The sequence below is a fragment of the Myripristis murdjan genome, chromosome 18 (assembly GCF_902150065.1).
Source record: "Myripristis murdjan chromosome 18, fMyrMur1.1, whole genome shotgun sequence".
Classification (NCBI taxonomy): Eukaryota; Metazoa; Chordata; class Actinopteri; order Holocentriformes; family Holocentridae; genus Myripristis; species Myripristis murdjan.
Genome location: NC_043997.1, coordinates 25,843,537 through 25,914,487, shown reverse-complemented (window position 1 = coordinate 25,914,487; position 70,951 = coordinate 25,843,537). Strand labels below are relative to the sequence as shown.

General features: G+C 42.0%; 6 protein-coding genes and 1 pseudogene across 6 annotated transcripts; all 7 read left to right on the top strand.

Moving 5' to 3' along the window:
• The first annotated feature begins 8,317 nt into the window (after window positions 1–8,317).
• Window positions 8,318–9,753, top strand: LOC115376194 (uncharacterized). Its single transcript, XM_030075687.1, has 4 exons — window positions 8,318–9,044; window positions 9,172–9,300; window positions 9,402–9,445; window positions 9,593–9,753. Exons 1-4 carry the CDS (start codon window positions 8,318–8,320, stop codon window positions 9,707–9,709), a joined length of 1,017 nt encoding a protein of 338 aa, XP_029931547.1. The 3' UTR covers window positions 9,710–9,753.
• Window positions 9,754–16,066: 6,313 nt separating this feature from the next.
• On the top strand, window positions 16,067–17,632 carry LOC115376192 (uncharacterized). The gene is made up of 5 exons (XM_030075686.1): window positions 16,067–16,105; window positions 16,285–16,980; window positions 17,107–17,235; window positions 17,327–17,370; window positions 17,516–17,632. The coding sequence occupies exons 1-5, from the start codon at window positions 16,081–16,083 to the stop codon at window positions 17,630–17,632; spliced, it is 1,011 nt and encodes a 336-aa protein (XP_029931546.1). The 5' UTR covers window positions 16,067–16,080.
• Window positions 17,633–24,310: 6,678 nt separating this feature from the next.
• Window positions 24,311–35,240, top strand: LOC115376174 (immunoglobulin kappa light chain-like). The gene is made up of 5 exons (XM_030075666.1): window positions 24,311–24,368; window positions 33,874–34,563; window positions 34,693–34,821; window positions 34,914–34,957; window positions 35,124–35,240. Exons 1-5 carry the CDS (start codon window positions 24,314–24,316, stop codon window positions 35,238–35,240), a joined length of 1,035 nt encoding a protein of 344 aa, XP_029931526.1. The 5' UTR covers window positions 24,311–24,313.
• Window positions 35,241–41,820: 6,580 nt separating this feature from the next.
• LOC115376294 (signal-regulatory protein beta-2-like) lies at window positions 41,821–44,275 on the top strand. The gene is made up of 6 exons (XM_030075783.1): window positions 41,821–41,882; window positions 41,979–42,296; window positions 42,406–42,753; window positions 42,971–43,099; window positions 43,213–43,244; window positions 44,147–44,275. The coding sequence occupies exons 1-6, from the start codon at window positions 41,840–41,842 to the stop codon at window positions 44,273–44,275; spliced, it is 999 nt and encodes a 332-aa protein (XP_029931643.1). The 5' UTR covers window positions 41,821–41,839.
• A 5,886-nt stretch (window positions 44,276–50,161) lies between these two features.
• LOC115376293 (immunoglobulin kappa light chain-like) lies at window positions 50,162–52,815 on the top strand (annotated as a pseudogene).
• Window positions 52,816–56,009: 3,194 nt separating this feature from the next.
• LOC115376292 (immunoglobulin kappa light chain-like) lies at window positions 56,010–58,682 on the top strand. The gene is made up of 6 exons (XM_030075782.1): window positions 56,010–56,071; window positions 56,169–56,500; window positions 56,635–56,941; window positions 57,290–57,418; window positions 57,529–57,560; window positions 58,434–58,682. The coding sequence occupies exons 1-6, from the start codon at window positions 56,029–56,031 to the stop codon at window positions 58,560–58,562; spliced, it is 972 nt and encodes a 323-aa protein (XP_029931642.1). The 5' UTR covers window positions 56,010–56,028; the 3' UTR covers window positions 58,563–58,682.
• A 1,334-nt stretch (window positions 58,683–60,016) lies between these two features.
• LOC115376290 (uncharacterized) lies at window positions 60,017–65,549 on the top strand. Its single transcript, XM_030075781.1, has 6 exons — window positions 60,017–60,020; window positions 60,528–60,578; window positions 63,663–64,310; window positions 64,415–64,543; window positions 64,666–64,703; window positions 65,433–65,549. The coding sequence occupies exons 1-6, from the start codon at window positions 60,017–60,019 to the stop codon at window positions 65,547–65,549; spliced, it is 987 nt and encodes a 328-aa protein (XP_029931641.1).
• Window positions 65,550–70,951: the final 5,402 nt, after the last annotated feature.

Sequence of the window (70,951 nt, the reverse complement as noted above, 5' to 3'; positions counted from 1 at the left end):
CAAGTCAAGTGAAACACTGCAGCCCTTGTCATGCTCTGCACCACCAGTGCCTTCTCCTTACTGATCATCGCTTCATGTGTCATCACTATCACCTCTACCACCACCACTTGTGTCATCTCCTCACAGGTCATCATCACTTACTGAGTTATTACCATCACTACCGCCACCAGTGTCATCTCCTCAGACATCATCACAAAGGTAAATGAAAGATGACAGTATTGTTTGTGTATTAATATATTGTTACAAAAACATAGATTTGTAAGTTTGGGACAAATATTCTTTTAACCTACCCATTTTTCATCTCTCCTTTTCTTTAAACCCCATATCAAGATGTCCAATTCCACCTCATCATTGGTCATCGTTGAGCCCCATTCCATCTCATCGATTATCATCGCGCCCAGTGCCACCACCTCATCGGTCATCCTCACGCCCAGGGTCACCACCTCCTCGGTCATCCTCACACCCAGGGTCACCACCTCATCGGTCGTCGTGCCCAGTGTCACCACCTCATCGGTCATCCTCATGCCCAGGGTCATCACCTCATCAGTCATCGCACCCAAGGTCATCAACTCATTGGTCATCTCGCCCAAGGTCACCACTTCATTGGTCATCACGCCCAGGGTCACCACCTCATCGGTCATCCTCACGCCCAGGGTCACCACCTCATCAGTCATCGCGCCCAGTGTCACCACCTCATCGGTCATCCTCACGCCCAGGGTCACCACCTCATCGGTCATCGCGCCCAAGGTCACCCCCTCATCGGTCATCACGCCCAAGGTCACCACCTCATCGGTCATCACGCCCAGGGTCACCACCTCATCGGTCATCCTCACGCCCAGGGTCACCACCTCATCGGTCATCGCGCCCAAGGTCACCCCCTCATCGGTCATCACGCCCAAGGTCACCACCTCATCGGTCATCACGCCCAGGGTCACCACCTCATCGGTCATTGCGCCCAGGGTCACCACTTCATCGGTTATCCTCACACCCACAGTCATCTTATTGGTCATCCTCACACCCAGTGTCACCTCATCAGTCATCATCACAACCACAGTCATCTCCTTATTGGTCATCATCTCGCCCAGTGTCATCTTCTCAGCACTTCTCATTCTCTGCACCCAACTCACAGTCATCCTCATGCTCTCAAGACACTCCTGAACTCTTCAGGCCATCTGTCAGAGTGGGATGATCAGGGATAGAGCAAATACTTGCTCTGGTAAGTTCCCATGACTAATTATACCCTTAACATAGTATAAGTGTGGGAACTGTCAACAGTGTGTGTACACGCAGAAATCACACACCTTTAAACATCCTCAGTCTGGTAAGATTTTTGATAAGGGTATAATAATAATACAGGTAGTGTGATGGTCAGGTGACCACCTCCCTGTTCACTTGAACACAGCTGATCTTAATGTGTCTAATTGTCATGTGACTAGGAAGAGCTTATATATGTCTGTTGGTTTTGTGTATCATTAGAGTCTGAGGAAGAGCATTTTGACTTGAAACGTCACTTTTTGCACTTGTCTTAATAAATTTTTCTGAATGGGAGCTACAGTGTGCAGGATCTCTATCTTCTATGGACTATTATGTTGATTCCAGCACCTGGCCAAAGTGGCTTTTGGATGTGCGCACCTTATCTTTTCTCTGACATCCCAGATAGCAAAATGTAACTGGACCGGACATGGGCCAGATGTACTCAAATATTCGGTCCAAATTGGTATAACAGATCTGCTCAAGTGTCTTTTTGCACAATGGGCCTGATCCGGTATGGACTCACTTGCCAGATCTGTAACAGTTTTGGGCCAGAACTGATCCAGAGTAGCAAAAACCAAGTTAATATATGGCCCAAATCTGGCACAGATATGATCAGCACTTGGGCCAGATGTGGTCCAGATTTGTACCAAAGCCATTTTCCATATCAAAAACAAATGGTCCATTTTATTAATATTAATAAATGCCCGTGGCACGTCCAAATAGTTCCGATCTCATGGTAAATTCCAACATTTTGTTGGTAACATTGTGAGCATGCTCATGTGTCATTTGCTTGACTCTGTAAGTAATAGCCTACGTCTCCCTGCTGCCTCCTGATCCACCTGCCTTTTATCTCCACCCAAAGTGGACACAGTGTGACAGCGCCGATGTATGGTAAATTAACAGTATACTTTTATTATTATTGTTATTGTTACAGCCGATGTTAGGCATAGGCCTACGTCTGCGCAAAAACGCACCTGTCGTGAAACGCAGACCACCGTCCCTGCAAAGAGGAGTCCAAACATAATTGAACACTATTTTAACAATTGCACTATTAATGGAAATATCCAATTCAACATTAACGAGTCCCAAATAGCCTGGTGTGACACGATGATGGCGCTAGATGAAAAAGCAATCTTAGCGTCTGTGTTGGTTGGCAACCATTCTGCCCACTCTATCTTGCTTGGTGGAAGAATGAATAGTTCTCAATTTTTCTTGTGTGTTTATTTTACGGGCTATATGTATGGTAACCGTTTTATAAAAGCAATAAGCCCCTTGAAGCCGTGACAGTGATTTTACAACTCCGCTGCGCGTCGTGCCTTAGATAAGAACGCCCCTCAGCCGTTGTAAAATCACTGTAACCCACAGCTTCTCGGGGCTTATTGCTTAAATAATGTTGCACTTTCTGTTCGATCTGAGTATGTTGTAACAGTGTAACTTGCTTGATTAAATAAATGGAGAGAGAGACAAAACCTCCAAAGATATATTTCCATTTACAGTTTTGTGCAGTCAATAAGAGAGAGAAATGAAGTCTGCTGAGTTAAACGTCTTTGTCCAGTTCAGCACTGAGGTGAGGACAGCGACACAGTAGCCAGTCAGGCACTGTAATGCAGGTGGCGGTGCGGTGCTGTGTTTTTCCTCTTTTTTTTTCTTAATTGGCCGACCCGCTAGTGTTCTACCGGCAGGTTTTTGTTGGCGTTTGGGTGTGGGTGGGGGGGTTGGGTGTTGTGCATGGTGGAGGGGCGCAAGGGAGTAATTTCGCCTAGGGCGCCAACATAGCCAGGGCCGGCACTGGTTTCTTTTATCCCTGTGGGATCAAGGGATATCAAGGAGCCAAAAGACAACAACCACAATACCTAATGGACTTTGAGGATTCAGTAAATGTATGATATACCCATACTATTTCTTTGTGAGAGGTTATTGTGAGCCTTAAAATAGCAGTAACCGGCTCAGGCCCATTCATTCTTTGGACCAGCATGACGTAAAAACGACCTCACCAATTGTTTACTGTAGATATAATGATATTATTACTAATACAAATGTATCAAAGGCCAGGTAGACTACCTATCATCAATTTAATTAATTAGTAAAATTAACTGAACGTGGCCACTAATTATTACAAATATGGATGATAATGATTGGATCAAAACAGCAATGCATTACAATTTTTTGTGATCACATTTTTTCTTCTTCAGTGCATTACATATTCATGCAAAGGTCACTTGACTGGAGGAAAAGCATGGAGATTAAGGTAGGCCTAAACATTTTATTTCAACTGTAATAATTATGAATAAAATATGTTAGTTTTCAGATGTATACATTTTGAACATCATAGATAAAGGCTAAAGAGAAAAAGAATTATTGTGGGGAAAAGTGGAGAGGTAAATTTTCAAGCTAGCAAAACTAGGTAGTTAAGCTAGGTAGTTAGCTTGGAACATGTAGCTAGCTTGGAATGTAGCAAGTACACTATATTACCAAAAGTATTCGCTCACCCATTCAAATGATCAGAATCAGGTGTCCTAATCACTTGGCCTGGCCACAGGTATATAAAATCAAGCACTCAGGCATGCAGACTGTGAAACAAGACATTTGTGAAAGAATGGGCCGCTCTCAGGAGCTCAGTGAATTCCAGCGTGGAACTGTCATAGGATGCCACCTGTGCAACAAATCCAGTCGTGAAATTTCCTCGCTCCTAAATATTCCACAGTCAACTGTCAGCTCTATTATAACAAAATGGAAGCGTTTGGGAACAACAGCAACTCAGCCACGAAGTGGTAGGCCACGTAAAGTGACGGAGAGGGGTCAGCGGATGCACGCCGCCACTGGCCTCTAGAGCAGTGGAGATGCGTTCTCTGGAGTGATGAATCACGCTTTTCCATCTGGCAATCTGATGGACGAGTCTGGGTTTGGAGGTTGCCAGGAGAACGGTACATTTCAGACTGCATTGTGCCGACTGTGAAATTTGGTGGAGGAGGAATTATGGTGTGGGGTTGTTTTTCAGGAGCTGGGCTTGGCCCCTTAGTTCCAGTGAAAGGAACTTTGAATGCTTCAGGATACCAAAACATTTTGGACAATTCCATGCTCCCAACCTTGTGGGAACAGTTTGGAGCGGGCCCCTTCCTCTTCCAACATGACTGTGCACCACTGCACAGAGCAAGGTCCATAAAGACATGGATGACAGAGTCTGGTGTGGATGAACTTGACTGGCCTGCACAGAGTCCTGACCTGAACCCGATAGAACACCTTTGGGATGAATTAGAGCGGAGACTGAGAGCCAGGCCTTCTCGACCAACATCAGTGTGTGACCTCACCAATGCGCTTTTGGAAGAATGGTCAAAAATTCCTATAAACACTCTCCTCAACCTTGTGGACAGTCTTCCCAGAAGAGTTGAAGCTGTAATAGCTGCAAAAGGTGGACCGACATCATATTGAACTCTATGGGTTAGGAATGGGATGGCACTTCAGTTCATAGTATGAGTAAAGGCAGGTGAGCGAATACTTTTGGTAATATAGTGTATGTAGCAAAACTTTAGCTATGTTGTATGTTGTATGTAGCTATGTTCTGTTCTGTTACATTGTAATAAAGCTTTTTCCCACTTTAAAATGTCTCTAAATTATATTTGTGGTGCTGAAAACATGAAACAATAGCTATATGGTAGGCAAAGCATTCCATGCCAGTAACCACTGGCAGCCAGTTTTGAAAATGGCTGCCACAGTCATCAGAATAAAAATTTGCAGTGGCCCAATATCCAGATTCATTCATCATATATTCAGCAATGAGTGTACCAAATTTGGTGCTTTTATCACAAAATAAACAATAGTTTAGCTATGCCGCCCCACTATAACAGATGCCGAAGTGAAGTCCCGCCTCTTCACCTGCACAAAACGCAACCAGGCACGAAAGATTGTGCTAGTTGCACAATCTGCACTAACACAATAATTTACCATAATGATAAAAAAAAAAAATGCTACTAAAACTACTGAAAACAGACCAACTCACTATACCACGACCACTCAGAATCACTACCACACACTACCACGACTGCGCACTAGACATTGATTAATTTAATCTGATTTTCAGTTTTTAAATATAAGTTGATCAAGTTAAAGAACTCAGGCCCTTTCTCTTATTATTTAAGGGATCAATGGGCTACAATTTGAATATGACATATCCAGTTTGTGGTGTTGTCACGCAATCCTGCAACCTTCACATTTTGTTTCCCACAGCACATAACCTGTGTTTTGGAATTTGTGGTTTATGAAATGATTGTGAGACTGGCGAGCTCATCAGCAGTTAGAGATCTGTGACATGCAACATTAGATTTTTAAGCATGATTATGTATGAAGCATTTCAATGACACTCAAGCACAGCCTCTCATGTAATAATGCGATTATACAACTATTACCAACAAAATAAAATGTATAATCAAAAATGTAGTCATACTGTGGGCATTTCGCTCTCAAAATATAAAAGTTTTTGCTAGTATTCTCTCCGTTTCAGTAGAAATACATGAGATCTGACGTTAACTAGTCCTTGTCAGCCAGCTAACTTGGGCTTATATTGTCTAGACATCGTGAGTTCCTAAGACTGAATAAATACCTCAGATAACAACACAAAACTGCTTTGCTCGCTTCTCAGTCATTTTTAATCTAACAGGTGCCGTGACAACGACTCAGCAGCACAGCTGATCTTTATCTACAACCAACTTATTATATTAACAGTTATGTTTAAATATAGGCCACTGCTTTCCAGTGTCAGCGCCAGAGCAAACATCTGTCTTTTCAGAAACTCACCGGCAGATGTTTTATTTCAGCCGGCGGTGTGTCACTCCGGTTAATGTGGCTTAATGTGGCTAAGCAGCAAAAGTAACAAAAGTAACCAGTAACATTAAGGCTGAGCAGAGTTATATGATTTCAACCCCACCTTTCGGGGGCTTTTGCCAGTCACCTTTTCAAGCTACAGATGTGTTGATTTATTAAATGTTCATTTCAATATACAGATGTAAACAAACTGACAATTAAATCAATGGCCAGGCAACTCCTAAAGAATAAACAAATGAATAACAATTAATACGCTAATCAATAACTGATAGTATTAACACATTAATAACAAGAACAAGGTTACAGCCGCACATCTCCGTGGAAAATCTTACAGGTACTGTCCGTGGTGCTGAATCTGCTGAGGCATTTCATTCTCTTTATTATAGAAATTAAAGCTCCATAAAATTCACGGAAGATCTTGTTTAGCTCTTCTTTACTTAAGTTGAGAAATCAGCTGTTTGCCCGGTGTTTTTAAGGTAATCTTGTAGTCCGTTGAAAAGTCGAAAAAAAAGGGGGTTTGTTTGTCAATACCCGCAAAGTTGGCGCTCCACTAAAGCTGGGGAATGAGCTGGAGCACAAGACAGGAGAACGCAGATGAGAGGCTGAGGGAAACACAAAGAAGAATCAAGACAAGCAGGGATAATCCCACAGACTCAGGGAAGGTGTGGAACTGGGAGGGGCAAACAAGACTGAATAGTCAGACACAGGTGAAACCACTAATGGGAGTGACACAGCAGGGCAAAGAAACTACACCCAAACACAAGGAAAACACAGACAAACAAAAGTACAGTCCAAACCAAGCTGCTGCATTTGCAGCAGGCTTGGCACATTTGCGTTTGATACAACTTGCATTTTAGACATGTCTGACATATCAACAATTGTATTTCAGGTATGTTGCCTAATTTTGGATATGTCACCTAATTAGCATATTCATGTTGGAAATGTTGCCAAATTTTGGATATGTAGCCTAATTAGAATATGCATTCTGTACATGTTGAACAAAAACAACTGTACCCCAGATACATAGCTCAAAGTACCATATTCATTATGAATATGTAGCCCAAAATTGGCATATTCATATAGATATTCATACATACAGATATCTGATTTATCGATATACCATCTCCACTAGGTAATGTTTTTTGGGTTTACTTTGAAAAGTGTGGTTTGCTAGTTTGCTAAGTAATCATAATGTAATGTGTCCTGACCATACCTCAGAAACCCCTGTCTCTTATCTGATAATTTAGCCTCTGGTGACAACAGCCAAGTTTCGGGTTTTTTCAGTGCAGCCCAAAACAAGCCAGAAGCCATTTCCGCTTCCTTTTCCATTTCTTGATTTGAACATTCCCTCACACATTACACAAACATCAGTACTTTTCGGAGATGTTTGAGGTCCAGACATTTCTGCCCATGTGCTCCGCTCGGAGAGAGCAATTGAAGTGAGTCAAGCAATTGACAGAATTCTTTCTTTCTCATTTGAATTGTGCATCGCTGACATTAAAATACTCAGGGATAACATGACTATATGAATAATGGAAGTTTAAATCTTTCTAAAATGTGAACATCATGCAAAAAGTACCAGTCACTGAGGAAGAGAGGCAGAGAGACTGAGACAGAGAGGCAGAGGCAGACAAACAGGTAGGAGCTGATATACAAAACTTCCTGGGTGAGGAGCCCCACACCTCACACTTAGTGTGTACTCCTGTTTGTGTTCTGTATACTGTTTTTACATGCTGGGATGCCTTGCTGTTGATGGCACCACCAAAACTGGACTGTATTTTATAGCAGTGTTTGCAGGTAATTTCTAGTTTACTGATTTTAAAGCTAATGTCAGGATGAGGAGTTATATTACGCTTCAGATACTGTATCTCTTTCCACGTGTATCTTAAACGATGGACCCTGTAGGGGGCTGTTACTCAGTGTTCAATATTGCCTAAATAGGGCATTCAGTGTCAGTTCTGCTGGACCAATCAAACACAGTCTTGTCTCTAAAGAGTGCAGTGTGCACAGATCCTCTTCATTCAACACAGACTCTTGAACACAATGGCACCTCCGAGCGTTTCTTTCACTCTGATGTGCATATTTCTATTGAGCATGGGTAAGTTTTGTCCTTTTAGACTGTTTTTAAGCTTGACTTTGTACGTTTAATTTTCATATGATTGCTTTAAATATTCTTGATATTTATTCTGCAAAATAGTATGTAAATAATAATATCATCACCATCATGACATACAATTAATTGTGGATGTCTTTGGTCTTTTTACTTCATCTGGCAGAGCTGAAATTGTCCTTGTCTCTTCATCAAGAAAGTGGTTTTCTATCAGCTAACGTCGGGGACAACGTGACTTTGAAATGCTTTTATGAAGGTGATGTAGCAGCTAAGTTTTTCTGGTATAAGCAAACACTGGGACAGAAACCACTGCTCATGTGTAGCTTTTATAAGTTTGATAAAAACGCCATTTTTTATGATGAATTCAAGAATGATCCACATTTCAAACTGGAAATTGAAACTAATGGGACTCGATTGAAGATCTCAGAATTGCAACATTCAGACTCCGCTACTTATTTCTGTGTATCTAGCTATTCCAATAACTTTGAATTTGCGAATGGAGTTACTCTCAGTGTAAAGGGTTCAGGTCTGAACATCCAAGCTGTCGTCCATCAGTCGGAGTCTCAGACCATCCAGCCAGGAGACTCTGTGACTCTGAACTGTACAGTGCACACTGGCACCTGTGATGGAGAACACAGTGTTTACTGGTTCAGGAGCTCAGGACACTCTCAACCAAGAGCCATTTACACACATGGAGTCACTGATGATCAGTGTGAGAGGAAACCCACGACACACACACAGACCTGTGTCTACAATCTTCCAATGAAGAGTCTGAATCTGCCCGATGCTGGGACCTACTACTGTGCTGTGCTCTCATGTGGGGAGATACTGTTTGGAAACGGGACCAAGAAAGACATTGAGAGTGAGTCATGTTTTCAGCAGAGGTTGTCTCATTTCATAAATAGTTGTTATTCCACTCTCACCAAACTTAATATGAACACAGAGAGAAAAAATCTTTGCAAGTTGTTCTAATGTGTGGATGTCTGCAGATGAGGTGGCTTCTCCTCCTGTCTTGGTGTATTTCTTGAGCGCAGCATTGGCATTCACCATCACCCTGGTTGTTATCCTGGCTTCCTCTGTGTACAAGATGCACAAGAGAAACTGTAGCCACTGCACAGGTGATTAGGATTCTTTGTATCTGATGGTGTGTTTTCAGTGTGCATGGTACTTCAGCAAGAGGACCTTCATTGTCTTTTTTTTTTTTTTCCCCCACAACCAGACTCTCAAGCAAGAAGTTCCAGTGCTTCTGTGCAACATGTAGAAGTGAGTTTTTTTTTTTCTCTCTTTTGATTAAGTGTTGTACTACTGCTCAAAGATTTCTTATAGCACAGCACTGAAGTGTTTCGGTGGGCTTCTGTTATATTTCTTTAGGTTGTAATGGTGATTTGCTGTTTAATTTCTTCTTGCCAGGGCCAGGATGCAGACAACCTCCATTATGCTGCTTTAAGTGTAAACAAGGCCCACAGACCAAGAAGACAGAGGGACAACACAGACCCTGTCTGTGTGTACTCCAGCATAAAGCAATAGAACTGCACTTTGATCAGGCTTTGCTTCTCTGTAACATGACTGATGATTTTAGCACTGCCTCTTTGTAAGCATAAAATAGATTCCCCTGAATTTTGCTGTCAAAGTTATTTCACTTGTTATAACTACAACATCTTTATTTATGATTTATTATGAATAAGTTACTTGTCATAATGCAACATAGTAGAAGTGGTCCATTATTAGACATTATAATCGACTTAAGACTCCACACCATCATATCCTACAAGTACAAGGACTTATGATGCAGAAGACATATCCACTTTGAAGTCTGTCCAAAACTTTTTTCCTCTTCTTCTTTTACTTGAGCGCATATTCATAAAATTTGACATGCAACATATCTGTGCTGCCCCTCCAAAAAGTTACTAAATGCATGTCAGATTTCATCATTTGGCCACAATTGATTCTAAAGATTTTCATGAATAATTTGCTCACAGACTTTCTCTGTGACATCAGCAAATATAACATCCACCAAGGTGCTCACTTGATTTGTTACTAGATTTGTGTGACAGCACTTCCACCAAAAAAAAAGCAACAAAAACTGTAAAGTGCATTGTTTCACCAAGACTTGCTTTTGATGAGTGAAAGCAGCGGCGATATTTAATGCCAAAACAGGAACCACAATGACACAAAAGCAATGATCTGCATGGTTGTACCACATTTGCCTAAATGAGCCTAAATACTAAGTTTGTAGCAGTGGAAACATCTCCACACCAGAATAAATTCTTCCCAAAACAACTAAATTATGCTAGTGCCACCATTACCATCGTTTACAGTGAACATATAACAAAGAGGCTTGACCAGCTTTACAGGAGTGTAACGTAACATGCAATATAACACTTCAGTAAAGTGATCTCGTGGTTAAAAGCCTCCTTTGCTTTCTCCAGTGGGGTTCTTGTACTTTGTTTTGGACATAGCTCAGAATGGCTATTACTTTACCAGCACCTTTACTCTTGTGTTTTCATTCATACAAATTACAGTTATTCAGAACATCTAAGTGATGAAGACTGACTATTTTTGTAAGTATCTCTCCACTTAAATAAGCCCCATGCTGACAAAAGCACAGTAAAAGACCAGTTCACCATGATGACAAAAATTTTAGCTGGAAATAAACAACGAAAACCGATGTCTCAGGACTTTGTTGTGGTATCTTGTGCGATATATTGCTAAAGTTGATTGACATAAACCTGGCCCTTAACTACAGTTTTCACTTAACATTTGAACATGACATATCCAGTATTGTCACGCAATCCTGCAACCTTCACATTTTTGTTCCCAAAGCACATAACCTGTTGCAGTGAACAGCACACAACATTCACCAATCAGCACAAGATAGACAAACCCAATACTTCTCATATTTTAAGTTCCTCATCTTTTTCATGACTAGTTTCTACATTGTACACAAAACCAGGCAAAGGGCTTTGTGAGTCTTGATGCTGTTTCTGGTATGATCACAGAAATTAAATGAAGGAGTCTTGCTTTGAGGCCTATTGATCTTTTCTTACATGCTCAGTGTTTTGTATCTCTTTCAGTGCAGCACTCTCCGTGGTTTGCTGCAGGATGCAGAGGTGTTTGCACTTTCACAGACATAGTCCTTGTGCTGCTGAAGTCCATTAGCATCCAAAAACCTCATTTTAGTGACACAGGATCTAGTCAACCTGTTGAACATGCAAAGAACTCCTTGTGAGGTCCGATAAAATGTGCAAGCCATCCAACAACAGCCATCATGCTCCACAACATAAATAATAAAGAATTACAAAGAAAAAACAGGTGACAAAAATAGGGTGAAAAAGTCTGAGACATAGCAGTGGTTCTGCTAACTCAACGGCCAAAGTCAAAACTTTAGAAACACACCAGAACACAAATTCTGTGGCTGTACACTGCACAGTGGTGACAAGGGTTGGTCTGTAATCAATCATGCTGCCAGTCCTAAAATTCATCACTAAAATCCTAAAATTTGCCTGCTAAAGGAGACCAAGTTGACCAGTACATATGCCAGAACTGGAAACCTGTGATGTCATCTGCTTGTACAGACCCAGAGGTTGGTAGGATACAAATGCAGGAGCAAGCGGGCAAGTAATCTCAAAAGGAAACAAAAATATTTAATAATAACAACTAGGAAGCACTGGGAAACACAGGGATCACGCAGCAAAGACAATGATCGGATCAGGAACTGAACTGAAGACAGGACTTAAATACACAAGGAACCAATCAGATAACATGACATATCTGGGGAAAGTGCTGGAACACAAGACAGGATAACTCAGAGGAGAGGCTGAGGGAAACACTACGAAGGATCAGGACAACCAGGGATAAGGCCACAGGCTCAGGGCAGGTGTGGAACTGGGAGGGGCAAACAAGACTGAGTAGTCAGACACAGTTGAGTAGTTGAAATCACTAATGGGAGTGACACAACAGGGCAAAGAAACTACACCCAAACACAAAGAAAACACAGAGAAACAAAAGTACAGTCCAAACCAAAAGTCCAAAACACTGGAAACTCAGAATGATGACAGGTCCCCACCCCACAACACCCCCACTCAAGGGATGGCCACTGATGTCCCAAACAGTCTCTTCGGCATGGGGATGGATGACTTTTGTAAGACAAGGGTAGGAGACTAAAACAGGGAGCTCAGGGTAGAGGTCTGGTGCACGGCTTAAGGGCAGATGACCAAGGACAAGGTGGCACACGGGTGGATGGTAAGAGCACTGAGAAACACGGACAGAGCGGCACTTGAGCAGACAGCCAGAGTGCTTATGACCAGCAATGGGGCCGGGATCAGGTGGATAGCCAGAGCGCGTGGAACCAAGGAGGCGATGTGAAGAATGGAGCCACCCCTGATATCGTCGGCAAAGGCAGAACCTCCCTGGATGGTGGCATTGTGGGTGGTATCACACTGCAGGCTGGCCACAAAGTCAGGCAGCGTTGACTCAGGGATGCTGGGCAGTGCTGACTGAGTGCAGTCATGACAGCTGATTAGCCGGTGGGACCAGTGATGCAGGATGCCAGGAATGCAGCAGTATGGTCTTGGGAGGTCAGGATAAGTGCTGCATGGATCCTGGGGGCTGGGACCGGGGTTGCCGCCGGGCTCGGGGGAGTGGAACCGGGGTAGTTGCTCAGGCTTGGAGGACTGGGACTTGGGTTTGGGCACTGGGAACTGCGTCTGGGGCAGCAGCACGAGCACCAGGAGCTGGGAAAGGGGTTTGTGCATTGGGAACTGGAGCTGGGACTGGGTTTTGGACATTGGAAACTGGGACCAGGGAAGCTGCTCAGAAGACTGGGACCGAGGCAGCAGCTCGGGAGACTGGGACTGGGGTTTAGGCACTGGGAACTGGGACAGGGCAGCTGATAAGGCTCAGGAGACTGGGACTGGGGTTTGGGCACTGGGAACTGGAGCTGCTGCTGTTGCTCAAGTGACTGGGGCTGCTCGGGGCTGCTGCTGTAGCTCAGGTGACTGGGGCCTACTGCTGTACCTCAGGAGTCGGGGGCTTGAAGCTATGCTACTGGCTAGCATGCTGTTGGCAAGCTGGATGGAGGCTAGCATGCTCTTGACTAGCGTGCCGACACCAGGCAAACTGGTGGCTTCGTGGACGTCCCAGGGCTGGACAGTTTCCCAGAAAAGGGTTGAGGGATGGAACCGGTTCAGAATTGGCTGGCTGAAGATGGATGAAACCCAGCCTAATAGGCTGAGTGGAAGGCTGAGTAGCAGGCTGAGTGGCATTCGACCGGGGTACAGGTTTGCAGGAAATCCAGTGAGGTGTTCTGCAGGTAACTGTTCAGTCTTTCACGGACAACATCCAAGTGGGGGACAAAATGACTCACCCACAGCCTCCCTTGAAGCACAGCTGCTGGATGAAGATCCTTTTCAGGAGCTGAGCCTCCTGATGGGATTGAGCTGCCATGAGGTTGTCCACAGTCTGATCAAACCCTTTTCTTCAAAAAGGTGTTGCTCCACTGGGTCCATGTTTGGCCCAATCATTCTGTTACATGTGAGGAGGTTGAAAGGACCAAAATGCAGGAACAAGCAGGCAAGTAAGCTCAAAAGGAAACATAAATATTTTATAATAACTAAGACAGTCTAGGAGCACAGGAAACCATAAGCATCATACGAATGAACTCACGGAAACAATCGGATAAGACACACCTGGGGAAGGGGCTGGAGCACAAGACGGGAGAACACAGAGGAGAGGCTGAGGGAAACACAAGGAAGGATCAGGACAACCAGGGATAATCCCACAGACTCAGGGCAAGTGTGGAACTGGGAAGGGCTAACAAGACTGAGGGCTCTAGTTTCACAGACCAGGCGAGACGGGGCGCAGCGCAGCTTTGCCAACTGGGTGTGGCCAGGTGGATTTTGCAAGGTTGGCACACTGTGTGCGGTGGCGCAAGTACTGCGCTGTTCCTCCTACCAGCGGAAGGGAGGAGAGAAGGCATGGAGCGGGTTTGACACAGCCGATTCACTTTAAACCAATCAAATGAGCCCCTGTCCTCGCCTTTAAAATGCGCTGCACGAAGGCATAATGAATGTTTAAACAAATGACACGGAGGTCTACTGCCACAGGTGATCAGCCGGTGTAGTGGAAGTTTGGCTGACAGACGCGCAGTGCGCACACATCACCAAAAACTCACAGGCAGGTTTCCTGAATGTCAGGCACATTAACAATGCAATAAATACCCACAAAAAACACTATTCAGTGCTACTATCTTAATCAGCACATAAATGTATCTCCATATCGACTGTCCCGTCACAACTGATGTCAGATCAAAGGAGATTGGCACTGTTTGTGCTGATTGTGAGGTTTTGGTGACGTGTGCGCACCTCCCCCTGCTGCAACGCCACTCCCATCTTAGCGCACCTCGGTCTGCCAAACTACCAAACTGTGCGACCCTCGGGTTGCACTGGTCGAAACTAGCTCTGCGCGGGGTTCGCCTCACTGCGCCACCCTGCGCTGCGCCAGGAAACTAGAGCCCTGAGTAGTCAGACACAGGTGAAACTACTAATGGGAGTGACACATCAGGGCAAAGAAACTACACCAAAACACAGGGAAAACACAGACAAACAAAAGTACAGTCCAAACCAAAAGTCCAAAACAGTGGAAACTTAGAATTATGACAGTTCAAGTCCCAGCTGCAGCATTTGGAGCAGGCTTGGCACATTTGTGTTTGTTGCATGTTACATTTCAGACATGTCTGACACATCAACAATTACATTTCAGGTATGTTGCCTAATTTTGTATATGTCATCAAAATAACATAATAGTTTTGGACATTGCCAAATTTTGGATATGTAGCCTAATTGGCATATGCATTGTAAATATGTAGACCACATTTCACATATAAATTTCAGATATCTGATATATCAACATACCATTTCCACTAGCAAATGTTTTTTGGGTTTACTTTTAAAAAAGTGTGGTTTGCTAGTTTGCTAACTAATCTTAATGTAATGTGTCCTGACCTTATCTCAGAAAGCACTGGCTGTTGTTTGACAATTTAGCCCATGGAGGAAACGGCCAAGTTTCAGGTTTTCCGTTGCAGCCTGAAACAAGCGGAAAGCCATTTCTGCTTCCCTTTCCATTTCTTTTTTTCTTTCTTTTTTTTTTTTTTTTTGCATAAGTTGAACATTCCCTCACACATTACACAAACATCAGTACTTTTTGTAGATGTTTGAGGTTCAGACATTTCTGCCAATGTGTTCCATGGGGAGAGTACAATTGAAGTAAGTCAAGCAATTAACAGAATTCTTTCTTTCTTATTTGATTTGTGTATCGGTGACATTAAAATACTCAGGGATAACATGACTGTATGAATAATGGAAGTTTAAATCTTTCTAAAATGTGAACATTATGCAACAAGTACCAGTCACTGAGGAAGAGAGGCAGAGAGACTGAGACAGAGAGGCAGAGGCAGACAAACACGTAGGAGTTGATATAAAAAACTTCCTGGGTGTGGAGCCCCACACCTCACACTTAGTGAGTACTCCTGTTTGTGTTCTTCATAATGTTTTTACATGTTGGGATGCCTTGCTGTTGATCACACCACCAAAACTGAACTGTATCTTATAGCAGTGTTTGCAGGTAATTTCTAGTTTACTGATTTTAAAGCTAATGTCAGGATGAGGAGTTATATTACGCTTCAGATACTGTATCTCTTTCCACGTGTCTCTTTTAAAGGATGGACCCTGTAGGGGGCTGTTACTCAGTGTTCAATATTGCCTAAATAGGGCATTCACTGTCAGTTGTGCTGGACCAATCAAACACAGTCTTGTCTCTAAAGAGTGCAGTGTGACCAAATCCTCTTCATTCAGCACAGACTCTTGAACACAATGGCACCTCCGAGCGTAACTTTCCATCTGATGTGCATATTTATATTGAGCATGGGTAAGTTGCGTCTTTTTAGACTGTTTTTTAAGCTTGACTTTGTACGTTTAATCTTCATATGATTGTTTTAAATATTCTTTAAATTTATTCTGCAACATAGTATGTACATCATAATATCATCCCCGTCATGACATACAATTAATTGTGGATGTCTTTGGTCTTTTTACTTCATCTGGCAGCGCTGAAATTGTCCTTGTCTCTTCACCAAGACAGTGGTTTTCTATCAGCTAACGTCGGGGACAACGTGACTTTGAAATGCTTTTTTGAAGGTGATGTTGCACCTAAGTTTTTCTGGTATAAGCAAACACTGGGACAGAAACCACTGCTCATGTGTAGCTTCTTTAAGTTTGATAAAAATGCCAATTTTTATGACGAATTCAAGAATGATACACGTTTCAAACTGGAAATTGAAACAAATGGGAATCAGTTGAAGATCTCAGAATTGCGACTTTCAGACTCCGCTACTTATTTCTGCATATCTAGCTATTCCTATAACTTTGAATTTGGGGATGGAGTTACTCTCAGTGTAAAGGGTTCAGGTCTGAACAGCCAAGCTGTCGTCCATCAGTCGGAGTCTCAGACCATCCAGCCAGGAGACTCTGTGACTCTGAACTGTACAGTGCACACTGGCACCTGTGATGGAGAACACAGTGTTTACTGGTTCAGGAGCTCAGGACTCTCTCAACCAAGAGCCATTTACATGCACATAGTCACTGATGATCAGTGTGAGAGGAAACCCACGACACACACACAGGCCTGTGTCTACAACCTATCAATGAAGAGCCTGGATCTGTCTGATGCTGGGACCTACTACTGTGCTGTGCTCTCATGTGGGGAGATACTGTTTGGAAACGGGACCAAGTTAGACATTGAGAGTGAGTCATGTTTTCAGTAGAGGTTGTCTCATTACATAAATAGTTGTTATTCCACTCTCACCAAACTTAATATGAACACAGAAAAAAAAATCATTGCAAGTTGTTCTAATGTGTGGATGTCTGCAGATGGGGTGGCTTCTCCTCCTGTCTTGGTGTATTTCTTGAGCGCAGCATTGGCATTCACCATCACCCTGGTTGTTATCCTGGCTTCCTCTGTGTACAAGATGCACAAGAGAAACTGTAGCCACTGCACAGGTGATTAGGATTCTTTGTATCTGATGGTGTGTTTTCAGTGTACATGGCACTTGAGCAAGACGACCTTCATTGTCTTTTCTTTCACAACCAGACTCTCAAGCTAGAAGGTCCACTGCATCTACTCAACATGTAGAGGTGAGTTTTTTTTCTGTTTTGATTAACTGTTGTACGACTGCACAAAGTTTTTTTTTATGGCTCAACAATCATGTTTTTCGGTGGGATATGGTTGTATTTTTTTTAGGCTGTAAGTTTGATTTGCTGTTTTATTTCTTCTTGCCAGGGCCAAGATGCAGACAACCTCCATTATGCTGCTTTAAGTGTAAACAAGGCCCACAGACCAAGAAGACAGAGGGACAACACAGACCCTGTCTGTGTGTACTCCAGCATAAAGCAGTAGAACTGCACTTCGATTAGGCTTTCCTTGTCTGCAACATGACTGGTGATTTTAGCAGTGTCTCTTTGTAAGCATAAAATGGATTTTCCTGAAGTTTCCTGTCAAACTTGTAAAAAAAAAAAAAAAAAAAAAAAACATTTTTAATTATGATTCACAATTAATAAGTTACTTGTCATGATACAAAATAGTAGCAGTGGTCCATTATTAGACATTATAAACCACTTATGACCCCACACCATTGTGTTCTACAAGTACAAGAATCTAAGATGCTAAAGACATCCACTTTGAAGTCTGTCCAAAACTCTTTTTTTCCTTCTTCTCTTACAAATTTGAGCCCATATTCATAAAATCTGGCACACAACATATCAAAATGGCGATTACTTTATCAGCACATTTAGTGTTGTGTTTGCATTCATGCAAATTAAAGTTATTCAGAATGTCTAAATGATGGAGATTGACTATTTTTGTATTTCTCCACTTATTAAGCCCCATGCTGATAAAAGCACACTAGGAGACCAGTTCATGTTTAAAAATGTCCTTACTGACTGCTAGAAAGCACTGATGTGGTATAACTAATGCTCTACCCTTGCACAAGAGGTAGTGCAGAATAAGATGCTATTAACTAAGCAAATAATTAACGGTTAAAATGTGTTCCTTGAAAAACCTTGGCTGGAAATAAACCAAGAAAACTGATGTGTCAGGACTTTGTTGTGGTGTCTTGTTTTGTGAAAGGTGAACTGATTTCCTCAATCAATATTTCACTAAAGTTGATTTGCATAAACCTGGCCCTTAACTAAGTTTTTCACGCAACATTTGAAAATAGCATATCCAGTTTGTGGTATTGTCACGCAATCCTCCAATCTTTACATTTTGGTTCCCACAGCACATAACCTGTGTTTTAGAATCTGTTATCATTTCATGAAATGATTGTGAGACTGGTGAGCTCATCAGCAGTCAGAGCTCTGTGACATGCAACATTAGATTTTCCTTATTTGAATACACAGGCCAAGATACAGTGAACAGCACACAATATCCACCAATCAGCACAAGACAGACAGACTCAATACTTATTCTCATATTTTAAGTACCTAGTCTTTTCCACTACTAGTTGCTACCTTATACACAAAACCAGGCAAAAGGCTTTGTGCGTCTTGATGCTGTTTTTGGTGTGATCACAGAAATGAAATGAAGGAGTCTTGCTTTGAGCCCTATTGGTCATTGCTTTCATGCTCAGTGTTTTGTATCTCTTTCAGTGCAGCACCCACTGTGGTTTGCTGCAGGATGCAGAGGTGTTTGTACTTTCACAGACATGGTCCTCGTGCTTCTGAAGTCCATCAGCATCCAAAACCCTCATTTTAGTGACACAGGATCTAGTGAACCTGTTGAACAAGCAAGGAACTCCTTGTAACGTCCAACGACAACAGCCATCATGCTCCACAACGTAAAAAAGAACAACAACGAAAACAAAAATAGGGTGAAAAAGTCTGAGACATAACGGTGGTTCTGCTAACTCAAAGGCCAAAGTCAAAACTTTAGAAACACACAAGACCACAAAATCTGTGGCTGCACACTTCCTCTCTCTCTCTCACACACACACACACACACACACACACACACAAAACTAATCCTTACCCTAACCCTAACTGGAAAGCTGTGATGTCATCTTCTTGTACAGAACCAGTTAATGTTATGTGTGAGGAGATTGGTAGGACCCAAATGCAGGAGCAAACAGGCAAGTTAGCTCAAAAGGAAACAAAAAATAAAAAAATAATTAAGAAGCACTGAGGAAACCACAAGCATGACATGATTAACTGATTACAGAACTTAAATACATAAGGAACCAATTAGATAACATGACACACTGGGAGGGCTGGAGCACAAGACAGGAGAACACAGATGAGAGGCTGAGGGAGACACTAAGAGGGATCAGGACAACCAGAGATAATCCCACAGACTCAGGGCAGGTGTGTTCAAGGCCCCGAGATGTGCACTGGTCTCATTGTGCCCCTGTGTCAAGAAAGATGGGGCTCTCTAGTGAGGCAGCATCTTAACGCACTCCAATGTGACTAATACCTTCCGTGCTCTATAACGCACAGGATCCAGCCTGAGGGAAGCCACCCACCACTGGAATTCCCTTATGTGGAGGCAACCAAGATGGACTATGAGGATGGTAGATGACATCAGACCGAGTAGTAGAAGACTTAGAGCTCTATTTTCCCCGCGCAGCGCAGGGTGGCGCAGCACAGGGTGGCGCAGAGCCGGCGCAGTGGAAGTTTGACTGACAGGCAGGCAGTGCGCACACGTCACCAAAACCTCACAATCAGCACAAACGGTGCTAATCTCCTTTGATCTGACATCAGCTGTGACGGGACAGTCCATATGGAGATAAATTTATGTGCTGATTGAGATTGTAGCATTGAATAGTGTATTTTGTTGGTATTTGTTGCATTATTAATATGCCTGACATTCTGGAAACCTCCCTGTGAGGTTTTGGTGATGTTTGCGCACCGTGCGGCTGTCAGCCAAACTTCCACTACACCAGCTCCGCTCCGCCTGCGGCAGTAGACTTCCATGTCAATTGTGTAAACGTTCATTATGCCTTCGCGCAGCGCATTTTAAAAGGCGAGGACAGGGGCTCATTTGATTGGTTTAAAGTGAATCGGCTGTGTCAAACCCACTCCACGCCTTCTCTCCTCCCTTGCACTGGTAGGAGGAACGGCGGAGTACTTGCGCCATGGTACAAGGCATGCCAAAATTGCAAAATCCACTTGGCCACACCCAGTTGGCGCTTCGCCCAGTCTGCGAAAATAGAGCCCATAATCTGAATTTAACAGATTTGCAAAGACAAAAAAGTATAAGACAAGTATAAGTCTGCCAAGAGAAGGGCCGTGAAGGACAGCGACTCCAAAGATAATCCCAGGACGACTATGCTCTGTGCCGGAGAAAGTATGGTGTTTTCTGCGTTTTCCCATCGACAGGATATGACGCTAAGCGGATGCCCTGGCATCTCAGCGGGGCAATGGCCTCCTCTGTGCACCATACGAACAGTCTCGGACTGAGAGACAAGCCGAAGGGAAGAACATGGTACTCATAACACATCCCTTGGAAAGCAAATCTCAGATACTTTCTGAATGAGAATGTGGAAATATGCGCTTTTCAGATTGATGGAGGTAAACCAACTGTTTTGCCTTACTAGACATAAGAGGGATGCGTGTGTGAGCATCCTGAATTTGTATTTCCTGAGAAATTTGTTCAGAGCCTATAGATCCAGGATAACATGAATCTGTCCTGTCAGGACAGATGGCACCACAACTGGAGGTGAGGTTTCAGTATGGCCCCTAGACACACACTGCATGTTCACTGGGTGACATGGCAGGATTGAGGTTTCTCATGTTCCCTGCCACGGGAGAAGCTGAAGCTTCTCACGGGAGGGGGGAAGCAGGTATGGGCATCGCACTGCTCAGTTTGGTCATTAATTTTTTGTTTTGGCCTTTTGTTGGCTGCGCCCTGGGCCTTTGGTCTGGCTGCAAAAGCGGGCAACATTTATTTTCATTTCAGCTAAACCCTCTGCAACACTGTCTCTTTTCCTTTGGGCTTGCTCTGGCACTGAGGACTGACAGCTGAGGAGGGCCGAGCCGGTGGAGCTGCAGCTACGGCTGAGGATTTTTTGGGCCAATTGGTTCCAGTCTCCCACCTGAGAGAGTGGGTTGGGGCGGGCAGGGGTTTGGACTGTCTGGGAATTTTGAACTACGGCATCTGGGAAGCAGCTGGGCACACTGGTCTCATTGTGTAAAGCACAATGAGACCAGTACAGCTTGCGCTGTACAGGTGGAGAAGGTGTTAAGCCAAGGCTTAGAACAGAACTGAACCCACAATGCGGAGTAGATGAAACAATCAAAACACTTTAATTAAGGCCGGTGGGCACACAAAAATAGACAACACTGAAGATCCACCGACGAGGCTGGACGTGGCAGGGAAGACAGGCTGGGCAAGGAGAGGCAGGCAGGGCACGGAGGAGCAGGCCGGGTCTGGAGGCACAGTGAGAAAAACCAGAGTTACAAAAAGTCAAAGTTTCAAGGATAGCAAACAGGTATCTAGGAGCCGAGTAGTTACCACGCATAGCAAACGACAAACTGGCGGAGAGTGGAGGTCTGAACTGGGGTAATATACTGTAGCAGGGTGGAGATAATTGGAGATGCAAACCAGGTGCGTGAAGGGACAGGTGAGGGAGATGAGCCCACCACGCCCAGCCTGCAAATCAGGGAGACAATACAACACAAAGGGAGGGGAAAACAGAGGGGAAAAAAACACACACAAAGACAGGAGGGAGGTGACACATAACAGAAGGAACCAAACAGCACACAACATCCACCAATCAGCATGTCCCAAAACTCAAGTCCCAGCTGTTGCATTCAGCTTGGCACATTTGTGTTTTAGAGACGTTGCATTTGGGACATGTCTGACATATCAACAATTGCATTTCATTTACTTTTCCTAATTTTGGATATGTCACTTAATTAGCATAATCATTTCCCCCAATAGCAAATTTCCTTTGGCTTGGATGTGGCCCAAATAAACAGCAAAGATCTGGCCCATTTATGGATGTGAATGACGGCCCATATCTGGCCCAAGTATATGCAAGCTGTTTGAACCATAACATAGCCAGACCTCTACCGCTGCTGTACCAACTGCAAAGAAGATCATATGGCTCATGGCTGGGCCTCATACAGCATGCCTTTATGGCTGAGTTCTGGTAAAGCCTAATGGCTCTTATGTGGCCCACATGTGATTTTACCCAGCAGCTAAACTAATGTACACCAAATCTTTTACCTGGCCCACTTTCGGAAGTGAAGCCAGGTAAAAGGTTTGGTGTAAATTAGTTTAGCTTCTGGGTAAAATCTGGATTTTGGTCTGTCAGCCACATGTGGGCCACATCAGGGCCATTAGGCTTTACCAGAACTCAGCCATAAAGGCATGCTGTATGAGGCCCAGCCATGAGCCATATGATCTTCTTTGCAGTTGGTACAGCTGCGGTAGAGATCTGGCTATGTTATAGTTCAAACAGCTTGCATATACTTGGGCCAGATATGGGCCGTCATTCACTTCCATAAATGGGCCACATCCAAGCCAAAGGAAATTTGCTATTGGGGTGGCAGTCACTTTTTGAAGGTATGGCCAAACCGAAGTGGTTATGATGTGGCCCTCATGTGTTTTGCCGTATCACATTTGCCAGTTACAAATCACGTGTGGCCCAAAAGTAAAATCTATTATCTGGGCCAAGTGCTTCAATTACAGAACTGCCCCAGAGGATAAATTCCCTCCAATTCTAAAGGTATGGCTAAACCAACGTGGTTAGGATGTGGCCCTCATGTGTTTGACCATATCACATTTGCCAATTATAAATGGCCCAAAAGTAAAATCTATTATCTGGGCCAAGTGCTTCAATTGCATAACTGTCCCAGAGGAGAAATTCCCAAACCAACGTGGTTATGATGTGGCCCTCATGTGTTTTGCCTTACCACATCTCAGCCAGAGGTGCCAGCTAGACGCCACATGTGGCCCAAAAGTCAATGCTGTCAGGGTTTGATATGTTACCAAATCTTGGATATGTAGTCTAATTACCATTTTCATTCTGGACATGTTGTACATCAGGAACAGTACCTCAGATACACAGCTCCAATTAGCACATGCATTTTGAATATGAAGCCCAAAATTAGCATATTCATTTCAGATATATCTGATATACCAACATACTATCTCCACTAGCAAATGTTTTTATTTTTAAAAGTGTTGTTTGCAAGTCTGCTACCTAATTATAATGTAATATATCTCAGAAACTCCTGGCTGTTGTCTGACAATTTCTCCTCTAGAGGAAATGGCCAAGTTTCAGGTTTTCCGGTGCAGCACAAAACAAGCCAAAAGCCATTTCTGCTTCCTTTTACATTTCTTTTTTTTTTTTTTTTTTTTTTTTTTGCGCAAGCTGAATATTTCCTCACACATTACACAAACACCAGTATTTTTTGTAGATATTTCAGGTCCAGACATTTCGTCCAATGCGTTCCACAGGGAGCGTGCAATTGAAGTGAGTCAAGCAATGAACAGAATTCTTTCTTTCTCATTTGATTTGTGCATCGGTGACATTATAATGCTCAGGCATAACTTGACTATATAAATAATGTATGTTTAAATCTTTCTAAAATGTGAACATTATGCAACAAGTACCAGTCACTGAGGAAGAGAGGCAGAGACTGAAACAGAGAGGCAGAGGCAGACAAACAGGTAGGAGCTGATATACAAAACTTCCTGGGTGAGGAGCCCCACACCTCACACTTAGTGTGTACTCCTGTTTGTGTTCTTCATAATGTTTTTACATGTTGGGATGTCTTTCTGTTGATCACACCACCAAAACTGGACTGTATCTTATAGCAGTGTTTGCAGGTAAATTCCAGTTTACTGATTTTAAAGCTAATGACAGGATGAGGAGTCATACTACGCTTCAGATACTGTATCTCTTTCCACGTCTCTTTTAAAGGATGGACCCTGTAGGGGGCTGTTACTCAGTGTGCAATATTGCCTAAATAGGGCATTCACTGTCAGTTGTGCTGCACCAATCAAAAACAGTCTTGTCTCTAGAGAGTGCAGTGTGCCCAGATCCTCTTCATTCAGCACAGACTGTTGAACACAATGGCACCTCCGAGCGTTACTTTCCATCTGATGTGCATATTTCTATTGAGCATTGGTGAGCTGCGTCTTTTTAGACTATTTTTGAAGTTGTATGTTTGTATGTTTAATCTTCAAATGATTGCTTTAAAATTTATTTATATTTACTCTGCATCATAGCATGTACATAATAATATCACCCCCATCATGGCACACAATTAATTGTGGATGTCTTTGTTTTTTTTACTTCATCTGGCAGCGCTGAAACTGTCCTTGTCTCTTCGTCAGGACAGTGGTTTTCTATCAGCTAACGTCGGGGACAATGTGACTTTGAAATGCTTTTATGAAGGTGATGATGAAGCTATGTTTTTCTGGTATAAGCAAACATTGGGACAGAAACCACTGCTCATGTGTAACTTCTATAAGTTTAATAAAAATGGCGTTTTTCATAGCAAATTCAAGAATGATACACGTTTCAAACTGGAAATTGAAACTAATTGGAATCAGTTGAAGATCTCAGATTTGCGACATTCAGACTCCGCTACTTATTTCTGCGTATCTAGCCATTCCTATAACTTGGAATTTGGGGATGGAGTTACTCTCAGTGTAAAGGGTTCAGGTCTGAACATCCAAGCTGTCGTCCATCAGTCGGAGACTCAGACCATCCAGCCAGGAGACTCTGTGACTCTGAACTGTACAGTGCACACTGGCACCTGTGATGGAGAACACAGTGTTTACTGGTTCAGGAGCTCAGGACACTCTCAACCAAGAGCCATTTACACACATGGAGTCACTGATGATCACTGTGAGAGGAAACCCATGACACACACACAGACCTGTGTCTACAACCTCCCAATGAAGAGCCTGGATCTGTCTGATGCTGGGACCTACTACTGTGCTGTGCTCTCATGTGGGGAGATACTGTTTGGAAACGGGACCAAGATAGACATTGAGAGTGAGTCATGTTTTCAGCAGAGGTTGTTTCATTTCATAAATAGTTGTTATTCTATTCTCTCCAAACTTAATATGAACACAGAAAAAAATCATTGCAAGTTGTTCTAATGCGTGGATGTCTGCAGATGGGGTGACTTCTCCTCCTGTCTTGGTGTATTTCTTGAGCGCAGCATTGACATTCACCATCACCCTGGTTGTTATCCTGGCTTCCTCTGTGTACAAGATGCACAAGAGAAACTGTAGCCACTGCACAGGTGATTAGGATTCTTTGTATCTGATGGTGTGTTTTCAGTGTGCATAGTACTTGAGTGAGAGGACCTTCATTGTCTGTTTTTTCACAACCAGACTCTCAAGCAAGAAGTTCCACTGCTTCTAATCAACATGTAGAGGTGAGGTTTTTTTTTTTTGTTTGTTTGTTTTTTTCTATTTTGATTAAGTGTTGTATGACTGCACAAAGATTTCTTATAGCACAGCACTGAAGTGTTTTGGTGGGTTTCTGTTGTATTTCTTTAGGTTGTAATAGTGATTTGCTGTTTTATTTCTTCTTGCCAGGGCCAAGATGTAGACAACCTCCATTACGCTGCTTTAAGTGTAAACAAGGCCCACAGATCAAGAAGACAAAGGGACAACACAGACCCTGTCTGTGTGTACTCCAGCATAAAGCAATAGAACTGCACTTCGATCAGGCTTTGCTTCTCTGTAACATGACTGGTGATTTTAGCAGTGCTTCCTTGTAAGTGTAAAATGGATTCTCCTGAATTTTCCAAACTTATTTCACTTGTAATAAATATAACATTTTTAATTACGAATTACAATAAACATAACATGCAATATCATACTTCAGTAAAGTGATCTTGTGGTTAAAAAGCCTCCTTTTCTTTCTCCAGTAGGGTTGTTGTACTTTGTACAAGAACCCCAATCTCACAATGGCTATTACTTTACCAACACCTTTAGTGTTGTGTTTTCATTCATAAAAATTATAGTTTTTCAGAATCTCTAAGTGATGGAGATTGGCTATTTTTGTAAGTATTTCTCCACTTATATATGCCCCATGCTGACAAAAGCACACTAGGAGACCAATCTATGTGTAACAACTTCCTTAATGACTGCTAGAAAGCACTAATGAGGTATAATTAATGCTCTACCTTTGCAGAAGACGGTACTGCAGAATAAGATGCTAATAATTCAGCAAATAATTAATCAACATGTTAGTTAACATGTGTTCCTTAATATAAAGTGTACAGTGTGATGACAAAAATCTTGGCTTGAAATAAACAATGAAAACTGAAGGACTTTGTTGTGGTATCTTGTGCTGTGAAAGGTGAACTGATTTCATCAATCAATATATCACTAAAGTTGACTGACATAAACCTGGGCCTTAACTACGGTTTTCACTTAACATTTGAACATGACATATCCAGTTTGTGTTATTGTCAAGCAATCCTGCAACCTTCACATTTTTCTTCCCAAAGCACATAACCTGTGTTTTGAAATTTGTGATCACTTCATCAGATGATTGTGAGACTCATCAGCAGTCAGAGCTCTGTGAGATGCAACATTAGATTTTCCTTATTTGTGAACAGCACACAACATTCACCAATCAGCACAAGACAGTCACCATAGTCTTTGGAACCGCTTTGGATTTTTCCAAGATGGCTGCTGTAGATTGAACGTCTGTGGTTGGTCTCAGATTGCCTCATTAAATGGTCCATTTGTGACTAATCTAAGTGGCCAATTTTCTCCTATTTTGATCCAAAAAAGGCTGTGAATCCAGTGAACTGAGAAGTGTTGAAAGTAATCACTTCACTCTCTGCAATGGCTGGCACTGAAGTGTCCTTGCAAACAATCTGGGACAGTGGCGGCTGGTGAAAAAAATCCTTGGTGGGGCTGCTGTGCCAACACATTTCCCTGCCTAGTCTAGTATAAGCATGCAAATGAACACTTGGAAAATTACTAACAGTTCCACAATAATATTTAATTTCCTTCTCAAAATCAACAGTTTCAAAGATAAAATAACAATTTACAGCTATATTAGACTTCATGCTATCAAATACTATACAATACAATATAATAATGGGATAAATTTACAAAAAGGGATTTCAGCTGAATCTATACAAATCAACAGTGTGAGTGAGTGAGTGAGTGAGTGAGTGAGTGAGTGAGTGAGTTTACAGCAAAGTTCTTTTCAAAAATTAAAACATAATCAGATGATTTACCCTATCTGATCAAGAAAAAATGCAACATTTGCTTGAAGAAACAATGGTTTATTTTGTGACCACTCACCCGTCTCTGTTCCAGGTTCCTGTCTGCCCCGCCCCCTCCTTGTCTGTGTTCACCTGTTCCGATTGTGTCTCCCGCACCTGTGTCCAATCACTACCCATTAGTCCTGCTTATATTCCCCCTTTTTGTCTTGTCTTATCCCCAGTTCGTTGTAGCTTCTGCTCACGTTCCAGCGTTATTTCACAGCCGTAGTCATAGTCTTTGTGTGAATGATCCTTGCCTGTTTTTTGACCTTGCCTTTGCCTCACGTTTTGGACACTTCTGCCTGTTTTTGGATTGCCTACCTGAGTACCGACCTCTGCCTGGTAATAAACCTGCCTTTTGAATTTCAACCAGTCTTTGTTGCGCATTTGAGTCCTGTATTCCCTGTGCCACGTTCATGACAGCCAGTCCCTCATATAATACTTTCTCTGATCATTCATTTTCCTTAAAAAAAAATCTGGCCTCATGAAGTTTTTCTTGCTTCACGTCCATTGAAATGTAGCAGTATAGAAATATTTATTATGTTTATATGTACTGCCTCATTATGGTGTGCCACTGGTGGCCAATTACCGAGTAGGGAGCAGAGTATATAAGTGGTGGCTCTCTCCCTGCCTCTTCCTTTGCGCTCCCATCTGCATCACTTCCGCTCGTGTTAGGGGTCAGTCTTACCTTGGCAGCACAGAGACTCTAATATTCACCAGCATCTCTATAGAAATCAAACATTTTCTTCACCTTACAGTTTCCGTCTAGTTTCATTTGGGCTTTTCCCCCCTCAAGTAAGAAGTGATAATCCACTCATAGCAGTAACTTGTACTGGAGCTCCGTTCAGATAATGTGGTTACCGTATTTCACCAATTAATCGCCGGGCCGCAAATAGCCGCCTAGTTCTTTTAAACGCCTGGGGTCTGCACCCATTTTGTGTATTAAACGCCCACCCGAATAACCGCCGGGGCGATTATTTGCATTATATTGTGGTAAACCCAAAATAAGGCTATTCACCTTATTTTTGAAGAAGTAAACAGTTAGCCGCACAATAACTGTGCAGCACTTCCATTTTTTTGTCAAAATAAGAGAGGAGCTAACGTTAGAAAAAAGGGTGTAACGTATTGTACCATACTGTTAGTGCTTTTGTACTAAAAAATATGTTGGGACAGTAACTGTCATCACAATAATGGCCTGGTGCAGGTCTGTGTAAAAATAAAGGCCTGCAGCGAATAGCCGCATGGTTGTGGTAAACGCCTGGGGTCCAAGTTGATTTTGCGTATTAAACACCCGGGCTATTAACTGGTGAAATATGGTATGTCACCTTAACCAAAGCTTTCAAGTTTCATACTTGCAAAGTGACGATATCATAAGCATGCTAACTAGCTGGACTAGTCAAAGTCAACTTTATATACTACCTTCCAAACTGATGTAGACATATGCTATTGTTTGATGTTTATCAGTAATAAGTAGAACATTTTAATCCGAAGTAATGCATTTATTAATCCATAGGAAGGCTATGCTTAAGTAATAAAGTCTGCTGTGAGAGCACTGTGCATAACAGGATATTGTAGAGACAGTGGAAAAGTACTGAAGACATGCAACAAACAGAGATGTGCAAGAATAACTACATAATAGAAATACCTGAGAGGAACAGGAAAGTGATGTTCTTAGGAGAAGACCTTGTAGGGATGTTCTCAGAAGACCTGGTTTACCCAATATTTGGTAAAAGAGACCCCTGAGGGGTATAGAGACAGGATATGTTGTGTTGTGCTCTGTGTGCTGTGTTGTGCTCTGTGGTTTCAGAGAATGGGAGCCATAGTAGGTGGATGACAACTAGGGTGGCCATACGTCCGGATTTAGGCCGGACAGTCCGGAATTTAAATGCCTTGTCCGGCGTCCGGCACAGCCTCAAGCCAGACGCTTATTTGTCCTCCTTTTTGGAGTTGCACTTGAACGCAACGCTGGCCCGGACTGTACATCGATATCAGTCATATTTTTCGTCATAGACTTTTAAATTACAATCCAGAAAGTGCATTAATTGGATGCGCGTTAGTTTTTCTCTTCCTGCGCTGCTGTGTGCTCATGCCGGAGTGCGTGTGTGTGGCGCTGTCTGAAGTCTGAAGTTACTGGCTAACAGCAGCACACTGGTTTAGCTTGTCTGTTCAGAGAAGAGGTATCACTTCGGCTTATTTTTCAATCTATGTTATCACATGCATACCACTGCTCATTCATTGGTAGCTGAATTGTTAGGTCTGTTTGATAAGTAATTTACATTTTTAAAATAATAATTTAAAATATTGTTAAATTAAAAAAAAAAAAAAAAAGTCAACATGATGCAGGTCAAAGACTAAAAAAGAATATTGACTAAAACTATTGACTAAAAGAGAACCCAGAACTCACCTTCAAACTGCATATTGATAATATTGCTAAAAAGGCATATGGATGTCTTGCTTCACTCTATCGTTCAATCAATTGTTTCACACTCCATGTCAGAAAAGGTTAATCTCACAACTGATACTACGACTTTTTGACTATGTTGATATTGTTCACCAAAACACTTCAGACACTCATCTTAAATATTTGACTGTATTATTTAATTCTCTATGTAGATTTGTTTTGAGATGTCCTTTTAGAACTCATCATTGTTTTATGTTTGACTCACTGAACTGGTTACAACCCAAACAGGGCCGGCTTTTGGCATAGGCGATATAGGCAATTGGGGGGGGGGGTTAGGCATGGAAGGGCGCAAGTGAGTAATTTTGTCTAGAGCGCCAACACAGGTAAAGCCGGCACTGAACCCAAATCAAGACAGCAATTTCACTGGCTTCAGTTCCTTTTTAAATGTGTTTACTCTCATTGTCCTCCATATTTAAAAGAACTTATGACTCCATACAATTCCCCATACTCACTTAGACATATGAACTGCCCATTTTTCTTTGTTCCTAGAATTTTGAAAGAAGTTGGTAAAAGGTCATTCCAATATAAAGCCCCATGGGATTGGCATAACTTCCCTCTTTCTTTGCGTTCTATTACTTTTTCCCATTGTTTCAGGATGTCACTACATTCCCATCTCAAAACAAATAGCTCATGTTTCTAATTTATTTTCTTTACTCTTTGTTTTTATGTTCCTATCATTGATCCTTGTTAATCGGTTTGTATGTTAGGCGTATGTGGGTTGGGTTGTGTGTGGTAGTGGGAGAGCAAGATATCTGTATTTGTTATATGTTATGTATGTTTATAATTTAATGTAGTGTAATGTGTCCTGTGTTCTATGTATATGTTTGTCTAGGGACCTCCTTGAAAATGAGATGCTACATCTCAAGGGGCTATCCTTTAATAAATTCAAAATAATCCAGACAGACTAGATACTTAGGGTGCTTTCAGACCTGTCCCGTTTGGACCCGTTGTTCCGAAACAGGGAGCGTTTCCCCCTAAAGATCGGTTCGTTTGGACATATGTGAACACAGCAATCGCGCTTGGATGCGGGACAAAACAAGCGAGCCGAGATCGCCTAGAAGAGGTGGTCTCGGCTCGATTCCATTCGAGCCCTGGAGCGGTTCGTTTGCAGTGAGAACATAATCGACACAGAAACCGACACAACTCACTCATAACTGTGGATCAACCAGCGTCAGAGCCCATCTTCGTCGGCGATTCCTTGTCGCGGCACGTCTTCTTCTCAGTAGATGCAGTATATTTTCCATGTGCAGTCTTGATTCCCGGTAGAACGGAACACCGGTACATTCAGTAGCGGTTTTAGGCACGGGCGAAGCGGGCATTTTTTCATGTCATGTGGGGGGCGGCTCAAGAGCAAAAAAAAAAGGAAAAAAAAAAAAATCATCAGCGCCGCTCACCTGTCAGATCCGGCAGACCTGACCAGGTGGGCGCGGTACTGGCCCGCCTGATGCAGACCGGTGCCGTGGCCGGTGGCTTTTTATTCAAACAAGATTTTGTCCATATAAAAAGTAGGTAGGAGTAGTAACACGAAAGAGCGCAAGGCAGTAATTTCGCCTAGGGCGGCAACATGGGCAGAACCGCCACTGGGTACATTAACCACAGAAACACAGAGAAACAAACCAGCCACACACGCTGAAGATGCTCCATGGTTTTTGTTTTTTCCGGGGTAAGAACGGAAGAGGAAACTTCTTCTTTCGGGGTAATTTCTGACCAATGAGAGAACAGCTGGTTCGCGCATGGCATTTGTTTACAGCTCTGAACCGCTACAGACGGCTGCCCTGTGAACACAAACGCCCCAAACGAAAAACGAAACAACTGTATCGATTTAGCCCCTGAATCGGAACAAAGCAAACGGGCCACAGGTCTGAAAGCACCCTTATTCTCATATTTTAAGTTCCTCATCTTTTTCACGACTAGTTTCTACATTGTACACAATCATTGTACTCCCTCGGGCCCCCGGCTGTGCCTAGAAATTCTGTCCATAAAGATTATGAGCAGAACTGGTGATAAAGGGCAGCCCTGCCGGAGTCCAACATGCACTGGGAACAGGTCTGACTTACTGCTGGCAATGAGAACCAAGCTCCTGCTCTGGTCGTACAGGGACTGAACAGCCCTTAGCAAAGGGCCTCGGACCCCATACTCCCTGAGCACTCCCCACAGGGCACCACGAGGGACATGGTTGAATGCCTTCTCCAGATCCACAAAACACATGTGGACTGGTTGGGCAAACTCCCATGAACCTTCGAGCACCCTTCGGAGGGTATAGAGCTGGTCCAGTGTTCCATGGTCAGGACGAAAACCGCATTGTTCCTCCTGAATCCGAGGTGCGACTATTGGCCGAATCAGGACAACCAGGATAATCCCACAGACTCAGAGCAGGTGTGGAACTGGGAGGGGCAAACAAGACTGAGTAGTCAGACACAGGTGAAACCACTAATGGGAGTGACACAGCAGGGCAAAGAAACTACACCCAAACACAAGTAAAACACAGACAAACAAAAGTACAGCCCAAAGCAAAAGTCCAAAACACTGGAAACTCAGAATCATGACAGTACAAGTCCCAGCTGCAGCATTTGGAGCAGGCTTGGCACATTTGTGTTTGTTGCATGTTGCATTTCAGACATGTCTGACACATCAATAATTACATTTCAGGTATGTTGCCTCATTATGGATTTGTCACCAAAAGAGCACAATAATTTTGGATGTTGCCAAATTTTGGATACCTGGCCTAATTGGCATATGCATTGTGAATATGTAGCCCAAAATTTGCATATACATTTCAGATATCTGATATATCAACATACCATTTCCACTAGCAAATGTTTTTGGGGTTTACTTTTAAAAAAGTGTGGTTTGCTAGTCTGCTATTTAATCTTAATGTAGTGTCTCCTGACCTTATCTCAGAAACCACGGGCTGTTGTCTGACAATTTAACAATTTACCCCATGGAGGAAGCCATTTCTGCCTCCATTTCCATTTCTTTTTTTCCATGAGCTGAACATTCCTTCACACAATACACAAACATCAGTACTTTTTGTAGATGTTTGAGGTCCAGACATTTATGCCAACATGTTCCACAGGAAGAGTGCAATAGAACTGAGTCAAGCAATTAACAGAATTCTTTCATTCTCATTTCATTTCTGAAGCGCTGACATTAAAATACTCAGGGGTAACATGACTATATGAATAATGGAAGTTTGAATCTTTACAAAATGTGAACATAATGCAAAAAGTACCAGTCACTGAGGAAGAGAGGCAGAGACTAAGAGAGGCAAAGGCAGAGGCAGACAAACAGATAGGAGTTGATATAAAAAACTTCATGGGTGAGGAGCCCCACACCTCACACTTAGTGTGTACTCCTGTTTGTGTTCTTCATAATGTTTTTACATACTGGGATGCCTTGCTGCTGATCACACCACCAAAATTGGACTGTATTTTATAGCAGTGTTTGCAGGTAATTTCCAGTTTACTGATTTTAAAGCTAATGTCAGGATGAGGAGTCATATTACACTTCAGATACTGTATCTCTTTCCACGTGTCTCTTTTAAAGGATGGACCCTGTAGGGGGCTGTTACTCAGTGTTCAATATTGCCTAAATAGGGCATTCATTGTCAGTTGTGCTGGACCAATCAAACACAGTCTTATCTCTAAAGAGTACAGTGTGCCCAGATCCTCTCCATTCAACACAGACTCTTGAACACAATGGCACCTCCGAGCATTACTTTCCATCTGATGGGCATATTTGTATTGAGCATGGGTAAGTTGCGTCATTTTAGACTGTTTTTAAGCTTGACTTTGTACATTTAAGGTTCACATGATTGCTTTAAATATTCTTTATATTTATTCTGCAACATAGTAGGCTATGTACATAATATCATCCCTGTCATGACATACAATTAATTGTGGATGTCTTTTTACTTCATCTGGCAGCGCTGAAATTGTCCTTGTCTCTTCGCCAAGACAGTGGTTTTCTATCAGCTAACGTCGGAGACAGTGTGACTTTGAAATGCTTTTATGAAGGTGATGCTTCAACTAGGTTTTTCTGGTATAAGCAAACACTGGGACAGAAACCACTGCTCATTTCAAGCTTCTTTAAGTATTATGAAAATGCCATTTTTCATGACGAATTCAAGAATGATCCACGTTTCAAGGTGGAAATTGAAACAAATGGGACACAGTTGAAGATCTCAGTGTTGCGACATTCAGACTCTGCAACTTATTTCTGTGTCGGTAGCTCTAACTTTGAATTTGGGGATGGAGTTACTCTCAGTGTAAACGGTTCAGGTCTGAACATCCAAGCTGTCGTCCATCAGTCGGAGTCTCAGACCATCCAGCCAGGAGACTCTGTGACTCTGAACTGTACAGTGCACACTGGTACCTGTGATGGAGAACACAGTGTTTACTGGTTCAGGAGCTCAGGACACTCTCAACCAAGAGCCATTTACACGCATGGAGTCACTGATGATCAGTGTGAGAGGAAACCCACGACACACACACAGGCCTGTGACTACAACCTCCCAATGAAGAGCCTGGATCTGTCTGATGCTGGGACCTACTACTGTGCTGTGCTCTCATGTGGGGAGATACTGTTTGGAAATGGGACCAAGATAGACATTGAGAGTGAGTCACATTTTCAGCAGAGGTTGTCTCATTTCATAAATAGTTGTTATTCCACTCTCTCCAAAATTTATATGAACACAGAGGGGAAAAAAATCTTTCCACGTTGTTCTAATGTGTGGATGTCTGCAGATGAGGTGGCTTCTCCTCCTGTCTTGGTGTATTTCTTGAGCGCAGCATTGGCATTCACCATCACCCTGGTTGTTCTCCTGGCTTCCTCTGTGTACAAGATGCACAAGAGAAACTGTAGCCACAGCACAGGTGATTAGTATTCTTTGTATCTGTGTGTGTTTTCGATGTGCATGGTACTTCAGCAAGAGGACCTTCATTGTCTGTTTTTTTTCCACAACCAGACTCTCAAGCAAGAAGTTCCACTGCTTCTATTCAACATGTAGAGGTGAGTTTTTTTGTTGTTGTTGTTTGTTTGTTTGTTTTCTATTTTGATTAAGTGTTGTACGACTGCACAAAGATTTCTTATAGCACAGCACTGAAGTGTTTGGTGTGTTTCTGTTGTATTTCTTTAGGTTGTAATTGTGATTTGCTGTTTCATTTCTTCTTGCCAGGGCCAAGATGCAGACAACCTCCATTATGCAGCTTTAAGTGTAAACAAGGCTCACAGACCAAGAAGACAGAGGGACAACAGAGACCCTGTCTGTGTGTACTCCAGCATAAAGCAATAGAACTGCACTTTGATCAGGCTTTGCTTCTCTGTAACATGACTGGTGATTTTAGCAGTGCCTCTTTGTAGGCCTAAGTATTAAATGGATTCTCCTGAATTTTCCTGTCAAACTTATTTCACTTGTAATAAATATAACATTTTTAATTATGATTTACTATGAATAAGTCACTTATCATAATGCAAAATAGTAGCAGTGGTCCATTATTAGACATTATAAAGCACTTGTGACCCAACACCATCAAGTACAAGGACTTAAGATGCTTAAGACATACTGTATCCACTTTGAACGTGTCCTTCTTCTCCTACAAATTTGAGCCCATATTCATAAAATCTGGATCACAACATATCTGGATTGCCCCTCCAAAAAGTTACTAAATGGATGTCTGATTGTATCAGTTCACTACAATTGGTTGTAAAGATTTTCATGATTAATCTGCTCATGGCCTATCACTGTGACATAAGCAAGCATAACATCCAGCAAGGAATTTTTGCTAGATCTGTGTTAATGTGCTTTTCCCAAACAAAAGCCACAAAAACAGCAAAGTGCATTGTTTCACCAAGACCTGCTTTTGATGAGTGATAGCAACAGCGATATTTAATGCCACAGCAGGAACCACAATGACACAAAAGCAAGGGTCTGCATGGTTGCACCGCTCCGCATGTTTGCCTAAATGAGCCTAAATACAAAGTTTGTAGCGGTGGAAACATTTCCACACCGGACTAAATTCCTCCCAGAACAACTAACATATGCTGGTCCCACCCTTACCATCCTTTACAGTGAACACATAACAGAGAAGCTTGATCAGCTTTACAGGATTGCAACACAACATGCAATATAACATTTCAGTAAAGTGATCTTGTGGTTAAAAGCCTCCATGGCTTTCTCTCATGGGGTTCTTGTACTTCTGTCTACGTTGGCCTGGAATAAACTCACAAAATTGATGTGTCAGGACTCTGTTGTTGTATCTTTTGCTGTGAAAGGTGCACTGACTCCCCAGTGGCGGCGCCAGAGATTTTTTCTTGCTGGTGCTGTAGTGGGGCTGAATCATTCAGTGATGGGGCTGATGGATGTACCGTATGGTAGCTTTTAGTTGCGCAAAAGCCAGACGCGCAGGATTCAAAAGTAAGTTTCAGATATGTTTTTACCAATGCCGCTATTGATTCACAAAACAACAACGTTTTTCATGTTTAATATAGACCTACAAGTGAATTGCGACAGCAACATGGGAGACAACCCGGGCTACACAAGAGCATAAACAATAACTTAACAGAATTTCCGATCCAGAGTGCACATCAGTCACACACCAATCCAGCAATCAGCATTAAATGCGTGCTTGTCAACTCAAAAACAATGTCTACTACTATTCATATTACACAGACAACGACGCCAACAGACAGCCTACATTAAAGTCAAATAAGGAAAACAGCAGATATGAGGCTTTGTAGGAGTTGTAGGACAAATCGTATGCAATAAACAAAACTATAATTAAAACAAAAACCAAGAATCACCCTTTGGAAGTCCATAAGCAAAACCAGGAGGCTTAACAGCAGTGACCGAGTGACATGTTCCGTCTCTAACCATCTCCTCCACCGCGTTTCAGCACCACTGACAGCGCAACACCTACAACAGGTTATACACACACCCACTTCAGTCAAAAGCGCTGTCCATGGTATCAAGTTTTCATTAACCGCAGCCTACACAAAGACGACCCCTCTTTTTCAAGACCCTTTTTTGGAAAAATAGGCTACTTTTTATATGGACAAAATCTTGTTTGAATAAAAAAGCCAGCGGCCTGCATCAGGCGGGTCGGCCGCGGCACCGGTCGGCATAAGGCGGGCCGGCCGCAGCACCAGTCGGTACCTGATGCTAACCCTAACCCTAACCCTAACCCACCACGGCCGGCCCGCCTGGTGCTGCGGCCGACTGGCACCGCGGTAGGAGTAGTAACATGGAAGGGTGCAAGCCGGTAATTTCGCCTATAGGGCGGCAGCATAGGCAGAACCGCCACTGCATTTTACCATTTCACTGCACAAACATTAATAACTTCGAAAATATACAGAGAAAGCTAGAATTTAAATGTGATAATTCAATTATTTTCTTGGTGGTGCTACGGTGGTGCTATTGTAATCTCTGCTGGTGCTATAGCACCAGCAAGCACCACCCCAGCGCCTCCCATGTGATTCCCTCATTCGACACATCTGTAGGTTAGAATGTGTGAAAAAGAACTGGTGATGGTATAGTTAGCTACTGTAGAGCAAGTTTCCATTAGTGGAAAATGAGCACTAAAAAAAAAGTACCATGCACATTTTAAGACCTCCAACCTCCAGTCCCTTTCTCTCAGTGCTGCACTGACTAAAAGCAATTTGCACAAAATGTGCCACTTTTTCACATAGCCAGCTGTTCATCACTGGCAGTGCATTATGTCCTGGACTGTTTTAATCATCACCCACACATTTCATTTGACCCAGCACCTGTTTATCATAGCAGGGTGTTTGCTGTAAACATGTCTGCCACAAACTCAGAGATGTGAGAATCTTTTTATAGCTTCCTTGTGGTTTGCTGTCAAAAGACGTGAACTCCCTCTGCCTTAGTATGGTTTGGTCATACAGTAGATGTATTTTGGAGCATCTGCTCTATGTGGTTTCAAGCAGGATGTCATAGTGTGATTTGTTTTCTTTACAGCTCCTGCATAATCTTAACCCTTACACTGTGTTGTGTCGAACAGAATGGATATGTTTTGTGATTAAGTTAAATTATATTAAGGCCCAAATTCATTCCAGAAAGAAGCACTCATGGGACTCTTTGCCATAGTGTGAGTGTATAGTTTCCAAATACTCAAGTATCTCAGTGTTTGCACGATGATCATGAAACAGTTACTGAATCTTTGTCACTTATTCTGAATGGCTAGTATGTCCAGAGGGGACAACATTTCTATCATAAACTTGCTAGTGTTCTGCTCTTAGTTAGGAAGCTAGTTGGGCCAATGGGAAGAATTATCGAGCAGCCAACATGCACTATGTTGGACAAAGTTTCTATGTCATGATTGTGGGGTGTGACCTTAAAGAAAAATCCAGTAATACCCTACTGGGGAGTTGTGCTGACCCAAAACAGCATGCAAACAGCAAAGGAAGTTAAAAACAATTGATTTATTGTACACAAATAGCTCATTTCCACTATAAAGAGCCCTGTCGTGTTTGGCCTTGGAGTGTTTCCATTGCTTATGGTACCAGCAGGTCGGCGTCATAGAATTAGAGAGGCGCGCTCGTTGCCGTGGAGTTGTTATAGTAACAAGAGGAGCTGTCAGTTGTTAAATTAGCTTTTTGCTACTTTTTTTAATAGACAAAATCTTGTTTGAATAGAGAAGCCACCGGTCAGCATCAGGCGGGCTGGCCGCGGCACCGGTCAGCGTCAGGCCAGCCGGCCGCGGCACCCGCCGGTACCGCGCCCACCCGGTCAGGTTGGCCATCATCATCATCTTCACAGATGCTCTGCCATCTGCACTTAGTGGTCACATTTACATTTCCATTTGTAAAAAAAATGTAAACTAGGCTACACAACAGAAAAACCCAACAAAAAACTCAGCAAGCAAATCAATTTCTTCCATAATCTCTCCAGAAACTAATGTTTGTAAATAATAGCCTACTGGCTGAAGGTTTAATGATTGACACTTGTCACTTGTCAGTTTGTAGCAGCCTGGTTAACTGACATTCTAACGGACCAATCATGAAGGAGATCATATTTAGGCCCGCCTCCGCGGCTCCGTTCTAATCGGGCCAGCACCAGATGTCAAACCGGGCTGAAATCTTTCACGGTTGGTTCCCGGAACCAAGCGGGCTGGTGTAGTGGGACTGAATGCGGAACCATGAATTTCACGGCATGGCACGGCACGGTAATATAGTGGAAAAACGCTATAAAAGATAGGTTCAAAACACTTATAAAACACAAACACAATAACACTAAAAGGAATAACAATGGCTCAATGTTTAGAGTCCTGTGTGCTTTGGCTACAGGATGCGTGGTGATCTCCAGGCCCTGGCTGCCTTGTGGCGTCTCCAATGAAGGAGGAGTGGAGTGCACATTCACTGCTTTCCCACGAAGCACGTCCCTCTTTCTGATACCTGTTAGTGGGCACAGCGTGCCCGGTGCAGGGTGCCCGGTGCATCAAGCTCCGTCTACTTCCCTAACCCTAACCCTAATAACCCTAGTAACCCTAGATTTGTGAAACTCGCACATTCTCGCACGTGCACAGTTGATTGAGCACAGTAGAGCTTTACTCTGTCTTAACCTCAACCTCAACCTTAACCCTATCCACACTTGTGAGAGTCTCAATTTAGATTTACAAGAGTTTTGCAACAATTTTGGAAATCTAGACAGGACTCGAGATAGTGTCTCCCAAACCAGCGCCACCCCCAGGAACAGCCCCCACATACATCCCCTCACATATACACACACCATGACTCTGTGACATCTGCTCTGCTATCTCCAGGAGTTGACCACCATGTGGCACTGACTCTTTCCTGCTCATGCAGGATAGAGGAGCCATTTTAGGTTGGGTTTAGGTTTTAGGTTTTCCTATCATAGTCTCAATGCCATTCACAACAGTATGTGGAAGGATTACTTTCTATAACTGACGCTGGTATATGAGCATCTCCACATTGCAGGGCTCATCATTTACACCATAATATGTGCCTTCACCAGAACAGAAGAATAGAGTAGGCTATTGCCGCTGTGCCACTGGGGAATGGCATGAGGCTGCTGGTCCACAGATAGCATACATACTGTATCTGAGATGGATCCCAAAGCAGAGGCTTTTTTATATGGTAGAAGGAGAAAGTGCACTCTGTTTACAATGGAAAAAATTGGGAATGTGAAAAACCCTTATGACAGTGGCATCATCAGCATAATACACAGTATCAATACTCTTTCACTTTCAGACTTGCATAGCTGCACACCTTGGATATTGGATATTTACAGCAGATCATAGATGTAGGGGGCTCAGCAGGGCTGCAATCCTAGACAAAAAAAAAAAAAAAACTATTGGCCTGCCAAACACCACAGAATTGCTATCAGATTGCTATCAGTACGAATCTAGTCTGTGCAATTTTTTTTTTTTTTTTAAGAATCTCTGTGGCTGAACTTCATGCCTAACATGACTGTTTACAGTAAATTTCAGGATAAAATGCATTATAACCTTTACAGGTGAACTTAATGTGATCTGTAAACTTTTGAATGCACATGTCCAACTGTTCAATGTTTCAGTACTTTTTGCGCAAGTTGCTGTTCTCTAACAAGGAGTTTAACGGCAAAATTCACATCAGGTGTTTGATGCTCCAGCTCATCGAGGTCGCATGATTAGGGAATGGCTGCTGGAGACTGGGGTACCTCAAATGGAGTGGCCTGCACTTTCTCAGACCTGAATCCCATAGAAAACCTATGGGATCAGCTGAGTCGCCGTGTAGAGGCTCGGAGCTCTGTACCCCAGAACCTCAATGTCCTGAGGGCCGCCCTTCAAGAAGAGTGGGATGCCATGCCTCAGCAGACAATAAGTCAACTTGTGAACAGCATGAGTCGCCGTTGTCCAGCTGTAATTGATGCTCAAGGGCATATGACAGGTTATTGACACTGACATTTTTTGTTGTGATATATCCACCACTGTTGTTGGCTTTTGTTTCAAGAAATTGTTTGAGATGAGGAAATCACCAGTGTATGCTTCTATTTAAATACCCTATTTTCACGATATAATATCACTGTAGCGTGAACATTTTCCATTTTCCATAAATTTCACCCAAAAGTCAAATATCACTAACTTTTTGTGAGTAGTGTATATATATATATAGTTCAAAGACATAGGGCTCTGGTCTTGTTGGTTGCAATCTTCCCACCCACAAAGACGGTGACTGATTCCGCTGTCTCCTTCTTTTATTAAAAAGAAAAAAAAAATTCCAACCAAAGTGTGATAAACCACATCTGAATCCAGTTTATATTCTCACTGTCAAATCATTTGTCACACAGGTTTGAACCTAACTAATGGTTGCTTTCAGCTATATTTTTCTGATGTTTTACCTTTTACCCTCAACTCCTCACATCTATTGAGGTCCTTTGTAAACTCAATAAAGTCTTTGTCCTGTAATTAAACAACTTTTTCAGTTCTACTCGGCTCACATTGTGGTTTCATTGTAAAGTTTAGTAAGTATTATATTTGAGGGAATTATAACCTATATTGTTGTTATCTAACACTACAATAACAATTAGAAGATTAACATTGATAAAACTAATGTAATATTGAATTGTGGTATGATTTATAATTCAGACACACATAATACTGTTCAGCCTGTTTCAATCTGGTAGGCAAGGCTTGGAGACATTCTGCTGAAGAAACACATTTAAACCTGGCAGATCAAAGTGAAAAGTTTTTTACTCCATGTCAGCCAACTGCTTTGGCAGCCAATCAGGTATTGTGCAAGATGAATGACATGAACCAATCAGATGCCTGACTGATCTGGCATCATGTAGACAGTGCTGTTTTTGATAATTTGCTTCAATAAGTCAGACGTGCTGAGGAGAGGAAGCAGGTGATGATGGAGTCAGAAGCAAGGAAGATGATTGTGTGCTTTCCGACTGTTTTTCTCCTCTGTAATCTGTGTAAGTAACTAATGTCCACCTGGGGAAGCTTTTTATTAAAGTCAGAACAAGCAAGTGGTTTAGGATTTAGGTTTCCTGCTTTTCTGTTTGTTTCAGGTGTGGCACAGTTCAGTGACATCTCTCAGCCTGTTTCTTTCCAAACTGCGGAGGTCGGAGACCCAGTTACTATTGAATGTCAGATAAAGGGTGCTATGAAAAGTAGAGTGTGGTATAAATTAACTACTGGGAGGAAACTGCAGCTTATAGCAACAACACATGGTTCCCAAAATCACCATTATTCAGTCAAATTTGATGGCACTGAAAATCATTTGAGCATATCTGCTACAACACGGGAGGACACTGGAACATACTACTGTGGAGTGGCATATCTAAACTTCATTGAATTTGGACCAGGAACCTTCCTGATGCTAAAAGGTATTGCATTCACTGCAATTCACCATTAAACTATTGTATCTAAAGGTAAATTACCATGAATTTAAAGGTGATGTCAGTGATCACAATTCATCTGTTTTCTTTTCCCAAGGTTCGAGGAGCAGCAGTGTCTCTGTTGTTCAGCAGCCAGAGTCTGAGTCAGTCCAGCCAGGAGACTCTGTCACTCTCAGCTGCTCTGTTCACACTGCTGACTGTGGAGGGGAAGACACCAGTGTCTTCTGGCTGAAAAGCTCAGAAAGTTCTGGGTCAGGAATTATTTACAACTCTGGAAATAGGAATGACAGCTGTGAGAAGACTGAGACCGGCTCTCCAGAAACTAGCTGTGTCTACAAACTTCCCAAGCAGAACCTGAGCTCTGACGATGCTGGAACCTACTACTGTGTTGTGGCTTCATGTGGGGAGACACTGTTTGGAAATGGGACCAAGCTTTACATTAAAGGTAAGACATTAAAACTTAAGATAAGTAATAATAAGTGATAATAAGTGATAAGTGATGAGTAAGAGATAAGTTTTAATTAATGCCTGTCATCATTCTCGGACAACACGGATTGAAGATGTTTGGTTATGTTTTGTTTTCAAGCTTGTGGATATTGCTCTTGTTGTTTACTTAAAATATCAAAAAAAAATACCCCTTGCTTGTCCTCCTTGGTCTTCAGGAAACTCCACCACCTCAGCTGCTCTCAGTCCAGCTGTCATTGCACTGGTTTTGTCTAACATCGTTCTTGGGATTGCAGCGCTTCTACTTGTATGGGTGCTTTGCAAGAGTTGGAGCAAAGATCCCACAGGTATTACACACTGTGCATGATAATGCTTACCTGTACATCTGTATCAGAATCAGGGTGGCATATTCTCTTATATTCTACATATGGCATTTACATTTACATTTCTTTGTCATCAGAGAAAGTTGATGGATCTTGTGATAGTCAACAGGTAAGGCAGTTATTTTATTTCATTGGGCCTTTCGGGTTTAATTTGATGTTTAATGGATCCCTGCTTCAAAAAAAATGAATAAATAAATAAAAAAAAAATTGAGCCAAGTGAGTCAAAAAATAAGCACCACATAGGTTTTTAAATATTTGCATGTGCAAATGGTGTTGAAAATGAAATGGGTAGAAGTGAATTTTCTTTTTGGCATTCTGCTCATTGCTCATTTCATACATCTTGCATTTCGAGGACAGGAATATAGATTAATGATGAAACAACTAAAACACTCTTTAGTTAATAAAATCAACATTAACTGATTTAAAAAAAAAAAAAAAAAAAAAAAAAAAGCTCCAAATGTAGCTCCAAGCACCAGTTTAATTGACTGCTTCCCTTTTAAGAGGGTAGTCCCACATTTTTCCACTGTACCAAGATGGTAATCCATGGGAAACTGCATCAGGATGCCAGAGGTTCATTACAGTCAAACTGGACTGGATATTTCCCCTGACCTAGATTAAAAAAGGAAGTTTTGAGTTCTCTATAAAAGGGACAGAGCAGCACAATTCAAATGACCTTCAGATCTGGCTCAATGGTGTCATGGAGTAATGGTAATGGAGGTCCGGCCCAATGGAGCCCCAACTTCCTTCAACAAAAAACTTGATTCGATGATGAGATTTTTTTTAAAGATAGGACAAAAGTGAAATGGGGTATCCATTACACACCATTTCAAATGTCTGTGGTCTTACCAACAGTTAATTTACACCCAAAGATCTACTATGCAATGTAATATACAGTCTTGTTGATGACAAGCTTAGTACCCATGCTACCACTTGTAAACTCTGCATGGGCTGTCTATTTTCCATTCTACCTCCATGTTAAAAATACATTGTTTCCGTTTCTGTCCCTCTCAGGCAAGTGATGCAGTTACATACGCAGCAGTGAGTGTGGCTGCCAGAAGCTCCTCCTCCAGGGCAGCCACAGTGAAACACAGCAGAGATGCTGTGCTGTATTCTGAGGTCAGGCACCACCAGCAGGACTGACACAGTGAAGATGTGCAGCAACGTGCTCAGCTTTGGCTGAACCACATTAAGCTTGATAAGAAAGAGCAGGACTGAGAGATAAGGAGAAGGATGAACACATTTCAAATGCACACTCTCCTGTAAACAGTGTTCAATAAAGAAGGTTATAAAAGGTGATCAAAGATCTCTCTGTCATTTTTTTTCTTGCTGGGGTATAACACTCTCACTGTGTTTAGTTTGGTGCTATTTGGTTTTGGCCCTGCCACTGTCTTCCTCTGGACAGAGTGAAACTAACATTTAGGTGGCAGTTTGCTGTGGTGGTTTAAGTTCACACAGATATGGGTTAGTTGGGCCCTACTGCAGCTTCTAGTAGGTGAGAAGGCTTCAGTGATGTGATAACAGTTCATTGTATGTCTTTACAGAAGCACTTAAAGTCATGATGAAATTTGTTTTCGGAGTTCATTTGATCCACACAAGTTGTTAAAAGTTGTTTGTACAAGTCACTATGCCATTTAGACGAGTTTAGTTGGGACATGTTAAAGAGTTGACTCCATGTATTAAGGCATTTGGATGATGTATGAAGTTGGGTTAGTCACTCAGATGAATCATTGAATCCCTGAATATGGAGTTTGCTTTCCACAGCAGATGCAAGAAAAAGCTCAAATCCTTTTCATGAACTTATGTAGTCATATCCTGAGATTGTGAGCCCCCTTTTGGAAATATAATCCATATGCTCTCTATTTATATACAGGCCTCAAATAGCCGTTATAAGTTTGACCTGTGTTTGAGCTGATGAGGCAACTATATAAAAGGACTTTTGATTATGACAAGCTTAGGCTTCAGTCAAACGTAAAGTTTCCTTCATGCACTTATTGTGGGCTATGAAAAGCCCACCTCATACCAGTACTGACTCATTCATGGAAAAATGTGTGCAGCCCATCCAAAAGATCTAGTAAAACGTACAAAGGATGGTACCTTGTGTAAACCTCTGTCAGGACAACCCATGTATTAATAAGATTACTAATGACAAACAATAGGTTCAGTTTTGCATTTATGGCTTGCTGCTGCTGACATTAATCAAGGAGCCCTGTGTGAGATAAAGTAGACTGTGGCAAGTGCAGCTGGGCGGGGGTGGCTGCAGAAAAGCTTGCAGGTCTGCACAGTGGTAGCAGCATGGACGGTGAGCTGAACAGTTAGAGCAGTGCACCAATCACAACTCACTGAACCCCGTGTCCTTCCAGGTCTAGGTAAAGCCCTGCCATAGCCCAGAGAGAGTTGTGTCTACATAATAACCCTAGATTTGTGAAACTCTCGCACATTCTCGCATGTGCACAGTTGATTGAGTACAGTAGAGCTTTACTCCATCTTAAACTCAACCTCAACAATAACCCTATCCACACTTGTGAGAGTCTCAATCTAGATTTACAAGAGGTTTGCAACAGTTTTGGAAATCTAGACCGAACTCGAGATAGTGTCCCACACACCAGCGCCACCCCCAGGAACAGCCCCCACATACATCCCCTCACATACACTGCTCACAAAAAGTTAGGGATATTTGGCTTTTGGGTGAAATTTATGGAAAATATAAAAAGTTCACGCTACAGTGATATTATATCATGAAAGTAGGGCATTTAAGTAGAAGCATACACTGGTGATTTCCTCATCTCAAACAATTTCTTGAAACAAAAGCCAACAACAGTGGTGGATATACCACAACAAAAAATGTCAGTGTCAATAACTTGTCATGTGCCCTTGAGCATCAATTACAGCTTGACAACGACGTCTCATGCTGTTCACAAGTCGACTTATTGTCTGCTGAGGCATGGCATCCCACTCTTCTTGAAGGGCGGCCCTCAGGACATTGAGGTTCTGGGGTACAGAGCTCCGAGCCTCTACACGGCGACTCAGCTGATCCCATAGGTTTTCTATGGGATTCAGGTCTGGAGAAAGTGCAGGCCACTCCATCTGAGGTACCCCAGTCTCCAGCAGCCGTTCCCTAATGATGCGACCTCGATGAGCTAGAGCATTGTCGTCCATGAAGATGAAATTAGGCCTGTGTTGTTCATGCAGGGGTACAATGACTGGATTAATGATGTTATTCAGGTAGTATGGGCTTGTCACTGTACCATTCACAAAGTGTAGGGCAGTTCTGTACTGACTAAACACACCTGCCCACACTGTAACACTACCACCACCAAAGGCTCGTCTGGTGACAACAGTGGCTGATGCATAGGGCTCTCCTTGACGTTTCCAACATCGTTGGCGGCCATCATTTCTGCTCAACATGAATCGGCTTTCATCAGAGAACAGCACTGAGGCCCACTGGTCCCTCGTCCAGCGTAAATGCTCCCTGGCCCATGCAAGACGATGACACCTGTGCCTGGTGGTGTGGTCAGGTACCCTTGCAGGTCGTCTAGCACGCAGACCATGCTGATGTAAACGGTTTCGAATGGTCTGACGTGACACTTGGGTGCCTCTCACCTTCCTTAAACGTGCCTGGAGTTGAGTGGCATTCATCATCCGGTTCCGCAGGGCACTGTTCACAATGAAGCGGTCATCAGTGTGGGATGGGGCCAAAGGACGTCCACTTCTATGCCTTTCTGTGACTCTTCCAGTCTCTTTGTATCTCTGTTGCAACCTGCTGATGACACTCTGTGACACTCTAAGCTCAGTGGCCACTTCCGTCTGAGAACATCCTGTTTGAAGCCTTGCAATAGCAAGGTGCTGCTGATCAATTGTTAGGTGTCGTCTTGGTCTCATGGGGCTCTAGTTTCCCGGCGCAGCGCAGGGTGGCGCAGTGAGGCGCACCCCGCGCAGAGCTAGTTTCGACCAGCGCAACGCGCGAGACGAACGGTTTCCAAGTTTCGCAGACGGATCTGCGCCGAGATGGGAGTGGCGGCGCAGCAGGGGGAGGTGTTGACAGATTCAGCTTGGCGCAGTGACAGTTTCGTGCCAAAAGGCTTCGCCGAGGTGCGGCAAAAGCTCGCCTCCTGAAACCACGTCTACTTTTGGCGCAAGGCGCAGCGTGGCTGGCGCAGTGGAAGTTTGGCTGACAGGCGGGCAGTGCGCACACGTCACCACAACCTCACAGGCAGGTTTCCAGAATGTCAGGCACAGTAACAATGCAATAAATACCCACAAAAAACACTATTCAATGCTACTATCTCAGTCAGCACATAAACGTATCTCCATATCGACTGTCCCGTCACATCTGATGTCAGATCAAAGGAGATTGGCACCGTTTGGCAGCGTAATGGAAACCCAACCTGATCACCTGTCAGTCAAACAATGTATCCAGTACCGTGATGTCTTTTTTCCAGTCATGGTGTCTGGCGCTGCCCCTGTTAACTACACAGTTTTTTTTCCATATATATTTAAAATCTGCCAAAGTCTGGTAATTTTTAAATGTCCGGTGAAAATATTCACAATTTGAATTTTATTAAAACAGTCAATTTCCACGTAATTTTATTTATAATTAAAAAAAAAAAAAATAGACTGCGTGATCCGTGTCTCCGGTGTACCAGAGGGAGAGAGAGGGTTTTTTTCTGCAGAACTGGATCAAAACAGCACAGTGAAGTCGCCTGGGGGAGAACAAGGTCACAAGACTGATGCGCATTGCAAGTTGCGGAGAGACACTTGAGACTTTTGATTTTAATTCAGCTGCTGAATTAAGTTTTTATTGCATCTATTTGATTTCAAGTTGGCAGCACGCCGCGTTATTAAAATGATATGAGCCAGTTTTTTTGTTTGCAAATTGTAGTTGCAATTGTATGCAACGTTCATGTTAAAAGAGCACAGGCTTGTGCAGTATTTATTTATTTATTTTAGACGTTACGCACGTGAGTCAATTGACGGCACTAAGTTTATTTGATACAGCCTGCTTTTCAATAAAAAGATTACGCTATAAATTGACATGCCTTGATATCATTCTTATATAGCCTGCATATAATTTTAAGCTCAGTAAATTCAGATAATATTTGACCGGAATTTCAAACATTTGTCCGGTAAATTGAAAACCTGCCGGTCACGTTGTCCTGTGCCAATTTTTTCTAACGGAAACCCTGATTCCACACATATCGAAAATGTAAAATGCATCGGTTCCTTGCCAGACACTGGGCGTTTAGAACAGCAAATGTAAAAGCTTTCATGAACCGGATTTTGTTTTAATCTCTAGTGTGTTGTTGCATCAGTAAGTGATGGAGTCGAAAGTTGCAAAACAAACATGTAGGCTATTTATATGAATATGGCAAGGATTATCCTTTGAGGTAAAAACATTCATTAAAAATGGGGGCTTCACAGTAAAATTTATATTTGCTCGTAAAAATCAATAACTTTAACAGACGGTGACAGAGCTGGAAAAAAAAAGATGCGAGGCAGGCAGGTAATGGAAAGACAGGGGACTCAGGAAGACGAATTTAAGGATAGATGCATGGATGGATGGATGGGTGGTTAGATGGATGGGTGGACAGATGGATGGCAGGTAGCTCCAGCAACATTGCAGCAGCCAAGACTGGCCTCAGTGCGTGTGTGATGCGGCTGCTCTCTTTGCCCATGTCAAATGTGTAGACTACCACTACGCCTTCGCGCAGCGCATTTTAAAGGCGAGGACAGGGGCTCATTTGATTGGTTTAAAGTGAATCGGCTGTGTCAAACCCACACCACGCCTTCTCTCCTCCCTTGCGCCGGTAGGAGGAACGGCGCAGTAGATGCGCCAAGGCGCACGGCGTGCCAAACTTGCAAAATCCACTTCGCCACACCCAGTTGGCGCAGCGCAGCTGCGCTGTGCCCACGCCTCACCAGGTCTGCGAAACTAGAGCCCATGATGTCAAAATGTGAACAGCATGATGAGGAGGACTGTTTAAATACCAATTCTAATTGAACCAGGAAATTTATTGGTCGATTCATGGATCAAACACCTGTTGTGAATTTTGCCGTTAAGCTCCTTGTTAGAGAACAGCAACTTGTGCAAAAGGTACTGAAACATGGAACAGTTGGACATGTGCATTCAAAAGTTTACAGAAGGTCACATTAAGTTCACCTGTAAAGGTTATAATGCATTTTAGGTTCATCCTGAAATTTCACCTGAAAGCCGAATATCCCTAACTTTTTGTGAGTAGTGTGTATATATATATATATATATACAGATAGATAGATAGATAGATATGAGGCTCTGGTCTTGTTAGTTGCAATCTTCCCACCCACAAAGACAGTGACTGATTCCGCTGTAGCCTTCTTTTATTTAAAAAAAAAAAAAAAAAAATCCAACCAAAGTGTGATAAACCACATCTGAATCCAGTTTATATTCTCACTGTCAAATCATTTGTCACACAGGTTTGAACCTAACTAATGGTTGCTTTCAGCTATATTTTTCTGATGTTTTACCTTTTACCCTCAACTCCTCACATCTATTGAGGTCCTTTGTAAACTCAATAAAGTCTTTGTCCTGTAATTAAACAACTTTTTCAGTTCTACTCGGCTCACATTGTGGTTTCATTGTAAAGTTTAGTAAGTATTATATTTGAGGGAATTATAACCTATATTGTTATTATCTTACACTACAATAACAATTAGAAGATTAACACTGATAAAATTAATGCAATATTGAATTGTGGTATGATTTATAATTCAAACACTTATGATACTGTCCAGCCTGTTTCAATCTGGCAGGCAAGGCTTGGAGACATTCTGCTGAAGAAACACATTTAAACCTGGCAGATCAAGGTGAAAAGTTTTTACTTTGTGTCAGCCAACTGTTTTGGCCAACACTGCAGCCAATCAGGTATTGTGCAAGATGAATGACATGAACCAATCAGATGCCTGACTGATCTGGCATCATGTAGACAGTGCTGTTTTTGATTATTTGCTTCAATAAGTCAGACGTGCTGAGGAGAGGAAGCAGGCGATGATGGAGTCAGAAGCAAGGAAGATGATTGTGTGCTTTCCGACTGTTTTTCTCCTCTGTAATCTGTGTAAGTAACTAATGTCCACCTGGGGAAGCTTTTTATGAAAGTCGAAACAGCAAATGTGGTTTAGGATTTAGGTTTCCTGCTTTTCTGTTTGTTTCAGGTGTGGCACAGTTCAGTGACATCTCTCAGCCTGTTTCTTTCCAAACTGCAAAGCTCGGAGACCCAGTTACTATTGAATGTCATATAAAGAGTGTTATCAAAAGTAGAGTGTGGTATAAATTAACTACTGGGAGGACATTGCAGCTTATAGCAACAACACATGGTTCCCAAAATCACCATTATTCAGTCAAATTTGGTGGCACTGAAAATCATTTGAGCATATCTGCTACAACATGGGAGGACACTGGAAGATACTACTGTGGAGTGGCATATCTAAACTTCATTGAATTTGGATCAGGAACCTTCCTGATGCTAAAAGGTATTGCATTCACTGCAATTCACCATTAAACAACTGTATCTAAAGGTAAATTACCACGAACATGAAGGTGATGTCAGTGACCACAATTCATCTGTTTTCTTTCCCAAGGTACAAAGAGCAGCAGCATCTCTGTTGTTCAGCAGCCAGAGTCTGAGTCAGTCCAGCCAGGAGACTCTGTCACTCTCAGCTGCTCTGTTCACACTGGTGACTGTGGAGGGGAACACACTAGTGTCTTCTGGCTGAAAAGCTCAGAAAGTTCAGGTCCAGAAATGATTTACTTCTATGGAAATAGGAATGACAGCTGTGAGAGGACTGAGACCGGCTCTCTAGAAACTAGCTGTGTCTACCAGCTTCCCAAGCAGAACCTGAGCTCTGACGATGCTGGAACCTACTACTGTGTTGTGGCTTTCATGTGGGGAGACACTGTTTGGAAATGGGACCAAGCTTTACATTAAAGGTAAGACATTTAAACTTAAGATAAGTGATAATAAGTGATAATAAGTGATAAGTGATGAGTAAGAGATAAGTTTTAATTAATGCCTGTCATCATTCTCGGACAATATGGATCATTCTTGGTTTCAAAAAGTCTCCAAATCTTATACATTTTCTACTGAAGTGTTGGTGGTGACTGGAGAGTTGCATTCACAAAGGGCTCTGATTCATTAGAAGGTGTTAACTGATATGAACTGTAAATTGTGCTGATTTCTGCATAAAATTAACCCCAAAGATTTTTTTCCGTGTTTTTTAATTAATGCCTGTCATCATTCTCGGACAATATGGATCGAAGATGTTTGGTTATGTTTTGTTTTCAAGCTTGTGGATATTGCACTTGTTTTTTTTTAATTTAAAATCTCAATAAAATACCACTTGCTTGTTCTCCTTGGTCTTCAGGAAACTCCACCACCTCAGCTGCTCTCAGTCCAGCTGTCATTACACTGGTTTTGTGTAACATCGTTCTTGGGATGGCGACGCTTCTACTTGTATGGGTGCTTTGCAAGAGTCGGAGCAAAGATCCCACAGGTATTACACACTGTGCATGATAATGCTTACCTGTACATCTGTATCAGAATCAGGGTGGCATATTTTCTTATATTCTACATGTGGCATTTACAGTGTTATCTTTTCTTTGTCATCAGAGAGAGTTAATGGATCTTCCAATAGTCAACAGGTAAGGCAGTTATTTTATTTCATTGGGCCTTTCAGGTTTAATTTGATGTTTAATGGATCCCTGTTTAAAAAAAAAAAAGTGAGCCAAGTGAGTCAAAAAATAAGCACCACATACGTTTTTTTAAAATATTTGCATGTGCAAATGGTGTTGAAAATGAATCGTGTAGAGGTGAATTTTCTTTTTGGCATTCTGCTCAATTCTCATTTCATACATCTTGCATTTCGAGGACAGGAATATAGATTAATGATGAAACAACTAAAACACTCTTTAGTTAATAAAATCAACATTAACTGATTTAAAAAAAAAAAAAAAAAAAAAGCTCCAAATGTAGCTCCAAGCACCAGTTTAATTGACTGCTTCCCTTTTAAGAGAGTAGACCCACATATTTCCACTGTACCAAGATGGTAATCCATGGGAAACTGCATCAGGATGCCAGAGGTTCATTACAGTGAAACTGGACTGGATATTTCCCCTGACCTAGATTAAAAAAGGAAGTTTTGAGTTCTGTACAAAAGGGACAGAGCAGCACAATTCAAATGACCTTCAGATCTGGCTCAATGGTGTCATGGAGTCATGGTAATGGAGGTCGGGCCCAATGGAGCCCCAACTTCCTTCAACACAAAAACTTGATTCGATGATGAGATTTTTTTTAAAGATAGGACAAAAGTGAAATGGGGTATCCATTACACACCATTTCAAATGTCTGTGGTCTTACCAACAGTTAATTTACACCCAAAGATCTACTATGCAATGTAATATACAGTCTTGTTGATGACAAGCTTAGTACCCATGCTACCACTTGTATACTCTGCATGGGCTGTCTATTTTCCATTCTACCTCCATGTTAAAAATACATTGTTTCCGTTTCTGTCCCTCTCAGGCAAGTGATGCAGTTACATATGCAGCAGTGAGTTTGGCTGCCAGAAGCTCCTACTCCAGGGCAGCCACAGTGAAACGCAGCAGAGACGCTGTGCTGTATTCTGAGGTCAGGTACCACCAGCAGGACTGACACAGTGAAGATGTGCAGCAACGTGCTCAGCTTTGGCTGAACCACATTAAGCTTGATAAGAAAGAGCAGGACTGAGAGATAAGGAGAAGGATGAACAAATTTCAAATGCACACTCTCCTGTAAACAGTGTTCAATAAAGAAGGTTATAAAAGGTGATCAAAGATCTCTCTGTCATTTTTTTCTTGCTGGGGTATAACACTCTCACTGTGCTTAGTTTGGTGCTATTGGTTTTGGCCCTCCCACTGTCTTCCTCTGGACAGAGTGAAACTAACATTTAGGTGGCAGTTTGCTGTGGTGGTTTAAGTTCACACAGATATGGGTTAGCTGGGCCCTACTGCAGCTTCTAGTAGGTGAGAAGGCTTCTGTGGTGTGATAACAGTTCATTGTATGTCTTTACAGAAGCACTTAAAGTCATGATGAAATTTAGTTTTCTGAGTTCATTTGATCCACACAAGTTGTTAAAAGTTATTTGTTCAAGTCACTATGCCATTTAGACGAGTTTAGTGGGGACATGTTAAAGAGTTGACTCCATGTATTAAGGCATTTGGATGATGTATGAAGCTGGGTTAGTCACTCAGATGAATCATTGAATCCCTGAATATGGAGTTTGCTTTCCACAGCAGATGCAAGAAAAAGCCCAAATCCTTTTCATGAACTTAAGTAGTGATATACTGAGATTGTGAGCCCCCTTTTGGAAATATAATCCATATGCTCTCTATTTATATACAGGCATCAAATAGCCGTCATAAGTTTGACCTGTAATTGAGTTGATGAGGCAACTATATAAAAGGACTTTTGATTATGACAAGCTTAGACTTAAGTCAAACGTAAAGTTTCGTTCATGCACTTGCAGTGGGCTATGAAAAGCCCACCTCATACCAGTACTGACTCATTCATGAAAAAATGTGTGCAGGCCATCCGAAAGATCTAGTAGGATGGTACCTTGTCTAAACCTCTGTCAGGACAACTCATGTATTGCTAAGATTACTGATGACATAACAATAGGTTCAGTTTTGCATTTATGGCTTGCTGCTGCTGACATTAATCAAGGAGCCCTGTGTGAGATAAAGTAGACTGCAGCAAGTGCAGCTGGGTGGGGGTGGCTGCAGAAAAGCTTGCAGGTCTGCACAGTGGTAGCAGCATGGACGGTGAGCTGAACAGTTAGAGCAGTGCACCAATCACAACTCACTGAACCCCGTGTCCTTCCAGGTCTAGGTAAAGCCCTGCCATAGCCCAGAGAGAGTTGTGTCTACATAATAACCCTAGATTTGTGAAACTCTCGCACGTTCTCGCACGTGCACAGTTGATTGAGTACAGTAGACCTTTACTCTGTCTTAACCACAACCTCAACCTTAACCCTATCCACACTTGTGAGAGTCTCAATCTAGATTTACAAGAGTTTTGCAACAGTTTTGGAAATCTAGACAGAACTCGAGATAGTGTCCCACAAACCAGCGCCACCCCCAGGAACAGCCCCCACATACATCCCCTCACATATACACTCACCATGACTCTGTGACATCTGCTCTGCTATCTCCAGGAGCTGACCACCATGTGGCTCTGACTCTTTCCTGCTCATGCAGGATAGAGGTGCCATTTTAGGTTGGTTTTAGGTTTTAGGTTTTCCTATCATAGTCTCAATGCCATTCGCAACAGTATGCGGAAGAATTACTTTCTATAACTGACACTGGTCTATGAGCATCTCCACATTGCAGGGTTTAACATTTACACCATAATATGTGCCTTCACCAGAACAGAAGAATAGAGTACTGCAGCTGTGCCACTGGGGATGGCATGAGGCTGCTGGTCCACAGATAGCATACATACTGTATTTGAGATGGATCCCAAAGCAGAGGCTTTTTTTTATGGAAAAAAAGCCTCTCTGTAAACAGAGAGACTGTTTACAGAGAGAGCACAGTCTCTCTGTAAACAGAGAGACTGTGCTCTCTGTTTACAATGGAAAAACTTGGGAATGTGAAAAACCGTTATGACAGTGGCATCATCAGCATAATACACAGTATCAATACACTTTCATTTTCACTTTCACACCTTGGATATTTACAACAGATCATAGATGTAAGGGGCTCAGCAAGGCTGCAAGCCTAGGCAAAAAAGCTGTTGGCCTGCCAAACACCACAGAATTACTATCAGTACGAATCTAGTCTGTGCATTTTTTTTTGTTTGTTTGTTTGTTTTAAAGAATCTCTGTGGCTGAACTTCATGCCTCACATGACTGTTTACAGTTAATATGACAATGACAAGAGCTGGCTGTGCAGCAGCTTGCTGTTTCTTGGAGCTGTGGATAGCATTTTAGTACAAGCCTAAGTGAAAAACAGAACAAGGGAAAAACAACATAAAAGAGAATATTTTTCTGTAGCTCTAATGTCCTTCATCACAAATGTTAACACTCGATTTTTTGTGTCCCTAAATATGGAAAAAAAAAAGTGATAATACATATAACAGACTGTTAGATAAATATAGTTCATATAGTTCAAAACACACACACATACACACACACACACACACACACACACACATATATATATATATATATATATATATATATAGGGCTCTGGTCTTGTTAGTTGCAATCTTCACACCCACAAAGACAGTGACTGATTCCGCTGTCTCCTTCTTTTATTAAAAAAAAAAAAAAAAAAAAAAAAAAAATCCAACCAAGGTGTGATAAACCACATCTAAATCCAGTTTATATTCTCACTGTCAAATAATTTGTAACACAAGTTTGAACCTAACTAATGGTTGCTTTCAGCTATATTTTTCTGATGTTTTACCTTTTAAGTATTATATTTGAGGGAATTATAACCTATATTGTTATTATCTAACACTACAATAACAATTAGAAGATTAACACTGATAAAATTATTGTAATATTGAATTGTGGTATGATTTATAATTCAAACACACATGCTTTCCAGCCTGTTTCAATCTGGTAGGCAAGGCTTGGAGACATTCTGCTGAAGATACACATTTAAACCTGGCAGATCAAGGTGAAAAGTTTTTACTTCGTGTCAGCCAACTGCTTTGGCCAACACTGCAGCCAATCAGGTATTGTGCAAGATGAATGACATGAACCAATCAGATGCCTGACTGATCTGGCATCATGTAGACAGTGCTGTTTTTGATTATTTGCTTCAATAAGTCAGACGTGCTGAGGAGAGGAAGCAGGCGATGATGGAGTCAGAAGCAAGGAAGATGATTGTGTGCTTTCCGACTGTTTTTCTCCTCTGTAATCTGTGTAAGTAACTAATGTCCACCTGGGGAAGCTTTTTATGAAAGTCGAAACAGCAAATGTGGTTTAGGATTTAGGTTTCCTGCTTTTCTGTTTGTTTCAGGTGTGGCACAGTTCAGTGACATCTCTCAGCCTGTTTCTTTCCAAACTGCGGAGCTCGGAGACTCAGTTACTATTCAATGTCAGATAAAGAGTGCTATGAAAAGTAGAGTGTGGTATAAATTAACTACTGGGAGGAAACTGCAGCTTATAGCAACAACACATGGTTCCGCAAATCACCATTATTCAGTCAAATTTGATGGCCCTGAAAATCATTTGAGCATATCTGCTACAACATGGGAGGACACTGGAACATACTACTGTGGAGTGGTATATCCAAACTTCAATGAATTTGGACCAGGAACCTTCCTGATGCTAAAAGGTATTGCATTCACTGCAATTCACCATTAAACAACTGTATCTAAAGGTAAATTACCATGAACATGAAGGTGATGTCAGTGATCACAGTTCATTGTTTTCTCTCTGAAGGTACAAGGAGCAGCAGCATCTCTGTTGTTCAGCAGCCAGAGTCTAAGTCAGTCCAGCCAGGAGACTCTGTCACTCTCAGCTGCTCTGTTCACACTGGTGACTGTGGAGGGGAAGACACCAGTGTCTTCTGGCTGAAAAGCTCAGAAAGTTCAGGTCCAGAAATGATTTACTTCTACGGAAATAGGAATGACAGCTGTGAGAGGACTGAGACCGGCTCTCCACAAACTAGCTGTGTCTACAAGCTTCCCAAGCAGAACCTGAGCTCTGACGATGCTGGAACCTACTACTGTGTTGTGGCTTCATGTGGGGAGACACTGTTTGGAAATGGGACCAAGCTTCATATAGAAAGTAAGACATAAACGATCAAGATAAGTGAACGGTTTCAACAAGTCTCCAAATCTTATACATTTTCTACTGAAGTATTGGTGGTGACTGGAGAGTTGCGTCCACAAAGGGCTCTGATTCATTAGAAGGTGTTAACTGATATAAACTGTAAATTGTGCTGATTTCTGCATAAAATTAACCCCAAAGATTTCTTCCGTGTTTTTTTAATTAATGCCTGTCATCATTCTCGGACAATATGGATCGAAGATGTTTGGTTATGTTTTGTTTTCAAGCTTGTGGATATTGCACTTGTTTTTTTTTTTATTTAAAATCTCAATAAAATACGACTTGCTTGTTCTCCTTGGTCTTCAGGAAACTCCACCACCTCAGCTGCTCTCAGTCCAGCTGTCATTGCACTGGTTTTGTCTAACATCGTTCTTGGGATGGCGACGCTTCTACTTGTATGGGTGCTTTGCAAGAGTCGGAGCAAAGATCCCACAGGTATTACACACTGTGCATGATAATGCTTACATCTGTATCAGAATCAGGGTGGCATATTCTCTTATATTCTACATGTGGCATTTACAGTGTTATCTTTTCTTTGTCATCAGAGAAAGTTGATGGATCTTCCAATAGTCAACAGGTAAGGCAGTTATTTTATTTCATCAGGCCTTTCAGGTTTAATTTGATGTTTAATGGATCCCTGCTTCAAAAAAAAAAAAAAAAAAAAGTGAGCCAAGTGAGTCAAAAAATAAGCACCACATAGGTTTTTAAGTATTTGCATGTGCAAATGGTGTTGAAAATGAAATGGGTAGAAGTGAATTTTCTTTTTGGCATTCTGCTCATTGCTCATTTCATACATCTTGCATTTCGAGGACAGGAATATAGATTAATGATGAAACAACTAAAACACTGTTAAGTAAATAAAACCAGCATTCACTGATTAAAAAAAAGCTCCAAAATGTAGCTCCAAGCACCAGTTTAATTGACTGCTTCCCTTTTAAGAGGGTAGACCCACATTATTCCACTGTACCAAGATGGTAATCCATGGGAAACTGCATCAGGATGCCAGAGGTTCATTACAGTGAAACTGAACTGGATATTTCCCCTGACCCAGATTAAAAAAGGAAGTTTTGAGTTCTGTACAAAAGGGACAGGGCAGCACAATTCAAATGACCTTCAGATCTGGCTCAATGGTGTCATGGAGTAATGGTAATGGAGGTCGGGCCCAATGGAGCCCCAACTTCCTTCGACACAAAAACTTGATGAGATGATGAGATTTTTTTTAAAGATAGGACAAAAGTGAAATGGGGTATCCATTACACACCATTTCAAATGTCTGTGGTCTTACCAACAGTTAATTTACACCCAAAGATCTACTATGCAATGTAATATACAGTCTTGTTGATGACAAGCTTAGTACCCATGCTACCACTTGTAAACTCTGCATGGGCTGTCTATTTTCCATTCTACCTCCATGTTAAAAATACATTGTTTCCGTTTCTGTCGCTCTCAGGCCAGTGATGCAGTTACATACGCAGCAGTGAGTGTGGCTGCCAGAAGCTCCTCCTCCAGGGCAGCCACAGTGAAACACAGCAGAGACGCTGTGCTGTATTCTGAGGTCAGGCACCACCAGCAGGACTGACACAGTGAAGATGTGCAGCAACGTGCTCAGCTTTGGCTGAACAGCACTGAGCTTGATAAGAAAGAGCAGGACTGGGAGATAAGGAGAAGGATGAACAAATTTCAAATGCACACTCTCCTGTAAACAGTGTTCAATAAAGAAGGTTATAAAAGATGATCAAAGATCTCTGTGTCATTTTTTTTCTTGCTGGGGTATAACACTCTCACTGTGTTTAGTTTGGTGCTATTTGGTTTTGGCCCTCCCACTGTCTTCCTCTGGACAGAGTGAAACTAACATTTAGGCGGCAGTTTGCTGTGGTGGTTTAAGTTCACACAGATATGGGTTAGTTGGGCCCTACTGCAGCTTCTAGTAGGTGAGAAGGCTTCAGTGGTGTGATAACAGTTCATTGTATGTCTTTACAGAAGCACTTAAAGTCATGATGAAATTTTGTTTTCTGAGTTCCTTTGATCCACACAAGTTGTTAAAAGTTGTTTGTACAAGTCACTATACCATTTAGACGAGTTTAGTGGGGACATGTTAAAGAGTTGACTCCATGTATTAAGGCATTTGGATGATGTATGAAGCTGGGTTAGTCACTCAGATGAATCATTGAATCCCTGAATATGGAATTTGCTTTCCACAGTAGATGCAAGAAAAAGCCCAAATCCTTTTCATGAATTTATGTAGTGATATACTGAGATTGTGAGCCCCTTTTGGAAATATAATCCATATACTCTCTATTTATATACAGGCCTCAAATAGCCGTCATAAGTTTGACCTGTGTTTGAGTTGATGAGGCAACTATATAAAAGGACTTTTGATTATGACAAACTTAGACTTAAGTCAAACGTAAAGTTTCGTTCATACATTTGCTGTGGGCTATGAAAAGCCCACCTCATATCAGTACTGACTCATTCATGGAAAAATGTGTGCAGCCCATCCAAAAGATCTAGTAAAACGTCCAAAGGATAGTCCCTTGTGTAAACCTCTGTCAGGACAACCCATGTATTAATAAGATTACTAATGACATAACAATATGTTCAGTTTTGCATTCATGACTTGCTGCTGCTGACATTAATCAAGGAGCCCTGTGTGAGATAAAGTAGACTGTGGCAAGTGCAGCTGGGCGGGGGTGGCTGCCGAAAAGCTTGCAGGTCTGCACAGTGGTAGCAGCATGGACGGTGAGCTGAACAGTTAGAGCACATGCTAATTAAAAGGCTTGACACAGTGAGTGTGCATCATGATTGGTTCACTTGTAGAAACGCACGGCTGAGTTTGTCCAATCAACTGAAGCCAGCTAGTTTCCTGACTGCACTTGCATTGTTATAAGATTCATGCATTGCCCTTACCAGAGCTAGTACGCAGCCTCTATTATGCTGCTAAAAGTCTGAACAGGAAGCCCAGATCAATATGGCCATGAGACATAATGAAGAGCATTTGTGTGTACTCTGATAACTTACACAACTTCCGTGACCATGGGTGGGTTTGTCATTGCATGGCTTAGCTTTTTTAAACCCATAAAACTTTATTTTAAATTCTTTTGCTGGTACCAAGGTTTCCAAAGATACCAAATATTCCCCACTGAATTCAAGGGAAATGTGTATAAAATTATGGATCTAGATAGTTTTTGTCTGCTTTAATGGTGCAGATATAAAGCAATACCATATTAGCTTTGAATATTTCTCTCAAAGTAAGTGTGATGTAACTTCAATGAAGCCCTACAACCAGCAGACACAGAATATGTATGTCACAGTACCCTATAATGTGGAGAAAACTCTAACTTTGAGGCTACTTAAGGGAAAATAAGAGTTTAAGGGGTTAAAGAGAAGAAATGAGTGGAGAAGAGCTTTATCCTCCCATTCGATTTTGTTTACTCATTAATTACAATAGTAGCTGCAAGCCTCACAAGGGTTTACACAAGACTAAATGTGCAATGTAATTAAATAAATGTCTCAGTGAAACATGTGAATACAACATGTTTGTAAGAGTTCCCTATCAAGTACATTCTGAGTGGGTACCAAAGCAATAAGAAACTGTATCTCATTATTGTGATGGATAAGACACAAAGCACGCTCGCAAAAAATCCCAGAAGTCATGCAAGGGTCTATTTATAACTTCTTCTAACCAGAATTGTGCAGGCTGTACCTTTCAAAATGGCCAACTCTCAGCTTTGAGCTTGCATTCTCACCCCTGTGGTGAAGTTGGTGTGAATAACAGTGAACAAGTTTCCAGTGGTGGAGACTGAAGTCCTTGCAGAGCATCAACACAGGAAGACTGGCCTATAGCCTTGAAGCCACAGTGTTTTGCACTTCAGCAAGCCTCATCTCTCAACATTGTATGAAATAGCCTTCATGTTCTGCAACGCAAATAATATACTCTGTACCTGAAAAATCAGACAAATAGACTGCCTCTCCGTGAAGGGATTATGTGGAAGATACAGGACTTGAAACAGGATGGAATCAGCTTGAAAAAGCAAAACACACAAACACTAACATTAAAATAGCATGAACAATTTATGCTATTGTCACATAGTCCTTATGTGGTTGCAGAAGAATGAAAACTGCTGGCAACTGTCAAGGCTGTTTCCTTGCCTTCCACCCCCTGCATCTGGGCTCTAGCTACACTCAAGCCTGATTATGAAAAAGCAGGCATACAAAATGGAAGAATGAAATCTCTTATGTGTCTATTATGTGTCCACAACATATAATCAGTATTTCAGAGTTTGTGCTCATTTCATAAAACTTTGTGAAATGAGCAGTCAGAGCTGTTTGTGATATTAAATATTTAGCTTTACTGGTTTCGAAGCAGGCCAAGTCACAGTGAGGAGGACACAACATCCATCAGTCAAAATAGACTATTGTTTATTTATTTATTTATTTTATCATTTAATATAAGAAATACTATTTTATTTATCTGTAGTATTACCTAGTTTTTTCCATCACTACTTTCAACTTAAATAACTGTAAATGCAATAAGCTATCTGAGTTTTGATGCTGTTTCTGTCATGATCACAGAAATTAAGTGAAGCAGATATTAAACTGAGGCCTACTGACCCTTGCCCACATGATCCGTGCTTCGAATCTCTTTCAGTGCAGCAGTCTTTGTGGTTTGCTGCAGGATGTAGAGGTGTTTTTGCTCTTGCAAACATGCTCCTCATGCTAGTAAAGGCCAATACAGCATCCAAAAATATCTCTATTTTCTAAGATTGTATAGCCCATCATCAGCCTGAAAAGGTGAGTACCCACAATGAAGCCCACAGTGACCTTCTCTGTTTAAGAATAAAAATATTCATAATAATAACAAAAACCCATCCATTTCATCAGTTTATTCCTAATGAAGGTCATTGGGGGCTGGAGAATACCCCAACATGCACTGGGTGAAAGGCAGGCCAAAGACCCTGGTCAGGTCACCAGTCCATCACAAGGCTAAATACAGACAGGCGGCCATGCTCATGACACAGCTGTGGGAAATTAGGATCTTAAGGTCACTTGAGCAACATATCTGTAGACTTTGGGAGGGAACCAGAACACCCAAGGTAAACCCACGCAAACTTAGGGAGAACTTAGGGAGAACGACTTCACTCTGAAAGGGCCAAGACCAGGGATTCAAACCCGAATCTTGGTGGGAGGCAACATTGCGATCCGCTGAGCCACTGTGCCACCAAAATCCTCCTCCTCCTCCAGTCGGAAAGCACTGTCTTTGATTGAGCCACCCACCTGCCTCCTTATGTGGACTTTGTTGCTCTTTATACTGCATCAACCTGCCTACATTACGCCAACACCAGAAATATTGGTTGTTTTAACCCCCTTGAACAAATGACCAATGTTGTCATTTTTCTGGTGAGGTGAGGCTCACCAAATTTCACCACATGAATGTACTCACCAAATGTTATTGCATCTACTGACTAGATTAAGAGCACAAATTTTTAAATTTGATTTTGGTCTGAAAATGGTGATACAGAGAAAGATGGCAGTAACACCAAATTTGATAGGGTTCATTCCTTTGGGAGCATGAGCACACTCAGCTTGGCAATCAGTACATTGCATTTAGAGATATGTTGTGTAGTCAAGTCAAGTAGTGTTTGGCCTCAGAGTGGCACTAGAGGAAAGGTCATAGGATCAGTACAATCAAGAGGAATATTCCTTCATGGAGTATGAATGCACACACCAAACATGACAATCAGAAATGCATTACATGATATCTTGTGTTCAAAGTTGAAATTTTCGCCTGAAGATGGCGCTAAAGGAGACGTCACACTGGTTACCAAAATTGACAGGGTTCATGCTGTGAGGAACCCAAATGCACTCACAAAAATCAAGAGCAATCCGTAGATACATTTCAGGACATGAGACTGCACAGTGGCTCGCAGGGGGTTAAAGGTTTTGGTCTGTAATACACCAAGGGCTGGACATAATCGCACTGTAACACTGTTCAGTAAAATCTTTCTAAAATTATAAATCCAACAAGCAACCAGTGAAGAAATGCCAGAACTGTAAATATGTGATTTCATCTGTTTGACACAGTTAAAAATACCAGATGCTATATTTTAGCCACGCTGGAAATGTACAGTTGTGTATGTAACAGTAAAAAGTTATCTTAAATGGAAAAAGCCAGGTCTGTTATACAACAAATTGCCTCTCCAGAGTATACTGTATCTCTGTCCACCCGTCTCTTTTCAAGTATCAGAGCTGGCAGTGCAGCGGGGTGTAACCATTTGTTCAGTACTTCCTAAATTAGATATTGAGTGTCAGTCCTGATGGGCCAATCAAATACAGTCTTGTCTCTAAACAGTGCTGTATGTACCAAGGCTCTGCCCATTCAGCAGAGAACTTTTTACATGATGACACCTCCAGAGTTTACTTTATATCTGACATGCCTTTTTATCAGGACAGTGGGTAAGTTGTGTCTTTTTGGAGAGTTTTCTGTCTTTTAGACTGTATGTTCATTTTCTTGAATCTACATTATCATGATAGATTTTAATATTTTTAATGCATTCTGCAATACATTGTGTACATTATGATATACTCCCTGTTATGGCATGCAATTAATTATGCATTTGATTGGTCTTGATTTTTCCTTCAGCTCATCAGACGTCTCTTCGTCAAGACAGTGGTCTTGTACCAGCTAACGTTGGGGACAACATCACTTTGCAATGCTTCTATGAAGGTGATGTTTTAGTCATAAGCTGGTATAAGCAAACAATTGGACAGAAACCACAGGTTGTGTCTACCTTCTCTAAGCGTGGCAGAAATGGCAGTTTTCATGATGAATTCAAGAATGATCCACGTTTCAAACTGGAAACTGAAATCAATGGGAATCACTTGAAAATTGCAAATTTGCGACATTCAGATTCTGCTACTTATTTCTGTGCAGGCAGATTTTTCTATATGCTTGAATTTGGGGATGGAGTTACTCTCAGTGTAAAGAGTTCAGGTCTGAACATCCAAGCTGTCGTCCATCAGTCGGAGTCTCAGACCATCCAGCCAGGAGACTCTGTGACTCTGAACTGTACAGTGCACACTGGCACCTGTGATGGAGAACACAGTCTTTACTGGTTCAGGAGCTCAGGACACTCTCAACCAAGAGCCATTTACACACATGGAGTCACTGATGATCAGTGTGAGAGGAAACCCACGACACACACACAGACCTGTTTCTACAATCTTCCAATGAAGAGCCTAAATCTGTCTGATGCTGGGACCTACTACTGTGCTGTGCTCTCATGTGGGGAGATACTGTTTGGAAATGGGACCAAGATAGACACTGAGTGTAAGTCTCATTTTAACATTTCATAAATAGCTGTTATTGCCCCTTACCGAACTTCATATGAACAAATAGCAAAGAAATCTAATCTAATATCTGGATGTCTGCAGATGAGGTGGCTTCTCCTCCTGTCTTGGTGTATTTCTTGAGCACAGCATTGGCATTCACCATCACCCTGGTTGTTCTCCTGGCTTCCTCTGTGCACAAGATGCACAAAATAAACTGTAGCCACTGCACAGGTGCTTAGTGTTCTTTGTAATTGATGGTTTCAATGTACATGATATTTGAACAATAAAATATTCATTGTCCCTTTTGTTTTTTGTTTCATTTTGTTGTTGTTTTTTTTTTTAACTACAAGCAGACTCTCAGGCAAGACGTTTAGCTGCCTCTGCTCAACATGTACAGGTGAGTATTTTGCTGTTGACTATTAACTGTTTCATTACTTTGCCATGATATTTTCATAGTGTAACGATGAAGTTTTTCTATGGGCTTCTGTCATATTTCAAGTTTTAAGCTCAATGTTTACACTGTTTAACAAAAAAAAAAAAAAAAAAAAAAAGTAAAATAGCTACTAAATGTTTTTTAAATGGTCTTTTTAAAATCTGCCATTTTTTATGGACTATTTTTCAAGGGGCTTTTTAGAAGGGCTTTATAGGTCCACAATTTATAGAAAACAAGGAACCCTCCCTGAACTGAACCCTCCTTGAGTGAAGTGAAAACAAACCTAACCAATTGAAAAAAGGACCAGGACCGGGATTCCAACCCAGGCAAAAGTTCGCACATTCTCACTCAAGTAGAGGTGCAGATAGTTGTGTAAAAAAAAAAAAAAAAAAAAAAAAAATCGTAAAACTAGAAGTATTGCTTCAACCTCATTAGACAAATGTAAAAAGTACAGGCTCTGAACAGTATGTAAAGTATAAAAGCAAAAATTAGCCCTCTAAAGTACATTTTTGCAGCTCATATTCAACAACCAGCTGTCTCTGTTAACTTGCTGCTCTGAATCTGCTGTCCGCTGTGTTGGCCAGTTCACTGCCATCCAGGCTGTTACTAGTTCTTCCTGTCACAGACATCACATTCACTAGACACTGTTTCTCCGCCACCCCCCTCTCTCTCTATTTTTATGAACAGAGTGAAGACACAGACAACCTCCATTACGCTGCTTTAAACAAAAACAAGATCAACAGATCAAGAAGACAGAGGGACAACACCAACACTGTCTGCGTGTACTCCAGCGTAAAGCACTAGAGCTGTACTTTGATTACGCTTTGCTTCTAAGTACTAAGTTATTTGTTCCTCTTTGTAAGAGTAATAGAGATTTTCATGAAGATTTAGTAGTTTTGTCAAAGTGATATGACCTAAATATGACTGTAAAGGCTTATGCTGCAATCATTCAAATGTGTCTTCAAAGGTCTCGCCTGTATTTTCACCTGTTGATCATCATTCACAAGCAAAGAGCATTTTAAGGATATAGGGCTCTAGTTTCGCAGACCTGGCGAGGCGGGGGCGTAGCGCAGATGCGCTTTGCCAACTGGGTGTGGCCAGGCGGATTTTCCAAGTTTGGCACGCCGTGCTCGGTGGCGCAAGTACTCCGCCGTCCCTCCTACCGGCGCAAGGGAGGAGAGAAGGCGTGGAGTGGGTTTGACACAGCCGATTCACATTTAACCAATCAAATGAGCCCCTGTCCTTGCCTTTAAAATGCGCTGCGCGAAGGCGTAATGAAAGTTTACACAGCTGATATGGAGGTCTATTGCCGCAGGCGGAGCGGAGCTCAGGAGACAGGCGCGGAGCGGAGACCGGCGAGCAGTGCGGACACGTCACCAAAACCTCACAGGCAGGCTTCCGGAGTGTCAGGCACATGAACGATGCAATAAATACCGAAAAAAACACTATTCAATGCTACGATCACAATCAGCACATACATATATCTCCATATCAACTGTCCCGTCACAGCTGATGTCAGATCAAAGGAGATTGGCACCGTTTGTGCTGATTGTGAGGTTTTGGTGATGTGCGCCAGCCAGCCAAACTTCCTCTGCGCCGGCTCCGCTCCGCCTTGCGCGGAAAGTAGACGTGGTTTCAGGAGGCGAGCTTTTGGCGCACCTCGGCGAAGCCTTTTGGTACGAAACTGTCACTGCGCCAAGTTGAATCTGTCGGCACCTCCCCCCGCTGCGCCACCACTCCCATCTCCGCGCAAGTCCGTCTGCGAAACTTGGACACTGTCCGCCTCTCCCGTTTCGCCGGTCGAAACTAGCTCTGCGCGGGGTTCACCTCACTGCGCCACCCCGCGCTGCGCCGGGAAACTAGAGCCCATAGTTTCTAATATTGTTATCAACTAAATTATGGAAACCATTACAAGTGTTCGGTGATGCTACATAGTCCACTGTCTTAGTTGTAGTATTTGCTTTATGATAAGAGGACAAATAGTAAAAACCACCCACTGTGAAAAAGTGTTGCCCTTTTATAAAGTTATGTGCAAGAATGAAAAAAAAAATGTTGCCATAGTGACATTTTTTGCGGTGCCATTGTTATTTATACATTGTGCTATCACGGGCATCTATCACTTGTTACAGTGTTAGGTTGTAACAGGTGCAAAGGGTGACAATATGCAAAGAGCAACTACATTCACATTAATGTGGCACTTACTATTGGAAAATAAAAATTGAAAAGAAAATTAGCACCATGTTTCTGTGGGTTTTGTGTGTGTGCATGTGTGTGTACCTTTACTTTTTTCCACAAGGCCAACCCTACATCATTAACAGTGCAGTTTGCACAGTGTAAGGCAAAAAATGTTTAGTTTAATAGATTATTAATAATTGCTTTACGATTATTAATAGTTTAATAGTCAGGCATAGAAAAAGGCAACACTCTTTCTTGGTGCAATGACACAATGAATAATTACAGCCAACCTGTGTGTTGCTAAACATCTGTACTTGAACAGGTTGTTTGTTGCAGACATGTATACTGTACATCACCAATTCAGATCTGTAAGAATCTTTTTGTGGCTTCCTTGTGGTCCGCTGGCAAAAAATAAGAACTGCCTGTGATGTGATAAGGTTTGATATATATATCCAGATATGTCTTATTCTCTCTTTGACCTTGTGGCTATATGGTTTCAGGTAGAATATCACCACAGCTTTATAATTATATACATGAGTTCTCTTATTAATAGTACTAGTGGTAGTAACAGTAGTTGTATTTTGGGTCCCATCACCACCACATTGTATCATAAATGGCCGAACTCTAAATGGTTTATCTTTCTCCATGAAACCTCATCACATACATTTTAAAGTTCAAACTTCCCTTGCACATGTTAACCACAGAATCACCGTCACTCATAGAGACAGAGCTGGGTAGAAGCAGCACAGGCTTTTGGCTCACGGCTAACCAGAGTATTTCCAACTGGTTCATCTTGCCATTGAAACAGCTGGAGCGCTTACTGATATCAGCTGAAGAGTTTGTTCACGTCAGCTGAGCCATTGAAATAATGTTTTTAGATGGTTTACAAAGCCAATTATAAAGTGTACCAAATATCTGGTCCATCTATCTATGTAATATTTGTAGATGTTTTACAAACAGGTTTACAAATCATTTGGTATTCATCAACAAGTCCTTAATCTAGAATATCAAATGTTATCATATGTGCAACAATAAACTGTTAATAAATAGTTTACTGTGCAAGTAAGTATCATCTCATTGTTTGATTACTGCAATATGATGATTAACGAAAGTTTAATTAACTAAAAATTTATCATTTATTAATGATGATTATTATTAGGTGTTACGAACTTTTGTTTTACATTTCTGCTGATGAATACCTGATCAAGTGAAGCGAATTGTCCAGTAAGGTGTATTTTGATTCATTTTGATGTATTTTCTGAAGGAATTCTGCAATGTTCTACTACAGTTTAAACTTGGAAAGCAATGCACAAAGTTTTGTGTGTGTAGTAATCAGACTGCCTCTGTAGGGTAAACAGGACAGCCTGGGCTGTATGGCAACAGTTGTGGGACCGGGAAGGGACGGGAAGAAATAAAAGGAGATTGGGCAAGACAGGAAGACAATTTCATTCCCTCTAATTGGTTTCACTGACTTTGATTTGACTTACTAGCACAACAGAAAGAACAGCAGCTCCTCATCCTCCACGTGTCTGGTGCCTCTCCGATGTTGACATCGAGCTTTATCAGGTACAACTTTAGATAGTTTGCAGCACTTTTTTGTAATCCCTCTACTGGAGAATCTGAGTCTGACATTTCTCTCTTTAACTGTCATCCTGGAGCACTCTGTGTTTACTAATCAACCCCACTGCTCTGTCTATGAGCTCTGGTTGGCTCCTCTTCTTCTTCTCCTCCTTCTTCTTCTTTTCCCTCTTCTTCTTCTTCTTTTCCCTCTTCTTCTTCTTCTTGATGTTAGATGGCAGTTGGCAAACAATGAATTGATTACCGTCACCAGCCATTTTCAAATCCCAAATTGGGACTTTAAAAACAGAAAAGCTTGATCCTCAAGATAAGACATATAGGCGGTGGGCCGAGACCGCGTATCTGCTTTAGTTTTAAAAAATAACGATCCCCATCGAGGGAGGACCTGGATTTTTCAGGATGTAAAGATTGTTTTATTCTTAATCATAATCCGTTTGTTGCCACTTGAACAACTTGTTCCTAAATCCAAAATCATAGTTTAAAGTTCGTTAAATTTTCAGGCAAACGCCGCAACATACTACACGATTCTAACCAATAGCGTTGATGGAAAAATGTCACTGGCCAATCAGATACAGCTACACGGGACGTACCTTTTCCATGGGAGACAACAGGTGACCGACACAGCACAGGCATTATCTGGCGTTTGGACGTAAGTATCAACGTAATTGAAAAATTCAGAAGTTGTGTGTTTTACAATTTTGTTGAACGGTATGGTGATGTTTTAAGTGCAAATATAGCGTTAGTTTCCATAAACAGCGGTCGTCGCTAGCTTCGTGCTTTTTCACGTAGCCGGCTGCATACATCGCTAGCTAGGTGAGGTAGTCAGTTGCTTATTTGTCATTAGCTGTGGCTAGCCGCTTACCAAACATCAGTTATAAGTAGTCTCATAAACCAAGCAAACAGTTTATGATAATGTATCTGTAGACATCCAATTATTGGTTAAATATAAACGTAATTCGAAAGCTTAAAAATTATTTGTGTTGCACGATATGTTGTTGAATGGTATGGTTTTGTTTTGTAAGAGTAAATTATAGCGTTAGTTGCACTAAACGGCGTTCGCCACTTGCAAAATGCTAGTTCACGTGGCCAGCTGCACATGTCGTTAGCGGGATAAGTGGTCGGCTTCTTTTTTCTTATCTTCTTAAGCTATCTCTTAGCTATGGCTAGCTGCTTACCAGCATCACCTGTAAATAGTCTCGTAGTAGTAAGTGATGGCCTGTGATGACTCCATCAATAGAACCTGCAGCCACAACTTCAGATTCTATTAAAATACCCTGAAAGCCTGCATCAGCAAATATCTTCCCAATACATGAAAGATGCGCCATAGCTGTGTGAAACTCTCCTATCCTTATTACAAGTCTCTCTGAGTAAGTACTTGTCTGCCAACGGGTCTCTTGGCCTTTGCATATATCGCTTGATCCATTACTAACACCATTTCTGTTTGTTTCAGACAGTCAGCAATAGCAGTGGAGCGGCTCAGGATGGAATGGACAGTGTTGGGATCTGTTGCGCTAGCATCAATGACTGGTAGGTAGCCTATATTTGTAGATGGCAGTATTTTGTCGTGCTTCAACATATTAAACCCTGTCCATCCAGGAAGCACTTTCCTTGGAGCCTCAGACACTTTCATTAGGAAGAATGCAGCATCAAGCCTCCTTCCAATGGTTTGGGTATGTCTGTATTTGTCCTCCTGCAGATCTACCTTGAGTACACAATTCTGTGGTCCAGACCTCTGTCCTTGTGTGTATGTCAGAAGGTTTGGTGGAGGAGGATGGACAGACCACTCCCTTGTTCTCTGTCTGGACAATGTATCAGGTAAAGATGCAGAATCACTAGACATGGCCTGCTGAATGATTACACTGTTGGTAATCGTTGGTAATGACACAATGCTCCTCTAGAGTGACCTCAACATGTTTGTTGTCTGATGGTTGCTCTGAAATTCCCGAAGTCCAGGCAACAAAGTTGAACAGTTGGTGAGGCACTAAATCCAAGGCATTTGCCAGTGTAAGGTCAGTTGCTGTTGGAGACCGTGGAAGCTTTTTTTATGTTTTCGCTGACTTACTGATTATGTCCTTAAGTATGAGTGCTGCATGATACAATATTCTAGAGTCATCTGTTGTTATGGTGGCATTATCTAGCTGACCTTGACTTGTACCAGGAGTTTCTCCTTCACTGTCTTCAGATGAGGAGGAAGAGGAGGTGGTGGCAGCTCATCAATCAATCTGAAATTTCAGAAAAGGATGTGACTTCTGTAGTCTTGCCTTCAGTGAGTGAGCCTTGTATGTACAAATGTTAACTCCCTCCCTCTCTTGAACTGTGTCTTTAAAAAGCATATTCAACTTTGACAGTCAAAGCACCTCCCGTTTATTTATAAGCCTCTCCTCAATTACTGTTTTACAGAAGTATTTATAGCCAGTCATACAGGTTACTTTCTGTTTTTTCATTGTCTCTCT

Coding starts and splice junctions, on each gene's coding strand:
- LOC115376294 (XM_030075783.1), top strand. CDS start 41,840: ATGATTGTGTGCTTTCCGACTGTTTTTCTCCTCTGTAATCTGT. Junction 42,297..42,405: donor AACCTTCCTGATGCTAAAAG/GTATTGCATTCA, acceptor TCTTTTCCCAAG/GTTCGAGGAGCAGCAGTGTC. Junction 43,100..43,212: donor TTGGAGCAAAGATCCCACAG/GTATTACACACT, acceptor CTTTGTCATCAG/AGAAAGTTGATGGATCTTGT.
- LOC115376194 (XM_030075687.1), top strand. CDS start 8,318: ATGTCTTTGGTCTTTTTACTTCATCTGGCAGAGCTGAAATTGTCCTTG. Junction 9,045..9,171: donor GACCAAGAAAGACATTGAGA/GTGAGTCATGTT, acceptor GGATGTCTGCAG/ATGAGGTGGCTTCTCCTCCT. Junction 9,301..9,401: donor AAACTGTAGCCACTGCACAG/GTGATTAGGATT, acceptor CCCCACAACCAG/ACTCTCAAGCAAGAAGTTCC.
- LOC115376292 (XM_030075782.1), top strand. CDS start 56,029: ATGATTGTGTGCTTTCCGACTGTTTTTCTCCTCTGTAATCTGT. Junction 57,419..57,528: donor TCGGAGCAAAGATCCCACAG/GTATTACACACT, acceptor CTTTGTCATCAG/AGAAAGTTGATGGATCTTCC. Junction 57,561..58,433: donor GATCTTCCAATAGTCAACAG/GTAAGGCAGTTA, acceptor TGTCGCTCTCAG/GCCAGTGATGCAGTTACATA.
- LOC115376174 (XM_030075666.1), top strand. CDS start 24,314: ATGGCACCTCCGAGCGTTACTTTCCATCTGATGTGCATATTTCTATTG. Junction 24,369..33,873: donor CATATTTCTATTGAGCATTG/GTGAGCTGCGTC, acceptor TTCATCTGGCAG/CGCTGAAATTGTCCTTGTCT. Junction 34,958..35,123: donor CTTCTATTCAACATGTAGAG/GTGAGTTTTTTT, acceptor TCTTCTTGCCAG/GGCCAAGATGCAGACAACCT.
- LOC115376290 (XM_030075781.1), top strand. Junction 60,579..63,662: donor CCAAAGCAATAAGAAACTGT/ATCTCATTATTG, acceptor GTGGTCTTGTAC/CAGCTAACGTTGGGGACAAC. Junction 64,704..65,432: donor TAGCTGCCTCTGCTCAACAT/GTACAGGTGAGT, acceptor TTTTATGAACAG/AGTGAAGACACAGACAACCT.
- LOC115376192 (XM_030075686.1), top strand. CDS start 16,081: ATGTGCATATTTATATTGAGCATGG. Junction 17,236..17,326: donor AAACTGTAGCCACTGCACAG/GTGATTAGGATT, acceptor TTTCACAACCAG/ACTCTCAAGCTAGAAGGTCC. Junction 17,371..17,515: donor CATCTACTCAACATGTAGAG/GTGAGTTTTTTT, acceptor TCTTCTTGCCAG/GGCCAAGATGCAGACAACCT.